The 51,079-nt window shown below is 37.9% G+C and overlaps 2 protein-coding genes across 9 annotated transcripts; one reads left to right on the top strand and one right to left on the bottom strand.

Moving 5' to 3' along the window:
- The first annotated feature begins 6,195 nt into the window (after positions 1-6,195).
- On the top strand, positions 6,196-33,126 carry LOC132155830 (Friend leukemia integration 1 transcription factor-like). 8 transcript variants are annotated; one of them, XM_059564548.1, is made up of 10 exons: positions 6,196-6,348; positions 8,780-8,867; positions 17,284-17,495; positions 17,600-17,751; positions 18,109-18,312; positions 25,783-25,851; positions 30,286-30,345; positions 30,587-30,649; positions 30,805-30,852; positions 31,754-33,126. In XM_059564548.1, exons 2-10 carry the CDS (start codon positions 8,829-8,831, stop codon positions 32,281-32,283), a joined length of 1,377 nt encoding a protein of 458 aa, XP_059420531.1. In that variant the 5' UTR covers positions 6,196-6,348; positions 8,780-8,828; the 3' UTR covers positions 32,284-33,126. The 8 variants fall into 8 exon arrangements, with proteins under 8 accessions (XP_059420531.1, XP_059420530.1, XP_059420529.1 ...); XM_059564547.1 differs by having other exon boundaries at positions 17,597-17,751; XM_059564546.1 differs by having other exon boundaries at positions 8,780-8,894.
- Positions 33,127-34,971: 1,845 nt separating this feature from the next.
- Positions 34,972-37,988, bottom strand: LOC132155534 (ATP-sensitive inward rectifier potassium channel 1-like). Its single transcript, XM_059564318.1, has 2 exons — positions 37,881-37,988; positions 34,972-36,505 (listed from the first exon to the last, which is right to left on the bottom strand). Exon 2 carries the CDS (start codon positions 36,490-36,492, stop codon positions 35,374-35,376), a length of 1,119 nt encoding a protein of 372 aa, XP_059420301.1. The 5' UTR covers positions 36,493-36,505; positions 37,881-37,988; the 3' UTR covers positions 34,972-35,373.
- Between the last annotated feature and the right edge of the window lie 13,091 nt (positions 37,989-51,079).

Genomic DNA, 51,079 nt, shown 5'->3' with positions numbered 1-51,079 from the left:
TTTTTAATGGATGATACAACAAATTGTAGAATTAGAATATTTTTTAAAATATTTTTTTTTTTATTTAAAATGTACATATTTCTCTTTATAAAATTAAAAATAAATTAGTAATTATTTTTTGTCAGTGTTACTGCAATTTCAATTTACAATGGATAATACGCAACATCTCACTTCTGTTTTAGAAAAAGAACATCTTTGACTACTATATGAAATACATTAAATGCATTTATTAGTGGTTACACTTTACAATAAGCATTACTTAAAGCATCAACTAACAAAGAACAATAATTTCAAAGCATTTATTGACCTTTTATTAGTGTTAGTTAATAAAAATTATCATGTTCACACACAGTGTATTAATTAATGTTAACAGATACAACTTTTTAAAATGTATTAATAAATGTTGAGATACGCATTAAGATTAATAAATGCTGTAGAAGTTGTATTCATTGTTCAAAACTAATCCAGTTGCCTAATGTTAACAAATGAAACCTTATTATACAATGTTACATTTATTGCTTTAAACTCGAGTTGTTATATTTAGTTTTCTTCTAAATTAGTTAATGTACTTTGAAAGACACTTATGCCTCTTCCATAGCTCAACTCTGCCCTCTATCAGTCAGTGGAAATTATTACATTACTCAAAGTCTTCTGAAGACTCTTAACTTTCAGACAAAGAAAGGCCAGCGTTCAATACTGAACAATAATCCAAACCCAGCGGTTGAACCAGTAAGGGTTAACCATATCTTCATATGTTTCACAGACAGGCAGCACCATACATGTTGAAATGTTAATCTAGTGTGTGTGTGTGTGTGTGTGTGTGTGTGTGTGTTTTGGCACATAACCAACAGAACATGTTCTGTGTCTTTAAGGATGAGGAAGAATGCTGTGGTTTTTGCCAGGGCGTTTAGAGCAGTGCCCCTGCAGTCAGTCACACATGCACAGTTTTAGGTCAGCTCCCTGTCTCTCCTTTTGAAGCTGGCTTTCCGACTTCATCGTTTCAGACAGACGTCCCATGTCACATGTGCATCAGATCATTTATTTTTTAGGTATTCCTCTCATTATATAATCAGCGAACCCCCTAACTCAAAAGGCAAATGGAGCATTTGCATGTGGCTAGGTCTGGTTCCCGTTTCATACGTTTGTTTGCTGCCCCAGGGAGCAGGAGAGAGGGAGGGGTACACTTTGTGCCTCCCAAGAAGGCCTGGTGCACACAAACATATTAGACTTATATTGTGCCTTGCAAAATAATAGTAGTTGATAGAAGAAAATCTGAAAGTCTTGCGCAACTAATAAGATATGGACACTTGTCAGCAGTTCCAGCGTCCAGCTGTGCATTACCTTGCATTGTTGATAAAGCATTTTCTGAGATGCTTATTTGCTTATACATAACATAACATATACATAAACAACCCCCCCCCCACCCAAACACACATGTCGAAAAACAAACAACTTAACATTAATGTCACAAATGTACTAATTGTTTTTGTTGTTTTCTTTGTTTTCATTTTTCTTAATCTTATCACATGGATGATGTTTGAGATGCAATCAGAAGTTGGTGGATGCCAGAACATGACGACATTTGCATCCATCTCACACAAAATGTAGATTGCTGCACAATTAGGTCTTTTCATTCTCATTTTCTTGTCCTAATCTTGGCTCAACGATCCCCCTAGTGGTGAAGAACCACCGTAGCAAGTTTCAGTGAGACAAGGGATCAATAGTGTCCTGCTTTATTGGATCCAGATTTGACAGTCAGAGCCACAGATGAATGAGTTTTGTAGTCCGGTGAGCGGCTCATGTTGAGTTCGGACTGTCAGACACGTCTGGTGGGGGTTTAGGGGAACGGAGGGGGGCCCTCAAAGCACATGCCTGAGAAAAAGAGCATGGCACGGTAAACCTGAGTGTCCTGTCCCGCTTCCCCGGGAACAACACGCTCTCTCACAGGACCTGGCTGTGGACAGAAATGAGAGGTGACAGCGTATTCATTTCAGTTGCTGCTTTTCTTTAAGAGCCCTCCGAAAGCCTGTTGAATGATGAGTGGTCAGAGGATTTATTTAGGGAAGATGATTTTAAAATTTATTAGATGAGGTGTGTAGTCATATGCCTTGACTTGCTGCTTTCCCCCAAGTATTTTATTTTATTCTTATTTTTTTTCATTCACTTGGCTCTATTTCACCTGGCTAGTTTTAAATGCAACGATTAATGACCTGGAGTTTCACTGAGGCTTGGTGAATGGTGCTAAGTCTGGGTAAAATGTTTGATTTTAGATTAGTGCAGTCTTTATATGTATGATCCCTACACAAAGTAGAATGACAAAAAAGTATAGCCCCTGAAAAATGAATGAAATGCGAATCTGTGAAAATAATTTTTTAATCGATGATAACTTCTGGAGAGAAACAATGCAGACACTGAACAAGGATGAAGCTTTGTAGTATGCATGTGTCAAGCGTGTGTTCATGCATGTTATCAAATGGAGTAGCCTATACTTTGAAAGGCTGTGTATTCGGTTGTACGTACTGTACACACTAGCATTCGTGTCAAGATTGATGTATATTTTGGGCTTAATTCACCCCAGTTGCATAGTGTGGGCTCTATTTTAAATTAATATTTTTGTAATGTACTAAGTTAGATTACCTGTATCAGTGTTTTGTCTACCGGCTCTACCTTACACCACGCTGAAATAAATAATAATTTATGTTGTTTTACAGTAATTATGGGAGAAACTAATTTTTTCAAAACTTTGAATCAATTGCTTCGAAAAATGCTTCACTTTTTCAAAGTTCATGAAACGCCACCTTCTGGTCAGAACAGCGCAAATGCAACAACAAATCAGCTCAAACATGCATAAAAACACCTTTTACAAACCAATTTCAAACATAATTATTATTATTTAAATGTAATTTAAATATGAAGTATATGCATAATATGTGTGATTTTATTAAATTGTAGGGCTTGTTTTCTTTCCTTTATGAAGCCAATATGAGACTAATAACTACAACTCTTCCTTTATGTGATACAAATAAGTCATTTAAATATCTACAAATTTATAAAATCATACCAAAAAAGGCAAAAACCACACTGGCACAGAGAATGTCGCTTTCGAATAACTGCTCCATATCACTGGTTCGAAAACTAATGATTTGCAAAGGTTTCAAAGCTTCACGAAGCAGGGTTTCAAAAGAACCTATCACAAGTTTTCATTCTCGTCAGTGAATTTACACGACCAGTAGAAGCAGATTTCCAAAAAGAATGACTCTTAATATGAGCTGGTTCTTTGAATGAGTAGTTCAGAAGGTGCATTACCGGTTTGAATTGGTCTGAAAAAAACCATACCGTATAATTTACAGCCTTAAAGAGAGAATAATAATTTTATAATATAAAATTATAAAAGATTTATAATAATTTATAATAATTTTCCGAGCATAATGGACATTATTCAGTAACTAAAGTCCCTTGATGGCATGTAAGGATGTGATCTACTATGCAATTTAGATGTCACTTTATAGTTTGCAATTATTTTTTCGCACTCTGTATGTCTAACTTATATATTTCTGTCTGAAAGTCTGATAAAAACAGATGTGTGACATTACTGAGAGGTCATCTATTGCTTCGTTTGGATGGAGCGAATAGCCGTGATGATTGGTGTCTTATTAGAAGTTCAGCGCTTTCACTGGTAAGGTTTTACCTTTATAAATGCTCTCTAATAAACCGACCACAGCGGTTAAATTTCCCTTTGCAAATTCGAATGACATGCCTGAGTGGTCTGCTGTTTGCATAAAGACACATTTCCAGATCTGGTTTCATTTGTCTGTAAAATTCATATTACCAACCATGAATCTAGAGAGTTCACACTCAGCACACGGAATCCATGTGAGGCTTCGTGAACGCGGACAGCCTTCTCCAGGTGTTCATAGCCATCCTCTGTGTGGCTTTATGAGGGCTGAGGGAGTAGAATATGAGATTATGCAGACTGTCTTCCACTCTCCTGTGCTGAAATTACTAATGTTTAAGTACGAATGAGTCTGATTGTGCTTCAGTTTAGTAAAGCCCTTGGGTTTATCCAGTTGCATTTGGGCCTTGACAGGGTTAGCGTGAAAAGAGTTGCCCTGACTTCACTGGTGCCGACATCTCATTTACACGTCCCCCCTGAGAACATAGAGAGATGTAGAAAAATGGGCTATCTTCATCTCTGCTGCTCTCTTGCTCCTCCAGTTAAATAAATAAGGCATTACACTGGAGGATCCAGGCCTTCATTACTACATACTCGATGTAATCAGACGCGTCTGTATGTTTCTGCATATTCCTAAATAGATATTAGAGAGGTCCCAGGAGGTGGAGCTGGACCTTTGAGATAAGTCTCTAACGCTAACACCAGCCACAGGGGCTGATCACAGATGAGATGCAGGAATTTGGCTCGTGAGATGCCAGATCCCATGAGAGACAGTTACATTTTTAAACATTTTATAGAGACTGATATGGTTCAGATCTTCCCTTTCCTTGAGTGCTGACCCCTTTAACCTTTGATTGCTAAAACATCATTCAGTCCTGAAAAATTCAAATTATATAAAGAAGCTTTTGTCCAATGGAAAAGATCCCAAGGATGCTAAAGGTTCTTCACGTAAGAACTTTTTATTAACTTTCAAGAGTCTAGACCACTGCAACTGAGAACAGTTTTTATGAATCATGCTTGAATATCTTTTTTTTTTCATTATTTCTTTCACATTCGTTTGTCTAGAATTCTTAGTTCAATTATTACTGAACTTGATATGATTGCAGTAACAACTTTTTAAATCAACAACACAAAGGAGAGAGAGAGAGAGAGAGAGAGAGAGAGAGAGAGAGAGAGAGAGAGAGACAGTTTCTGAGATCTAACACTAGCACTGTTTATTGTTTCTCACTCGGATGGAAGTGCGTCATCCAGCCATTAATGGGATTTTAGTCCCGACATCTGTCAAATTCCAGGAGTTACTCAGGCAAGATACATTGAGGAATAAAATAAAAACATAATTATATATAATGGTATAGAGAAATGTCAGTTTTATGTCGGTTAATGAATGTAAGAATTTAGCATTGTACATGTTGTAATTGTTATTCAGGCATTGCAAGTAGTGACGGTTGCCTGTAGAGATGTTTCCGGTCTTGGTAAGGTGGCAATTTCCTGCTATTGTTCAAAAGAATCTGTGAGATCTTACGGGAAAGTGGCGTGCTATTCCAAATACTGTTTGTGCCAGAGTTTACTCAGGTTTACCAAAATCAGTCAGATGACTTTAGACTTAAGGGAAAATATTTGTACCACTTTGTGTGTTTGTGTGTGTGTGTGTGTGTGTGTGTGTTTGTGTGTGTGTGTGTGTGTGTGTGTGTGGTTATCAATCTAGTTTAGGGACCATGAGCTCAAACTAAATTGTTAGATACAAATCCATTAGCAAAGACACATATAATTATATATTTACATAACACTTTTTATTGCTGCATCCATGTTGCACATTTTCCATTGTGTAATAATTGATCGCAATAGCATGGTTAATTAAGTGTAACACAGTGTAAAGTGTTATCTAGCTTTCAAATCAACAGCTTAAAAAAAAACAGTCAGATCAAATTGGAAAGCCGCCTTCAGTTCAGATCGATGAGGAGTCTTTGTCACGTGTTCGGCTGCTCGCCGATGTGCAGACGTCACGCGTCAGCGGCTCTCGCGACTGTAAACCTGCGCTGGCTCTGTGAAGGAGTCCTCGGCTGGAGGAAATGGAGTTAGTGAAGTGAACAGGGTCAATCTAACAGGAAAGAGACGGTCACGGGTGACACGTGGAAGTGACAGGAGTCCAATGAGCTCGAGAGGACGATTCTGGGAGCCTTCGATAAAATAAAATATCATTTTAAATGCATATTCCCAAGCAATAACTACCACGAAGAAAATATTTAATTTATTTATTTTTGCATTTTGTGCTTTGTAAATGCCCAGAGTTTTCGAAATGGCATGGATGAAGTGAATGAATGAATGGATGTAACTGTCGGACTTTTCGATCTGAATCTTGATGTATGTCTGCAGAAGATTCGGATGTCTTCAGTACTCTCCAGGCTTTCTCCCCTCCTCTCTCTCTCTTTTATGGTGCTGTGCTCATTTGAGTCCGATCTCTCTTATTTCACGGTTCAGTGGATGTTCAGGGTGAGCTCGTGCTCTCTCATTGGCTCTCCATCTCTCTTTCCCCATTCATACATCCCTCCTCTCCTCCTCCCACGCCTCCTCCACATAACTCACACTTATCCATGACAATCACTTTCTCATAGACGGGACTAATTATTTAAGACTGGAAAAGAGTTCAGAAATACCCAGTGACAGAAACGAGACAGGTGAGTATTGTGTGTTTGAGCTCACGCGTTCTTTCTGATCTCAGTTTGATTAGAAAGTTTTGTCGCTATACAAGCATCATTTTCTCGGGATATAAACACATGCACGTGGTGCTATTTTTCATTAGCGAATGATTTGATTTCCTTGTCCACTTTGGTATGTCGCTTCTTTGCTGGTTTCCAATGCGCTGACAGTCGAGAAAGACGCTAGACAAGACGCTTCGAGTGAAACACTAGACGCTCTTGGTCCTCTTCGGAGGAGATGCAATGCAGTTACTTAAAAGTCCTGTTGAGCCTCCAGTCACTTAATTGGCCACAGATGCGGAATTCTATGCTCTTTTACCGTTTAGAAATTGGATGCATTCGGGAATGTTTATGAGGCGAGCCCAGCTCTCGCCCGCAGGAGCCCGAGGTCTGACCCTGCGAATATAAATCGAGCGAATTATAAGACTCCTGATTTATTCATCACGGTCAGTATGTTCAGGTATCTCTTTCCTTACCGACAACTGACGAATGCATTTTAATTTCCACCGTTACAGAGTTGCACTGATCCATCATTCTACGTTTTCCGTTTACTGAAACGTTATTCAATTTAATTTAAAGTGTGTAAACAAGCAATCACATGTGCCATCTGGTCGTGAATTCACGCACAAATTAAAATAAATATTTCAGAAGTTAAGTAAAAAATAGAATTGGCTGCGATTGTAAGTAAAAAAAAAACCAAAGTGGCAACCTGCAGTCATAAATGTGCTACACCTGTTAATTTGTGTTTAATAAAGTTGTATTGACACAAAAAACTTGAACAATAATAACAGGAATTACAGTAATAATGGGTTGAAACAAATGCAGATATAACGATGCATGAATGTTATGAATATTTTTGCAGTTGTTCAGAAAAATTAATTGGTTGAGAAAAGCCTTTTTCTTTTTTTTTTGAGTTCACAACTGAAACAAACAAACGAAAGGTTTTATTTATTTATTTATTTATCTATTTTAGACTAGATCAGGATGCAATAGTTCATTCTTGTCACACCGCTGTTCATGATAAATCCTCATTTAATGATTACAGCCTCTAAAAGAAGAAGAAATCTTTAAAACAGACAATTGTCAATGGAACAATCTGAACGATTTGCGAGAAATAAAGTTCTGGTAGGCTATGTTTCTTTATTTCTCTTGCTGTGTTTTGATTGGCCATCAGTTATTTTCATAGTGCTGCTGAACGGCTGTGGAATGTTAAATAATGCTAATGCCAGTCTGCTCTGTGATTGCACACCGAAGCAAAGGCCAAAGACACCGTCCCCGAGCTGCCCTTTCACCCCAGACTCTGTAAGCTACACTTATTAAAACGAAAAGTGTTTCAATATGTGGCTGCTCTGAACGTGAAAGGAGCTGGGTCTATAGAATTCACAAATTGACTTATCTTGTACAGCCTTGTCTCATAAGCACATTCAAAAACGAAAGATAAAGAAATGGAACGAGAAAAGCAAAAATCGATATCTGATGTTTTGATTGTTCTAGTATAAAATATCAAAATGATTATTATTAATTATATTAATTCTGCATGTGCTGCCACCTGTAGCCGAAATATGCTACCTGAAATAGAGGTCTGTGCAATCAATGAATTAAATAAATAAATAAATAAATAAAAATCCTTCGGATGGATTAAAGGTATAGGCTACAATTCTTGAGGAATGAATGCAGCTCTGTTTAACGGTGATGTACGCTCGTGCCCCTCATACAAGCTCATGAACCAGATCTGACCTCTCTGTTTAGATTATACTAGATGTGGTTTAACTGGAAACCAACGTGCTCATACTGTTCACAAGAACTGCTGCGCTGCGAATGATCTTACAATTATACACGATACAGATAAACACAGAGAATGCAGAAAAACGAGCTTCTCTCTGTCGAAATGAAAATATCTCTGCAGGGCATGAGGAAATGCATTCCACAGAAACTGAGACGGAAATCAATTTTGAGAAGAACTGGCATGGCGAAGGGAAATATGCTCACGGAGGAGAATCCGTGTCATTCAGATAAATAATAATAATACAAATAAATAAAAAGTTTTTTTTCTTCTTTTTTTGTGCAGATTTGTGAGAGACGGAAATCAAGGAATTGCTCAAAAATAATTAATGCAATCGTTTGCTTTCGGAAATGTTCGGAATTTAGCAGATGGAATTAAGTTACATTTCCGAGCTTAATGTGGGACAGTTGTCTTAAGGCCTGCAGTCGGAATTAAATCAGAATTAAGAAATAGGCCTAATTTGGTTAAATTTGCTCTTTTTCTAAAAAAAAATAATGATAATAATAGGCTACTAATAATAATTAGCATTATTGTTATAGACGTTTAACTCTGGTATATTTATTTGTTAGTTTTGACTAATTAAACTAGTTTCCTCTAAGGTGACCCGTGGATTTGTGTTTTTTAAAGGGGCCGTGAAGTGAACATCCCACATTTCCGGGCTCTCTGTCCAGTGAAAATGTTTCAGACCGTCCCCGACACGTCGTCTTACGTCAAGGTAAGACAACATCATCACTACGAGCAGGTAATGTCGGAGGAAACAGAGTGGAACTTCTAAATTGCCTTTTTCCTCTTTCCAGTTTCATAGATGACTGATGTAAACAGCTTGAAAAAAAAATCACCTCTCGTCATATTTGACTTAAAATGAATGATGCATGAAGGACGTTTAGTTTGACGAATTGGTTAATTGGTTTGCAAAACATCTGGTAGAGTTTACTACACTGTCTGTATAGCTTAGTCTTACATTTCATCCGGCCATTGAACGAATGGACAGGCCATCTCTGACCTTCACAAATATTACTTATTGCATATTATTTTATTTGACTGGTGCTTTCTTTCTTTCTCTATCTCTCTCTCGACATGGTCTTTAAGAATGTAAACATTGCAAATGGCAGACATCTGTTTTTGCAAGAACTAAGTTCGACCATCCATGCATAGGGAAGTTTCCAGAGCTCGAACTGTTTCAGGAATATCTCCAACAGATGGGTCCTGGGTCTACATTGATTATGTCACCTAGACTGAAAAGCTCACTTTCTGAAACTAACATGAAGAAATATAGGCTACTAGTTTATGAACGGTATGTTGTTTTTATCACTGTTCATTCTTTCAGAGGCTGAAATGTACATTGGCATATCTGGATGGTTATCTATGGCAAAGTGCCACGGCAATAACTTTATTATATCAAAAGGCTTAGTGCAGAGCGCACAGACAGAGTTATGAAAATGAAGTATTGTGCCTGCTAAAGTCATTCATTATATCTTTACAATCAGCATACTTTCCAGAGCCGAGTTGTTATGTTATGGAGACTTATTGCCCCCTGCATAAGGGAGCTTTTCATGCAGACGCTATAGTTTGTGTTCCTCCACAGAGGGGCTGCGTTTCACAGTCCCACGAACAGTCCTCGATTTGTTTCGAGACATTAGCAGCGAAGGAATGTAGAGGGAAAACCTTCTCTTTGAAATCCAGCTTTTTTTTCTCTCCACAGACTGAATAATAAATAGTGCGCTGCGTGGCAGTGGAGCTGGGCCACGTATAAACAACACTAAAATGGAGCAATAGAAGTCTCTGGGAATATTTTGTTTTTTATTGTTATTATGTTTTATGATTTCTATCTATTCTTATTTATAAACACTCTCGTGGTGTGTCTGCATTAGACAATTCTTCTAATACATCCAAAATCAAGCTGTTGTATTTGGCGTGCTTTTTATACGCAGGAATTGACTTTGGCGTGCATATGATACGTAGTTACGCCTGTATAAGACGCACCTACCCCACACCCCACCCCCAATCCTAACCATTGCGCTTCATATGCAGGCCAATCAGTTCGGCGAGTAAATAGCACGCCAAATAGAAATAGAAAGTCGTGGCATTGATAGGCACTTTCATGAGACTGGGTTTAAACGATCATATCTGGGTGTTGTTGCTGGCAGGCAGAATTTGAGCGGGAAAGGGGATTTACCTCAGCACGCCTCAAGAAAGGCCAGTTTGAGAGAAATATTCAGCTTCATTCAGGCGAAGCCACAGGTTAAGGTTTTTGTTTGGTTAAGGCCGGTTGAGACTGGAGCTTTCCAATAAAAATAAATCTCAAATTAATTATGGCCCGGAGCAGGAGGCCAGACAGTTTGCTGTTGTGTGCTGCAGTATTTCTCTCTCTCTCATTTTTTTTTTTTTTTACTTGTTCGTGTGATTCGTGAGGACAGCGGTTCGTGACTGTCAGGACAAGATGAGAAGAGTATTTCTCGTAGAACCATACAATAGATGGATGGATGGATGGAGAGTCCAGTAGCCCGTTATGTAATTGTATGGTCGAAAGTCCATTTACCATGTTGTTCCCACACCATTTTTCTTCTTTCTTCCTTTTGAAGATGAGGAAGCCTCTGGTCTCTGTCTGGGTTAGTCTTACTCCAGCACTTCAGGGTTTTTCCAGTAGCGTCGGCCACTGCTTCCCACAGGTCGTGGTTGGGAGAAATGCCTGGCTGTCAAGCTCCAGCGTCGAGCCAGATGTTCCGCGGCTCACTACATAAACCAACATGCATCTGTTTATTGGCCTTCCAAAATGTTTGTTACCGCTGGACTCGTAATGACCTGGGCTAGTTCCACGCGGGAAAAGAGGCTGATTTTCCTAGGTTTAATGATGCACTTCACGAAGATGTTTGCGCCATAAATAAAACTACATTTCAAGTTATCATTACATTTTGAGAGTTGAATAGGCTACACACTGTTTCTGGAAAAAGCCTTGGTTTAGATAAGCAGATGATGTCTAAACAGAGCAAGACAAGATTGTTGTCATCACGAATACTGATCTACGATATCAATATGGGCTACTTTGCTTTAACTCGCAGTTCATGACTTTGAATTAAATGCTTGTGTTCACTATTTATCTGATATATAGTTTAGTCTCAAGTTAAGGGACGTCTCATTTATAGTAATTGATATAGAGACCATAAAACATAATTATACTGTCATTAGTGACCCTCTCCGGCAGATCTCCGTCTCGTCATGCGCTCAGAGAGAATGGTGTTTTAATTAAAAGAATGGTAGAGTCTAAGCGGCCCCTCTAGAGAAACATATGTTTCAGCTATTAAGTCCCACGTTCTCTGAAAATGATGTCCACCCTTGCACTGCAGCTCGCATACACGTCCCAAACCTGATTTGATGATCCAAATCTGTATTACTTAGCCATAAATAAGTTTAAATATGGGTAAACGGATAATTCGAACTAAAACACAAATACCATCTTTCCGCTTTGTCAGCTACAGTAGCTTCCTCCACCTTCCACAAGAATGCAGAACGCAGGAATTGATTAATATATTGTATTTGAGTGAAATAAAAGCCAGTGTTGTTCTGTGCACGAGAGAGGGGCCGTGACTCGAAATGGTTAAACAAGGTGTCTCCGTTAATTACTGTGCAGGCCTCAGGCAGGAGAAGCCTTGACCCCTAGCAGGATCCAGATGTGGCGCTCTCGAGGGGACCTCTCCCCCTCTAGACCCCCTTGTCGCGATCCGTGCAAGCCAGCCGGCGCAGACTCAGTCTCGCTCCCCTAGGCGTGGTCCTCTCGGTCAGGGGGTCTCGGGATCCGGGTGTCTGGTCACGGTTTGGGATGGGTGCGCGTCTAGAGTGCGCTCGGTAATAGAGAGGAGGGCAGTAGGGGTGGAGACTCTGCATTTGGTAAAGGGAATCACAAGCAGTGTATTTAAAGACATATAATGGTATTATTGGAATATTATACTGATGCAAAATTTTGACACTGCAAAATCCGTGTTTTATATAATGTTTTATAGAGTTTGAGTACTTTTTCGGGACGATGGTAAATATTTAATGTACAGTAAATGTAGTCTAGAATAGAGACGATTCCCATCATTTCCCATGAAGACATGAAAAAATGTGAGGCCATATGTTATTGATTTTGCGAAATGCCGAACAGCAAGCACACGAGAGGTATCAGCCTCTATATGATCCATATCCAGCCGGAGATTTATGCTGGAGATATTCTGTTCATGTGCATTCAGAGGCGCGCACACGTGTGGAGCAGACCGACTCCGCGCGCTTCGGTTTTATTCACGAAAAACGTTATTGAAGCGAAAGAAGTTCGGACAGACTCGTCACATCCTTCACTTCACCATAGGTAGATCCAGTTCGCGCTTCCCGTTGTCGCAGAACACGGCTCCTAATATGATGACATTTATTTTATAGTTTAGACGCTTATTCGATCTTGTAAGCTATAAACCCGCGTTAATGTAAAAAGTCGATAAGATGTATCTTTTTTTTTTATCAGCTTCATGTACATTTTTATTTGAAATGCATTATTTATTATTATTAACAGAGATTCTACCAATTTCTACCGAACCGCGTACCTTAATGTCGGAAAAAGCGCAACAAATGTAAAGAGCTGGCAGGCGTTCTGTAAATATTCCCAGGCAAAAACATGTGCAAAGGAAAGAAACACTATTGTTTTGGTGTCTTATCTTCTCGGGACAAATATCCTGCTTTGGCTGCCGTAATGAAGGCAGGGCCAGTGACACACACACACACACGCACACACACACACGGCTTCCTTCTCAAGCGCAGTGACTTCACTTCCCAAATTTAGAAGAAAAAACCATCCGGCGAAACGGTCTCTGTCTCTCCGCCACATCGAGAGCTGGAATTAATTCAGACGCGTGTCATGTTTGGAATATTGTCGGGCTCCACTGAAAATTGCGCAAAATGGACGGAACTATTAAGGTAAGAGATGAGGAGAGGGATCTTTCTATTCTTTTTTCTTAGACGCCTGTATTTCTGCCTGTCTGGGACTTTTCAGGCGCTCCGAGCTGCGCTTTTCCTCCTCTCTCTCTCTCTCTCTCTCTCTCTCTCTCTCTCTCTCCAAATTTCCTTTTCCTTTTCGTCGAAACTTTTGTTGAAAGTTGAAAACTATCGCGGAGGATACGAGCGTTCAGAGCGCTCGTGAGGACGCACGGCTAGATCCGCTGTTTGTGATGGAGTTAAGCTGCTTCGCCAAGAAAAAAAAAAAGGGGGTTAGAACCGCGAAAGTCCGGCGCTCGACGATGCTCTCCAGTGTACCGTGACGCGCGCGTGTGAATGCAGTGCAGTGGTGTGTGTAAATCATACAGCTTTAGGCTGGAGATGTGACTGCGCAATTGGAGTGGCACCGTGCCGAGGTTTTCCAAACATTCATATAGTTTAAACGCCGAGCCCACCCACAATAAAATGTTACTCCACAACTTCCTTCTTCTGATAACTAATAATAATTGCTATACAGTATACTGAATGGGTTGTTAACACTTAAGGAAACGCGCTCTACTTAGAATAATTAGTTGTGTGTGTGGTCCACACCGTTACTCTGCGTTTTCGATAGTTTTATATTTAAAATCACAATAATAATAATAATAATAATCCGCATCTTTGATTAAAAACAGTAGGCTAGGCTATTTGAAATAAATATTTCTGAGCATCAAATAAGGTGAAGATCTCTGACTGATTGTTGACTCTTGTGTGGAGGGGAGGGCTGCAGATTCAAACCCTCCTCATTTTGCGGTCATATAAGTGGTTTTGGGTGTGGTATATGTTTGGGGTCGTAGACACCATGCTTGTGTTAGATGTTATCATGTTAAATAGACTGTTTAGATTCCACTGGGATGACTGGGGACAGAAGAAGAATGATTTTAATGCAGCAGCATCATATGCAAATCCTTGTAGAATTGATGGTCTGAAAAATGCAAATCTAGTGTTTGTTATTATTATATGATCAGTACTGTTGTGATTGGCTGTTAAATATAAACAAACCATATTCGTATTACTGTTACAAACTATTAGTAGTAGTAGTAATATAATTATACATAATTGCATGCATAATTAAATCGATAATTAATTCATAAATAATTTCTAAGTTACACACACACACACACACACACAAAACCCTAGCTAACCCTTGTTCTGTGAACCCTATCTTCTGTTTTCTGTTTCATTTATGATCTTTATTGTTTATTTATTATTTTGTATGACCATAACCATAACCTGACATGCTTTAAAGTTTAATGTAAGAACATAGTGTATAAAATACTCCTAATATGAAAGTGCAACCCACTTGAAAAGTCATCATATATTAGTTTTTATAAGTGTACTGTATCTACTGTAGCATTAATGTAATCTAGAGGAATCTGTGTGTTATTTCGCTGGAATTTGACACGTATAGCTTTCTTGATGTAGGTGTAACTGTACACTTTAGTCGCCGACGACGAGGGCGTCTCAGTCCATGGGTATTTCCTGTTCCACACAGTCTGGTTTCCTGTCAGGTTTCCTTTTCCTCCTGAAACAAAAGACAGGAATGCACTCTGTATAAAATAGCACTGTGCTCTTAAGTCCTGAAGGCATATCCTGAATGAATGACGCATCCTCTCGGGGACGAGCAGTGATGATGACATTTTATGAATATGAAATTTCCCGAAATTTCCTTTCCAGTGAGAATCATAACATACGGTTGCATAATGTATTATTTATGCAGTGTGTTCAGTTGTTGGCGTACCTCACCATAAGTCTACAGCCTGTGGTTCTGGACGGTTTAAGCCAGCCATGAAGCCACGGCCAATTTATAGCCTAAGGAAAATAGCACCTTTGTGAGTATTTTAGCCTCATTGTAACGAGAAGCTCACACTTGTACTCTGACCATCGCCTAGCTCTCTGTTTCATAGAGATTATGAATTTCGCCTTTTGACAGGCCTGTCTGTACGTATGTATGAGCATGAGTGTGGAATTAGATTTTTTCTATTTTTATAACCCTCTGTAATCTTGGGAACGACTGACTGCCAATCATGAATTATATGGTGGAGGCTGATATGTCTGCGTGTAAGTAACGTGTAACAGTCATAATAGCAGCTCTGGTCTTATCTGGCACCATGAAGGCATTCCTTAGCTCTGCAATACTTATCATGACACAGGCTGCTGCTGTGGGTCGCCCCGATACTGTCCGCGGGACGCTGGTCAAATTGATGACGACTGTCACCAAAGTTCAAAACCCAAAGATCGAAAAAGAATAGCTAAGAGAGTGTCCCATGATCCCCTTAATCTGTAAAAAACTGCAATATGAATTGTCAAATGCTCTCAGATTGATATTTGGATGCTGTATGCTTCATGAAAAGTATTTCTATAAAAGATGCAAAGAAGAAATCGTTCCTTTGGTATCAAACCGTATCAAAGTTCTAAACTCACTCAACAATTAACATCTTTCAATGGCTTGTGATTGTTCATCTTCAGTATTTTGTGTGTGTGTGTGTGTGTGATGAATCTATGCATTGGTGACTGCATGTTAAGGGTTTCACAGATGTTTGTAACTGAAATAACAGCTGGAAATCTAGGCGATTGGTTCAAGTTTTTAGAAAGCGAAAGAAAGGTTTGACTGAGACACATGTAGATGCTGCTATCTCCAGAGGGGCCAGTCTGCCGCGTTTGTTTTCTTTAATAAAACGACATCACCCCAGCTGAGCGCCTGCAATGAGAGCAAATGTAGAAGTGACCCTGGACAGATCTGTCTGCCTCTGTTCTGTCTCATATATGAGTCATGAGCAAGACTAAGAGATCTTGTACTAATTGAGAGTCACATCTTGAAATGCTTCTCCAAAACAAAAGGTTTTGTGGTCAATGTGACGTTAACGGTTGTTATACGTTAACTATTAGTATTATTATTTTCTCAATAACAACAGCTGGGGAGGGGCGGGATTAAAGCCTATATTTGACCAAAACACAACAACTTCACCTCCTACATGACTTTCCTTTCTACTTTCTTCAAGTCCTCCCCCTTCAACCTCTTGACTTCATTCTGCTTTGTGATTCCCACTGGATTAAACCAAGACGTACTCTACATGTTTGTTTTCTTATTGAATATCACATGGAAATATGAAATTAAATGAACTGAAATGAAGTAGAAAAAAAATGTTTACTTACTGAAAACCAGGTTCTGAAATGCTTTTTAAGGTTTAACAGTCAGAATTGAGCTTAATGACTATTTTTCCCTCAAAATGTTCACTAAAACTGTTCATATTTAATTTAATTTGTTACTTGCAGTTTCTTTGTAACTGTGAAATTTTCTAGCAATTTCTGAATAAAAAGTGTTTCAGTGTACACTGTAAAAAAATAGTTGTCAAAGTTGTGAATAAACATAAAGATTATCGGAGTATGTTTTACAAGAAAATACTATTTCAGTCTTTTTAATGAAACAAAAAAAAAATATGAAATTTGCTATTTATATATTTATTTATTTTAAATTTACTGGCATTTTCTCAATGAGCTCTTTTCTACACCATTATTATTATTATTTTTGAGTGTAGACAGTCATAACACTAAAGCATGTGACTAAATTATTTTTATTAGCAGTAGTAGCAGTACTTTCTAAAAACCACCTGATACATTAAGGTCCACATGAAATCGATATGTACTACCCTATTCACTTTCATAATGCTCTTTTCAGGTGCACATTATTCCAAGAAAAATAATCGATTCATAATCTTTTATCAAAACACAATAACTTCCTTCAGCTCTGAAACAAATTTCCTTTCTGCTGACATCACAAATCCCTGTTTTTAGCTCCTCCCCTTCAACCAACTGACCTCATTCTGCTTTGTAATTCAATGGAAAAATCCTTCTCTACTTTTTTTTTCTAAAAACGTAAAACGTGTTGCATTTCATGTTGACTTCAAGCCGTTCCTCCCGTATCCGTCGCAGTGGTGTAGCGATGTGTTAGCAATCAATTGCACTGCTTCATTTGAACCCAGCATCTGCGATTCTGCCCTTCAGCTAAAACAATTTACAATTTGTTCAGCTTAATTCTGGTTTCACATGATCAACTGAAAGTCATTTTTATCATTTGCTCTGTTCTTTAATGAGAAACAGTGATACAGTGTTGGGCCCGTTGTCTCCTCCAGGAGGCGCTATCAGTGGTGAGTGAAGACCAGTCTCTGTTTGAGCCTCCGTACGCTGCTGCTGCTCCCTTACCCAAGACAGACATGACTGCGTCCGGCGCACAGGACTACGGTCAGCCTCACAAGATCAACCCTATCGCCCCTCAGCAGGAGTGGATCAGCCAGCCCGGCCGGGTTCACGTCAAACGAGAGTATGACCACATTAATGGATCCAGGTAGGGCTTAAAAGTCTCATTTGAAACCATTATTCTGTATTGGTGATTTGTTTCGTCTGAAATAAGCATTATTAAGCAATTTTTGTATTTTCTCTTTCTAGCAGAGAGTCCCCGGTGGACTGTAGTGTGGGTAAATGCAATAAAATGGTGGGTGGGACCGACGCATCTCAGATGAACTATACTGGCTACATGGATGAGAAGTGTGCTCCGCCCCCAAACATGACAACCAATGAGAGGAGAGTTATCGTCCCAGCAGGTATTCACATGACTGTGTACTGAATGCTGCATTTATACGGCACACAGCTTTAATAAATACAGGCATGAATCCTCTCAGAAATTGCTATTCAATTTCACAATTAATTGCAAAGAAAGAGCAAGTAACACATTATATTAAAAGAGAAACGTTAAAGTGGAAAGACCAAAATAATATTTGATTTTAAAATAATAAATAATAATATTTGACAAAAAAAAAAGTCATAATTTAGTCAACCTCAAATTGTCCCAAATCGTAATGGTGATATTAGAGTAAATTTTCACACCTAAACCAATGAAAGCTGCTTGTTAGCGATCTAATCCCTGATTCTACCCTACGTTGTCTTTACTTCCTTCTCAGACCCTTCTCTCTGGTCTCCAGACCATGTGCGGCAATGGTTAGACTGGGCCATTAAAGAGTATGGTCTTCAGGAGATGGACACAGCCATGTTCCACAACACAGATGGAAAAGAACTGTGCAAGATGAGCAAAGAGGACTTCCTGAGACTAACCAGCGGCTATAACACGGAGGTCCTGCTCTCACATCTCAATTACCTCAGGGAAAGTAAGTCCACCACCTCTTTGTGTTCCTGTGAGACTAGCACACTGTTTTTCTATGTGACACTTTATGATGTCAGAATTTATTGAAACCCTAACATTTTACTATTTGTGTTACACTCTCAGAAAATAATTGGTGGAATAACTATCACTGGGGTGATACACTTTAAGAAAAAACTAAATATATAAAAGCAGTCACTGGAACGGTAGCCACTAATATGCACCATTTATTTACTAATATGTACCTTTTAGGCACAAAAAAATGCTAATTATGGGGATAAATAAGGTACACAAGTGTACATTTTGAAAGTGTACCATTACATTTACAGCTTTTGTACCCTTTTTTCTGAGAGTGTACCCTTTCAAAAGATAAAAATATGTACCTTTAAGGTACTAATTTGCACCATTTAGAGGTAAATAAGATACACAAGTGTACTTTTGAAAGGAGACTGCACTAGTGACAGCTTTTGTATCTTTTTTTCTTTTTTTCTGATAGTGTATAAGACATAGAAAATAATAAAATAACTAATCTCACACTCCGAAGACATTCTAGAGCATTGTTTATATTTTCTTTATGACCAGTGTTCGAATTGAGGGGGGGCTGGGGGGGTCCGGGACCCCCCATAAGCATCAAGGGACACCCCATAAGGCCCAAAAAAATGACCTTGGAGGGTTCCCTGGTTTTTCATTAAAACTAAAATAGAAACAATATTTGACATAGCCTTATCTATATTTTTTATCAAAGTATTGTGCTGCCGCTCCCATAAAAAGCTACTTCAAATTAGTTGTGCGTCTGAAAATACGCTCAAGTGCGGCACACGCTGTTTTCTGAAGGAATTTACAGACTGTCGGCGCGACATCGCTGTGTGATTGGCTGACAGAGTGATCCTTCTCATTATTTTACCTCACGATGAGGGTAAGATAATATTTCTTTGTTTTATGATTGTTTGGTACACCTAATTTACTGATACTGAATAAGAATTTATCTTAGAATTGGACATTCACTTTTATTATAATCTTGGTCTGTCAATAGTTTTTTTTTTTTAATCTTATGACGCTAGCTCACTATTGGATAAAGCTAGCAATGCACCCATTCTGAATTAAACAAATAATTTTAAATCTAGTAACCTTAAGGCCGCGTGTCCACCAAAGCGTTTTCCCCGCAGATAGCGTATTTTTTCAGATGCAGCGTTTTTTTAAACGCCAGGAGCGTGCTGAGCATTCGGGCGTTTTTTCTCACGCCGAGAGATGAAGAATGTTCAACTTTGGATAAAACGCTACGCGCATCACTGTCACTTTCTAGTCAGCTGACCAATCAGAGCGCAGGAGGGGCGGGCCAAATTCCACACCAATCAACTGTCACAACTGTTATTTTGTTACAATGACGTGTCAAACAAGCGCAACAAGAAAAATGAAATAGGAATTAATATTGCTGGTTCCTGAGCATCCAGAGCATTTAAGTAAGAAAAAAATTATCTACCAAATCAGATACAAGTAACAGTTTAGCGGTTATTCCGTATCGTAGCAACCAAAGCTCTAAACTGGAAAAAAAAAAACGCAGCCCACAAAAAGCGCCCTCAAGCGCTCACGGCTGGGTGTTTTCAGCAGAGAAAATATTTTTATTTTCAGAAAATAATAATTTCCATTTGCAATTCCATTTTTTACCCACTCTAATAAATATTCATGTATCTAGTCTAGTTGCTCAAAAGAGTATTGCAGGTCCTAACTGCTTATTTTTTTTATTTTAGTTTTGCATTCGAATAAATATTTAGACATGATCAAACACTACATTTTCAAGTGATACATTTTGAAAAGATACTCGTATAAGCACACACAAGTGAATATTAATTCATGCAAGAAAATACGGAATTTAACCCAAGAAAAGTAAGTACAGTAGGCCTATTCATGTGAATTGATAGTGAATCAAGAGATCGAAATTGATTAATGGTCATCAGCATCGTAATCATATTAAATTCTTTCTATTTTTTCCCTCTTAGAAACACTATTGTGACAAAATATATTTAATGTAGTCTCTCATTCACTCCTATAGAAGTTTACCCAACTATGTCAACTTCCGCTTGAAAATATGAAAGGGTTATATAACTAGATTCAAGATAAATTAGTTTTTTTAATGAAATAAAATGCCTACATGTGCACTGTTCAAAGTATATAGATTTTTATTTAATTTTACATATAGTAAATGCTCCGCTGTAAAAAAAAATCATGTTCTGAAACACAAAGTAAATGAAATTCACAAGTAAATGAAATTATATTATTATATGAAATAAATAAATACAAATATATTATTCGTTTTTTTTTATTGTTGTTGTTGTTGTTGTTTTTTTGGGTGGGGTGGGGGGGGGGACCCCCCAAGAGCTTTGACAAAATTCGAACACTGTTTATGACTATTTATGAGGTGCCAAGCAACTGACCGATAAATAGTTCCCAAACTTTTTAGAAAAGCTTGTAATAATTGTACCACAACAGTGAAACGTTTGGAAGTAATTGTAACTGTTTAATGCATGACTATCCATGCAAGAAATGGAGCCTAGTTTATTCCACATGGCTGCTGTCATTGTTTTTAGCCACGCCGTGGCACAGTCACTCAAACCACACTGAGATCAAGTTTACAGCTATTTTTTATAAAATACTTTTTTAATAGTTTGAACAGTATGCTCCCTTATTTCACTTGAATGCTTTAGTAGGGAGGGCTCCTATCTCGCACCACCTGCTTGACTTTTACCGGACGCATTTGGTTTGGCAGAGTCACAATGATTCGGAATTTCAGCAACTATCCCATCCAGAGCATCTCCCCCTGAGCGCTCTCGGCCCCAGACTCAGAGAGATGAAGCCCAGGTGCATGGCCTCAGGAGACGGCCAGCGAGGCCCCTGCCTACACACTGCACGGGAAAGTTTATCCCTAATTTACAACAGAGCCATCTTGGCCCATTTCTCTTCCAGAGCATTTCTTATGTTATTTCCCCGCATGTTTTGGCAAGAATCCCACAGCTTCAAGTCCACTCATCCACTTTAAAACATCAGTGCCATCTGTAAGTGAAATGTCGGGAGGACATGCTGTGTGCGAATTGTTTGCACGAGAATTGCATCGATAAACAAAGCTACGTTTTCTCCGAAGGGTCGCATTTAGATGCAATTTGCTGGGATGTCGAGTTCAGCTGGGCCATCTAAACATTATGACAACAGCCCGCTACTGAGGTGGGTGGAGTCCCAACAGCGGTTAAAACGGTCCTCCTTAAAAAATAGTGATGGATTCTGCTGTGAGGTAATGGGAACTTTATTCCGTGGGTGTCAACGGTTTTGTGCTGGTGGCCAGACTGTGGGCCTGCATACAGACTCGGGGTATAACAGAGAGCCTTTGTGCGTCGCAGGGCAGAGCCCAGCCTTTCTGCGAGCTGTCAGGTGTTGTTTTTTTGAAGAGAACTTGGTTTTGGAGTTTTCATTAGGGAGGATTGCCCCGGGACTGAGCCGGAGCTTACGCGCCAAGGCATTGTGGATCTGCCTTCCGCTCTTTCTTTGATTTAGCCTGTGTGTTTTGGAAACAGAAGAAATGGTTCCTAATCCTTCACTCCACCATTTGTATTGCCTTGGAACATGTCCCGAGTCAAAATCAAATAATAATAAAAGAGATGGTCCCATCTACCAGAGGCTACTTACTCTCAGCCAAAAAAAAGAAAAAAAGAAAACTGTTTTTGACTTTAAATGAATAGACCTAGTTCTCCCCACCATAAATCATTTACTCACCCTCATATCATGTAACTACTTTTTATTCTTCTCTGAAACACAAAAGGAGATATTTTCAAAAATGTCTCAATGATTTTTTTTTTTTCGTAAAATTAAAGTCAATGTTCCAAAACACAGGTCCAAAGCAACAGATTGGACCCCGTTGAATTAAATTATGCACTTTTTATAAAAAAAAAATACAAAAAATTACTAAATGTGAATTTGTAGTGAAAAAAATAAATAAATAAAATATGAAAGTGACAATTCCATGCTTCACACTCTTCTAAATAAAAGTTCTTTATTGTCATTGTTGGTTGTATTTAACCTCCACAGAATCTTTCATTCCACTAAAGGTTCTTTAAAGTGGAATTTTTAAATGTTCTTCACACACAAAATTGTTTTTTTCCAAGAACTGATCACTGAAATGAAACTTTCTGAATCTTTATGAGTGTACAGATGAGTGGGAGAAAAAAAAAGTATACATGACTGAATATTTAACTTAAATATGGTAATATACCAAATTACAAAAATATAGTTTTTAATTTTATTACATACTGTCAATGACCTTAAAAAGACAGGTACTAAAGAACAAAAGTTTAGCTTTTCTACAAGCTGAGGTAAATACTAATATATAGATGTGCACATAGTGTCATACACACAAATATAAAACACTGTTATGAAAACAAACATGACTTTTAAATTTAAAGACCACAAAAACAAAACCCTAACTTAAAAAATAAAAAAGTACTGTAATTTTAATAAAACAAACAAACAAACAAATGTGTACATTTACATTAAGAAGTACATTTAAAAGTATTTTACTGTAAAACAAAATTAAATATTTTAGCTATATTATATATATATATATATATATATATATATATATATATATATATATATATATGTGTGTGTGTGTGTACATGTATGTACAGTCGTGGCCAAAAGTTTTGAGAATTACATAAATATTAGTTTTCAAAAAGTTTGCTGCTAAACTGCTTTTAGATCTTTGTTTCAGTTGTTTCTGTGATGTACTGAAATATAATTACAAGCACTTCATACGTTTCAAAGGCTTTTATCAACAATTAAATGACATTTATGCAAAGAGTCAGTATTTGCAGTGTCGGCCCTTCTTTTTCAGGACGTCTGCAATTCGACTGGGCATGCTCTCAATCAACTTCTGGGCCAAATCCTGACTGATAGCAACCCATTCTTTCATAATCACTTCTTGGAGTTTGTCAGAATTAGTGGGTTTTTGTTTGTCCACCCGCCTCTTGAGGATTGACCACAAGCTCTCAATGGGATTAAGATCTGGGGAGTTTCCAGGCCATGGACCCAAAATTTCAACATTCTGGTCCCCGAGCCACTTAGTTATCACTTTTGCCTTATGACACGGTGCTTCATCGTGCTGGAAAATGCATTGTTCTTCACCAAACTGTTGTTGGATTGCTGGAAGAAGTTGCTGTTGGAGGGTGTTTTGGTACCATTCTTTATTCATGGCTGTGTTTTTGGCAGAATTGTGAGTGAGCCCACTCCCTTGGATGAGAAGCAACCCCACACATGAATGGTGTCAGGATGCTTTACTGTTGGCATGACACAGGACTGATCGTAGTGCTCACCTTTTCTTCTCCGGACAAGCCTTTTTCCAGATGCCCCAAACAATCGGAAAGGGGCTTCATCGGAGAATATGACTTTGCCCCAGTCCTCAGCAGTCCATTCACTATACTTTCTGCAGAAGATCAATCTGTCCCTGATGGTTTTTTTGGAGAGAAGTGGCTTCTTTGCTGCCCTTCTTGACACCAGGCCATCTTCCAAAAGTCTTCGCCTCGCTGTGCGTGCAGATGCGCTCACACCTGCCTGCTGCCATTCCTGAGCAAGCTCTGCACTGGTGGCACTCCGATCCCGCAGCTGAATCCTCTTTAGGAGACCATCCTGGCGCTTGCTGGACTTTCTTGGACGCCCTGAAGCCTTCTTTACAAGAATTGATCCTCTTTCCTTGAAGTTCTTGATGATCCTATAAATTGTTGATTTAGGTGCAATCTTAGTAGCCACAATATCCTTGCCTGTGAAGCCACATGCCTCCATCATCCCGCAGACTGTTTCCGGTGTGACAGTCCGCAGTGTAATCATTTCATACACATTCATACAGCACATAGATGCAGAGCTGGTGAATGTGAACGGCGGGTGCAGTGTCCGGTGATGCAGGAGCTCAGTGGTACTGGAGGAGGTCTTGTTTTGACTTTGCTGTTGGTCAGTTATTCAGATTTTATTAGTGATTGCCGCCCACTCACCAATCTGCTTTCAATTTGGCTGCAGTTTGAGAATTTGTTGGAATTTCATTGCAGGAGTGGAGCAGAGCTCTGTGTGTGTGTGTGTGCAAGAACGTTTCTAGGAGTGAGTTTGGATATGCACAGAAAATAAGTGCTTACTCTTCTGTGATGAACTGTTTCCAGTTTCTGAATTCTATTAAATGTATTTTATTTTTAGTGCTTCAAGTAAAAAAAAAAAAAAAACTGTCTGGTGGTTGTAATAAAAACTAAAGTTTCATGACCTCATTATAAGGCTAAAATTCTTGGAAAAAATAGCTTTTTTTAAACTATTGTGTTTTTAATGGCATGCAGTCCTCATGATATTCATGGAAGGCTTCTGCACCATTTAGATCTGAATTAAGAATAATGGTTAAAGTCTAATTCAACTTTCAAATTCAAAATTTGGTCTGAAGCAATCCAAAAGTATGAGCTAAAATCCAAAGAAATGTATTCAACATTTTTTTAACTAGAAAAGCAAAGTGTGTCATTTTGAAAGTTTTGAAAAATGTTTATGAGAGATTGATATATGAAACAATATACTGTATAAAACGATACATAGACTGTCCACGCTTGTCCATGATTGTTCCGATCTATTTAACTTCATGTAGATTAAAGGAATAAATCGCACACACACTCATACACAAAAATATATATTTGTCTTTAAAAATTCCATACACGAATACTGACACATGTATGATAAAACACTCAAAGATCACAAAAATGCCAAATGTCACCCCTTCCCGTTCCTCGTTCCCTTCTGCATCTGCTGAAATCCCACCATTGTAACCATCAGCCCTCCGTCCACAGTAGGGAGACTAGTGTTTTGCCAGTGCAATTTTCCTTCTGTTTTCCTTTGCGCTGATTTATGAGTTAAAGCAGCTAAAATTAAGAGAGCGCTTCAGGGACGGCTGACTGAAAACACTGTCTGACTGCACATGAATGCCTCTCTCTGTGCAAAGTGTAGATTGTGTTTGGATTGTAATGACAAAACGGAGCAGCTTGTGTGAAGAGAAATGAATGTTGAGAATCAGCCAGAAATGGTTGATGCATGATGAAGTGCCTTGTTATAAAAGATGCTCTCTTTTGTGTGATACAAGCAACACAAAGAAAGTCCAATAGGTACAAATTTCATGGCCAAAATGGCAAATGCTAAAATTGTTGTTTATGCAACAGTATGAAATACACACACTCTAAAAAAAACTGTTCACATGTCCATGGGTCAAACATTGACTAACCCAGCTGTTGGGTTCATTTTTTTAATTACATTTTTAATCCAAAAGTTAGGTTAGTCCATATCTATCTATCTATCTATCTATCTATCTATCTATCTATCTATCTATCGATCTATCGATCTATCTATCTATCTATCTATATTATTCTAACATCTTTATTTATTATTATTATTATTTTATTTTTTTTATGTGTTGCAGGCAGCTCATCCATATCATACAACACAGCATCTCATAACGACCAGTCTCCTCGCTTGGCTGCCAAAGACGGTATGACACACTGATTGTCCTGAAAAAAAAAAATAATAATAATAATAATAAAAACAAAAGGTGCTTTAGGTAAACAGTGCATATGGATAAGACATGAGGAAGTGAGTCTTATCCTTTCATCTGTCCCCTCTTTCCATCTTTTTCTAGTTTGTATCAGAGCAGGGCCCAAGGCCGAGGCGAAGCACCAAGCAGGTGCTGTCTTTGTGTGCCACAAATAAAAAGAGTCAACCATTCAATTTCCACCTGAGCATGGACAGCACAGGCTCTCAGAGCACAGAGACAATTAGTAAGACAAAAGCCACGAGCAGGAAAGAGAGAGACATGAACACACACAGAGAAAGAGTAGAGAGAAATTACACTTCATTTATGTAATTTACTTGTGTACTTTCCAATGAAAACACAAGATACACTTCCAAATGAAATCAGACTCTCAAACTCATCAAGGAAATCAGTTTGCATAAACCATTCAAGTAAACATTTGACAGTGTCTCTGGAGAACGGTCCGCTTTGACTGCAATAACAGAGATAGTCCTGAGAGCACAGCAGAGGACCGGCTGGCCTGATAGAAGCCAGAAGACAGACCACCTGTTCTCTACTCATATTAGGGTCATTAGCACAGTGAGCTTGAAGATAAGATAATGCTGAGACGGTTGGGACCTTCTTCTCACAGCTGTCAATCAAAGTGACTGTGTTTCATGAGAAAACTTCTTGAGCGTCCTTTCTACAATTCTTAAATATCTCTGAATTTGAAATGTAGTGATCCATAAACCTTCCCTTGAGCTGTGCGTTTAATCCAAGGCATAAAAATGATAAACTCCTCAAAAAGTGGCAATTGAACAGGTCTCCATTTATCAGCTGATGATTAAATGTTTGATAGCAAGATTTATGGGCTGGATTTATTTTCACTTAGCCTTTCATCTCAGGCCAGTTTTATCTAAGCCAATTTCTCACGGGTAGTTAAAGATAAATCCTGATTAATAGTCTTAACACTTAGAGCAGTTAATGCCATACTACACTGATCTCAAGTACTGGTCTTCGGTTTTAGTGTCCTAAATGGCCCAGCTTCAATCTAAGTGAGCATTTTAAGGCATCCAAAGCCTGTTCCTAAAGGTAATCATCAAGCATGATTATGATGCCTATGTATGTATGTATTCGATTTTTCATACTATCATTCAGAAATGTAGGTTCAGTGAGATTTTTTTAAAGATTTGAAAGTCTCTTCTGCCCACACAGTTTGCAATTATTTGATCAAAAATACAGAAAACCAAAAAAAAGTAATATTGTGAAATATTATTACAATTTAAAATAGTTATTTTCTACATGAATATCGGTTCAAATGTAATTTATTCCTGTGATCAAAGCCATATTTTCAGTGTCATTACTTCAGTGTCACATGCTCCTTCAGAAATCATTCTAAAATGCTGATTTGCTGCTCAAGAAACATTTCTATTTATCATCAATGTTGAAAACAGTTGTGCTGCTTTATATTTTCGAGGAAATTTATACTTTTTTAAGGATTTTTGGATGAAGAGAAAGTTGAAGTTTTTTATTGTCACTTCTGAAAAATGCAAAGTGTCATTTCTGAATAAATTAACATTTAGCTAAAAACGTCTATATATATACAGACAAAATATTTGAATTACAGTACCGTTTTTCTCATTATTTTTGAGTACTACTATGTGTTTTTATAGTAATTTCAGTATTGCTGAAGTGTAAGTTCAGTAACACACTTTCTGAGGTTTCATTTCATTTGGGAAACTGTCTGTAGGGCATAGACAACAGGGCAGCTCACTAGATTTCTGGAACAGAGCCTGTGAGTTGCACTGCGTTCTCTCTTCTGTTAAGCATGAGTGCAAGAGTGCGTCCTTTATAAACCACTACATGGACAAAAAATAGAATCGCATTATAGATGCTGGTTTGGTTAAAAATGGCCACATACATTGGATTTTTTCAGTGCTGTTTAAAAGCTGAGCTAGTCTAGACGGCTCCCTTGTTTTGACTAGAGAGCAGCAGTCTGGTCTCTTGAGGAGACGCCACACCCAAACACAGCACACCAACAACACTCAACTCTCTTCTCGCTGCCTCATACACCTTCTGCGTTCCCAGAACAGCACACGATGCTAAAGCATTCATTAGTGAAGCAGATCTAAATGTATGGCCCTGAATCAGGAGCGGTCGCCCAGATGCACGTCTGTCTCTTGTTTCACAGTTGAGCTCTGATGTGATTGAATTAGGGACACGGGCCTCGCTGCTCCTCCGGAGTTCAGATCTCGCAGTCGCATCCAGCTGTCTTTCTCTTCGCTCTGTCAGACAGTAGCGATGGCCACCGCCGCTGTTTTCTTTGTGAAGTCCGATGATGTGTATGGTCTGCTCTCCATCTCTCTCTGTTCTCCTCATCGCGGCCTGACCCCTCTTCTTCTCTCCTGGCCGCTGTGTGTTTTTTCATGGTGGAGGGGGATGAAAAAACGAGGGAAAAAAAGGCCAGTAAAACAAAGAGAGGTTGTGTGAGAGACTCGGCAGGCAGGAAACGTAACTCTCTCAGGACTCTCTCTCTCTCTCTTTCTCTCTCGTTTTCTCTTCTCTCCGGCTCTATCTATCTATCTGCATGTCTGTCTATCTATTTATCCATTCATTTATTTTATTGATTCATTTATTTATTTTATTTGCTCGATATGTATTGTGTGGACAAATCTGTATTGTCTTTTCTTCACTATTTGGCGACTCATTCCTTTGGTCTGGATAATGTTGAAAAGCCTCAGAACAGATGGCAGATGAAACTGTTTTACAGTATTTTAAGAGTAATGTCTGTGGTGTAGTACTTCTGTCTTCTCAGTCAGGTTGGGCTGTGGATTCAGTTAGAAACAGGAGCAGGGAAAGTCATGCTCTCTCTCTCTCTCTCTGCTTTTAGAGATTAGCATCTTCCTTTCTCTTGGATTCTGCTTTTGCTGAGAAACGCTGGCTGCAGATCCTGTTTCGATTCTGAAACGTGGGCCATGTAGTTTTATCAGCTATTTCCAAACCAAACATTTTCTTTGTCTTCAGAGGTTAGTGTCTCATAGTTCCACCCAAAGCTTGGAGGAGATCTCCAGTGCAGTGACCAGAAGAGGGCGGTGTTATGTCACCATTGCAAACGCTTTGGCTCTGTTCAGGTGGAGTTGTGTACAGTACTAAAGCTTTAACCCTAAGGACAGTCATTCCATAAAGGTTACTTTCAAAGACATCATTTCAGTTTACTAGCATTGGGCCAACATTTTTTGGCCGTCTCTTGGGTTTTGATCCGATCCGGTCCCTTACGTTCTCATATGGTCATACACAGAGCCCCTGTAAGCCCTAGAGGAAACACTCACTCCGGAGCCAAGGACAAACGTCCATCTACAGCATATAGAGACTTGATTCGTGCCAGTCATTGCTTAATTTCCGTTTGTGAAAGAGGGATCACTGCAGTGCTGCAAGGCATGATGGGAATGTTTTAAGAGTATGTTTGAGAATGAAGAAGACAGTGTTGCCTTTTCAGAGTTAAAAAAAAAAAAACTTCGAGGAAGCACGCATGCTTTTCATATTGCCATTTTAAAAGACATTTTAATAAATTTGCTCAAGAGGATATTCATTCATACATTCTGCATTGTAACAAATCAACTACATCTGACAGAAAAAATAATGACTATTAGTAACTTAAATATGAAAAGTTATTATTTTAAAAAATAGAGTAAAAATTTACATTTAATTTCAATAATAATAATAATAATAATAATAATATTAATGAAACTTGATAATAAAATAGAATAAAAAGAAACTCTCAGTGCCAGTGTTATATAATTATCATTGATATACTAGTATAGTTTTTGGTAATATTGTGAATAATATTTGTTTAATATATATATATATATATATATTATGGTTTTAGTTTTAACGATAAAAGACCTGCTCTATACCACAACAGCGTTGCATTGAATGAAACACAGATTGCAAGCAGATATTTAAGCAAATATATAAACAGATTGCAAACTATATATATATATATATAGTTTAGTCTGTTATATACCTTAGTGTTCAAAATGTGCTTGCAATCTGTGTTTCTGTGAGATCTCTAAAAACAGAGACAGTCTTACGATCATATAGTTCTTACATCCAAACAGATTCTCCTGCAAGTTTCTCAGTGTCTCTGTGTGCTTGCACGAGTATGTTGCACGAGTCAGTCAGGTCAAACCCAGCAGATGGAGCACATCTTCATGTTTTCATACACACACAGACAGCTTGAGAGAGTTCCTTAAAAAAAAAAAAAGTGAATATGAGCGAGGACTTTGAGTGGGATATAATAAACCACTATAATCAGTACAAATAAAATGTCTCAGGAACATTAATACATTTTCCAAAGCTTTAGGAAAACAATAGCAGGTTATGAAAGTCCCTTATATTCTTTTCTCTTCTCTCCAGATGCGTCTTATGATGCTGTACGGAGGGCAGGCTGGTCAAACAACATGCACAGCGGCAAAGGTGAGTGACAGACGTCCATCAGACAGTGTGTTTGATTCTGAGGCTTTCTTCTGGACAGTAATACTGAGCGTCTTTGGTTTAGGGACACTGAAGAGGCCCATTAAGTGCTTAGCATTTGGGCCAGATATTGCCCGTGTTTTCTTTGGATGAAGACTTGTGTGTCTGCTCGCCCAGACGAATGTGCTTAACTTTTTTTCTCTGTTTCTTTCTTGCTGCGGCGCTCTTTCTTTCCATTTCTCAGGCTCTCCTACAGTGGTGTCTCAGAACGTGTCCAAGAACGCTGAACAGACTCGGCCTCAGCCCGGTAAGCAGCAGCGCTCTGCCACCATCATCATATGTGCAGTATGCATTTGGAAAGACCAGTTCAGCTACTGTCTGGAACTCGGGTTCAAGACTTTTAAATTGTGGAATTTGTCCAGTTCAAAGGTCACATCTAGATTAATTTCTCTCTCCTTTCAGATCCTTACCAGATATTAGGACCCACTAGCAGTCGACTTGCCAACCCAGGTAAAAACATGAAATCTTGCTATTTTAAACTACAATCTGGAAACACCTTTTAAATGTAGGGACTTATTGTATTAAAATATTAATATTTCATAAAAACTCTGGCAATGGTTATTTTCATGTTATGGTCAATAATGAGGAATTGGTTGATTCTATACTATTTCTGTTCTATAATATTTGGTCCAAATAAACTAAAAAAAAACTAAACAATTAAATCAATAATTTTAAATGTGAATTTAGGCACTCATCATTTATAAAAATGGATATCCATTGTTATTTTTGCTTAAAATGGCTTTTGTTGATAGTTAAATCACTGCAAATGAAATCCACATCTACACTGAAAAGAAAATGGGTTCGTTAATAAACTAAAATTAAAACCTGAAAAAACAAAGCAAAAAAAAATAATAATAATTAAATAATAAAATAAATGTTAAATTAAAGAAACAATAATAATTTCAGCTGGTTGGTTATTTTAGTTTAACTTACATAAGCAGCACAGAATTACAAAAAACTAAATCATAATTAAAATAAACTAATAAAAAACTATAATAGTATATACACTATAATAAAATAAAACTGCTCAGAAATTATTAGTAAATTAAACACCATTACCATGTCACAATTTGAATTAAATGTAAAATGTTTAAAGTAAAATGTTATTTTTCATTAACCTCTAACTCTAATATCTAACTCTAAGTCTAATATCAGAAGAAAAAATTTTAGTGATATATTATATAATTACATTTTACATTTATGCATTTGGCAGACACTTTATTTAAAGTACGCATTTTACCAGTTTATCACTTTGCCTGGGAATCGAACCCATGACCTTGGTGTTGCCAGCACCATGCTTTGAGGATCTATTGTTAGACTCTAGTAAAACTGTGTCTGTGTGTTTGTCCAGGTTCAGGTCAGATCCAGCTGTGGCAGTTCCTGCTCGAGCTCCTCTCGGACAGCGCCAACGCCGGCTGCATCACCTGGGAAGGGACCAATGGAGAGTTCAAGATGACGGACCCTGACGAAGTAGCACGTCGCTGGGGCGAGCGCAAGAGCAAGCCCAACATGAACTACGACAAACTGAGCCGTGCCCTGCGCTACTACTACGACAAAAACATCATGACCAAAGTGCACGGCAAGCGTTACGCCTACAAGTTTGATTTCCACGGCATCGCTCAAGCCCTGCAGCCCCATCCCACCGAGGCCACCATGTACAAATACCCAACCGACCTGCCCTATGTGCAAAGCTACCACGCTCACCAGCAGAAGGTCAACTTTGTTTCACCCCATCCTCCCTCCATGCCTGTTACATCCTCCAGTTTCTTTGGGCACACCAACCCATACTGGAGCTCTCCGACAGGAGGGATTTATCCCAATCCCAGCATGCCGCGTCACACCAATTCACATGTGCCTCCCCACCTAGGCAGTTACTACTAAAACCTTCACCTTTCACCCCGCTGTCCGTATGCCAAAACTTGAACTGTACTCAAAGCAAAGACATAAACAGGAAGCTGGAATTGGAGGGATTTTGGCCGAAAAGTTGGAAAAGAAAGAGAAAGTAGACCAAAATGGACCAAATAATGGCTGATCCTCTTTCAAATGGAGTACTACTTATTGGAGGATGTTGGGTTGCTGTGTGTTTTGGCGAGCGTGTGCATGTTTCTTGTGCCTTTCTACATCCGAAAGCTGCACCGATGGGCTAGAGTCCCTTCTAGCCAATAAAGACCACCTCGATTTTGTAGAAGTCGGTGAACGACCGAAAAAAGAATCACTGTAAACTCACCCTGTGTTTTTAATGCAATTGTGATCCCAGTGTTTATATTTTTGGACCTAGTTCCTGCTTCCCTTTGGATTTTATCTAAACCCACCTTGGTTAGACGAGTTTATCTTCTCTTCTTAAGTCATGACTGAAACTCTCTTTTCTAAAGCAAATCTGGCAACTGGAAAAAATGTTGGCATTCAAGCGCCGTTTCTCCTCCTCGCTGGAGGACGTGGCGTCTGATTGTTTATTAGGAGCTTCTCAGGCTAGCTGGCTCAAGCTAAACTCTCTAACTCTTCTTTAGCACTCCTCTATGCTGATGGCGTTGATGTGAAAGGATTGAAACCTGCTTTATATTTCTGATGCATGGTGTCCCGATTCATTGGCCTGTGAAAATCAACTCGATTTCATCTCAAAACAGCCAAAGTGTTGATTTCACATGAGATTTTTGTCTTAAAAAAACTGAATGTGGGCACCATGAAGTACCTCTTCGAAAGAAAAGAAAACATAATAACAGTTAAACCAGAGATTCGCGAACGCTGTGCGTTTGTCAGACCTATTTGCTAGTACTTTATTATTATTTTTTTTGAACAAAGGTCTACTAGGCATTAAAAGCATCTTACTGTATAAATTATGCAGAGCTATTTTCATATGTGACAGTGTTAAGAATCATACGTAAATACGAGTTGACCTCGGTCAAAATGCAAACTTTTTTATCAGTTACTGAAGGTAGTTTGTACTACGTAGGTGTTTTGTATCTGTACATATGGGCAATAAGTTTATGAATGTGTTCTTGTATTTTTCAGAAAATGCTTTTCTAAAGTTCTTGGTGCATTGTCATGACCATAAGAAAGTTATTTTGATAAGTAGTTGATATTGCAAATGCCTTACCAAACATGCCTAGAGACAATCTGTTCTACGTAAGCAATGGTTCCCAAAGTGCCATAAGAATTCCTTAAAGCCAAATTGTGTTACTGTGCCTAAAAAAAGTGTTTGGACAGTGTTATACAAGCTTTTCCCCTTGTGTATTTTTGTAGCATTAAGAAAAAAGATATGATTGAAAATTGCCAGCTTTTCATCTCTTTAAGGGATCACTCTCAGATATGAAGGAACTGTGCTATTTTATATATGCAAGTGTTTTGGATATTAAATTTATTACTATATAAATATATAAGAAATATTGCAATTAATCTTTTTGTTAATTTTGCTGTTTCTGCAGTTTATTACTACCTTTTGTAAAAGGGTCTGTTGTATAGGTAAAATGTGACAAAATAAATGTTTTTACATTAAAAAAATCTCTCCATATAACCTTTACTGTGTGTCATTTGGGCAACGTGTAATTTGAAATGATATTTTGATTGAATTTGTTAAAAGGGTGGTGTACTAAACCGCTAAACTAATCATGTATTGGCTTACATTCATATGATCACATAAAAATAATGTCATCTTTTTCTCAGCTGTAGTCAGTCAATTATTGAATCACTCTTATAAACAGACCGATAGGAAAATCTGTGTCTGGCATCAATCTAACTGCTGTTAGTGTTTATGAATCAATCTTATGGTCTAGACTGTGTGATGTTTCATCTAATCCATTGATCAAAGACAACCGTAAGCAAATCCGAGGATCGTGATGACACATTCAATCTGGTGAGTATTCATTTATTTGGATTTTGATCCACTGTTTTTATAAATAAATAAATAAATAAACACTGGAAATTCTGAGATGACTAACATGAAATAATAAAAAAGAAATAATTCACTGATGTAATGTCAGTGCTAAAGGATTGTAAACACATGATGTCTATGGGTCGATGTATTAATTCTAAGCGTTTGGCAGTGAAAGCTCTTAAGGGTATTATCTTCATTCCATGTCTGATATATTTTAAAGCCTCTTTATTATTTGATGTGTCATGTAGTGAGTCAGCGGGCCACAGCCTCAGACAGCAGGACTCGATCACACACCACCCTGCCTTATGCACAAAGTCATTTAGTTTTGTTTGTTTTTTTAATCCGGTAATTGATTATATCATAAATTATCAAAATGCACATGAACACACACCAAAAGGTTGTCAAGCTGACAATTTGTCTATCTATTGCTTTGTCTTGTATGCCCTCATCTGGTCATGTTTTTACTGTAGATGCTGGGAATTGCAGGTTGATTTTTAGAATGCCATTTCCAATGAACTAACCCTCCATTTCCAATTATTTTCTTTTATTTAATTTTCTGATTTTATTTTATATATATATATATATATATATATATAAAAAAAATTGGTATTTACAAAATAAAAATGACATTTACAGTACACATTCAATAATACATTATTAACAAAATCTACTAACTTACAAAAAAAAAACACCGTCACAGAGTGATTCGGGACATAAAAGCATCAGCTTGTTCGCAGGTATTTGAAATGCTTGACAATACTAAAAGTCAGTCTCGTATTGATGAACTTTCAGTTAATAATCTCTCTCCTAATTAACATGTAACAGAAGACAGTTCTACTGTTACTTCAAAGACAGTTCGCACTCTCATATTTCCAATCTTGTCAGAGAGTTTTGAATGCTAGCTGCTCTTTATAATAATAAATACTTTTCATGGAAATGGATTCCTGCAGTCTTACCACTGCACTTCATTTTTCAGTGGGAAGATGGGGGAATTTCAAAAGATAAAACACTCGTCTTGGCTCTTGTGCTCACTATGAGAGACCAAACGCATTTATGTCCAGTGTTTCTAGTATAGTGCAAGACATGTCAGGCAAAAAGCTTTACATTTTGGTGATGTTGGGCGTCTGGATGTCGATCACCACAAAACCCTGGTTATCAATGCCATTGATGGAGTGGTGATGGTGTCCCGCCTCGTTGTGGTAGCAGTAGGCACAATGAGCGGTCGGTACAGGCACCGCCTTGGCGAAGTTGGAGAAGTCCACGCGGTATTTTCCCTCTTTGCTGCGGGAGATGATCGGGAGGAAGTCGTAGCCCCACATGATCTCCTGAGGGATGTAGGAGGTCCTGACCTGGCAGGAGGAGCTGGTGGATTCGGCCGTGCCGTCCAGAAACACCACGAGCTCAAACTCCTGCTGATGCAGAGTGTCCACCGCCATTTCAAAGAACGGGCTGGTTTTGTCGATGATGTGGTATAGTGTCATTGGACACACGAAAAACAGGTTGTCCTTGCCGGCGTCCACCATGAACTCAATGCTGACCTGGTCCAAGATGATGGTCTCACCTTCGGGGGTGATTGTGGTCCTCAGGAGCTTGCCGTAAATCTGACTACCAATCATCAAGGTCTTGCGCAGGTTAGCCACACGGATTTGAAGGCAAAGGGTGCCCTTTTTGGGGCAGATAACTGCAGAGTCGCTGAAGGTTATGGTCTTGGCTCTCTTCTTGGGAAGAGCGATTTTTGCCATAACCACGCCGCACCAGAAGCAGTTGATTATGGTGCCCATAAGACTCTGAATTATAAGCAGAGCCACGGCTCCCGGACAGACGTCGGTGATGTACACATCTCCATAACCAATGGTGGACTGGGTCTCCAGCGAGAAGAGGAAGGCATAAGTCAGGGTGTTGACACTATTGACGCAAGCCGTGCGATTACTGGGGGGATTCTGCCACTTCAAGTCACCGTGGTCTCTGGCGATCCAGTACCAGAGGAGGCCGAAGATGAACCAGCTGAGGGTGAAGGACGCCACAAAATGCAAGATGACAAACCGCCATCGGGTCTCGACGAAGGTGGTCCATATGTCCAGGACGTAGGCGAAGCGGTTTCGGTGCATCACGTTGCCGAACTCAATGTTGCAGCGTCCATCTCTGGTCACCAGGCGATATTTGCGAACTCGCCGCTCTGTTATGTACTCCTTCACCAGCTCTCTCAAGGAACGAGTCATTTTGAAGGCTTGCCTGGAAAGATAATGCAGTGATATCTGTTAGAACCAAACCAAGACCCAATGAATAACAAAATAGCAAACCGTTGACGCTGAAACTCTCGGCTACAGCGTTTCAAACAGGGACAGAGAACATGTTGTCCAACAGACTGGAGTATTTAGGGATAAACACTGGCTATTGTTATGCATGAGATAAGATACAAAGCACACACTGTACGTGCATGACCACCTGACGTGATTTCACATTTTGAAAACAGTAAACAATTCTTTTGAAACTGGGCCATTTCAGATAACATACCCAATATATTTGGGAAACACGTTACAGCTGCAATGTTATTAGTTGCTGATGATATTTGTTGTTACATCACAGATATCAGATAAAGACAGAAAAAAGTGCATTTTTTTTTCTCTGGGATTTTATGAGAGCTCATTTGAAACTAGTTATAGCTGTGCTTAGTGCAAGAAGCAATGCATGAGTGAGCGTGTTATTGTTCATTAGCCATTAACCAACCTCTTATTTCTAATGGCATCAATATTTCAGATTTATTATAAAGTGTGTTGAGTTCATAGTTTTGTGCAAGGAACTGCTTTAATGAATCATAAGCTGGTGCTGTTACCAAACACCTTTATTACTTTTCATACAAATTATGATGTTTTACTGCATCTAGTATTTATTAAATTAGGAAATTGCAGTGCAATGTATGTAGAAGTATTTTTTTTTAATGAGATTGGTTTAAATATTTAGTTTAAAAGTCAAATGAAAAAACATTTCACATTTAATTTGGTGTACAAACTTGAAATATGACTATCAAAAAAAAAAAAAAAAAAAGATTCAGTTTTTTTTTAGCTATGCATAGAAGTGCAAAATGCTTTAATCAATAATCCTTAAGCTGCACCTGAATGTTCGTCAGGCCTATGGTTTCTCTGCAGGCTTTGATTCACGATCATTTTACTCCACTTGACACATTCTGAATGTGTCTTTGTACTTAATTACAACAATAAATAAAAGCGTTTAAAAATGCAGGTGTCAGGGCAGTTAGCTGCGGGTGATCTCTGCTTATCTGTGGCTCAGTGCTGCTCGGTTCGCTCCAGATCCATTTGTTCCATCTCTGGAGTGTGCTTAATGTTTAATGCAGAGTCTATTAGAATACACATCAAATCTGTTCTGAAGCTCAATTACAGCACAGAATAGCGACTGTTCAGCCCAGCCAGAGGAACCCGCAGTTCCCATCCACCACCAATCATCTGCTGTGCAGATTTATGATTTTAATGTTCCCAAAATACCATGAGGGATATCGGGGCTGATGAGTGACCAGACTGCACATCAGATGAGCAGAGATTTACACTGCAGATGTAAGAAAGCATCACAGATGTAGAGATGTTCAGCTTACCTGTTACAGAAGTCGAGGTGCGAAAACGTCACTCGCTCTCCGGTTCACTTGCTTGTGTCTTTTCGTCCGCTCTTTCCCGTCTTTTAAATGAGAGCTAAAGCAGGAAATGTTACTCATTAATAAGTTGTGTCCCTCCTTAAGTCTTTCACACTTCGCTGTTCTCTCTTTCTCTCTCTTTCTAGCCAGTTGTCTCTGACAACTCATGCCAGACTCTTCCCTTTTGTAGGCTTCCCTCCTACTCAACACAGTCATCCCGTGTTTATCCCTTGTTTATGTATACACAGAAATGTTTTACACAAGGGGACCGTGCAGGGTGCATTTAATCTTGCAAACTCAAGACGGAAGTACTTATCAACACACGAACACATCCCGCACGCCATGCTGATACCACTGAACTGTTAAAGGCACCCCCACAGAATCACTTAGCACTTACTGCTTTGCCATAAATACTCGTCAGCAGTGATGTTCATGTTGTATTAAGCGATGCATGCACCTTCTGTGAAAGTTTCGGGTCACCAGTAGGCTGCAATCCACAAAGTCACAAACTCGAGTGGTTTTGATATGTGGGATCTATAGAGGAATATCTTCTGTGTGTGTTTGCATTTCTGTATGTTTTGACAGACATCATTTTTTTTTCAATATAATAAAGTTCGGTCACACTTTATTTTAAGGTCCAGTTCTCACTAACTGTTAACTATGACTTTTGTCTCAATTTATTAGTACAAAAGTTGTTAAGTTTAGGTAGGATTAGGGGATTTAAAATAAAGTCAAGTACAATAAGGCATTCATATAGGCTTTATAGCCAATATGCTAGTAATATGCATGCTAGTTAATAGTGCAAATTGGTTGTTGAAATATAATGTTACTCAAAGTTTAATATTCAGACACAATCCCATAGCAAGACCTTCATTTGATAGTAAATGATGAGGAATGTTCACTTCAGTGTCTATCTGAAAATGCATTAATGTAAGTGTACTAGACTTTACTTATGAATTCTGCAAGCATTAATGAGATCACATTAGTATTGTACATGATCTAGTTCAAAGTCTAGAGCAAAAAGAAATCATTGCGTTTATGATTAATCAGATACTGTATATCAGCCTGTTTCTTCTAGATGTTAGTCGTCAGTGATGTGATACAGAAGATGACGAGTTCCGGGACGAGGAATCGCTCATCTTTCTTTCTCTGATCTTTTATTCTTTGGACAGAGAGTGAAAATGACAGGGATTTCAACCTGAGAGCTCAAAGCCGTTCTCTTTCCACGGAGACTGATTCTCCGAGTCTGCTGACACTGATAACGTCCTTTGTCATTGTAATCAGGGACGGGTGTAATCAGGGCTGTCGAAATCGCTGAAATCGCTTTCTGGAAATCATCATTTGATACAATTTTCTGTTACATGTTATTTACACAAAAGTTAGTTCTGCTCCTGTACTGCATCATTTGGAGCTTAATAACCTGCCATATTGTGTCGAAAATGCATGTTTCTAAGAAATAATATTTTGAAAAAAATAAAAATGTTTTAATAAAGTTTTATATTTGAGCAATATCACACTCACAATTGTGCTGTTAGTCGGAGTATCAACATTATTTTAATAAACTGCGATATAATGATACTGAAAATAATACATTCCCCAGAAATCTAAATTCTGTCATCACGCACTCACTCTCATGTCGCATCACACCTGTATGACTTTCTTTTCTTAAGTGCAACACAAAAGAAGATTTGAAGAATGTTAGTAGTAGTTTTACTGCATGGACATGTCTTGAAGTATCTTATTTTGTTTTCCACAGAAGTAGAAATTAAGTCATACAAGGTGAGAAAATATAACAGATTTATTTATTTATTTAATTATTTATTTTGAGTAATCTTCCACTTCAATCATAAAACTAGCCAAGAAACACTTTAGACATTCAAAGCAATGCTAAATGCTTTGATTATCATGCAATGCGAGTTTCCATTTGTCATCACAGTGCAGTTTTCTTTCGTGATGGCCTTGTGTTTATTGGTTAACTGAATCAATTTAAAGTGATGGTGTTTGAGAATTCAAAGAGCCTTGAGCTAAACCAGAGAAATGTTGCTGAAGTACCAAAGCTTGCATCCGAATTACTTTGGGAAGAACTGAGAGAATTTTCACTTCCTTTAGTGACCAAATTACAAAGTGTTAGAGTCTGAACTGGATGCTCACACTATCCAGCTGTTGTTTAAATCACTATTCTGACGAGTAAGAACCTAACCTTTACCTTTCAGGTGCGCAGCATGAAGTCACTGCATATATATGGTACCCTGGTTCTCCTGTCAGTCATTCAGCTATAATCTTCATTCAGTCCAATACCTTCGTGCACTTTGACATGCTGAAGTCCATTTAACTCAGTCAAGCTTTCAATGGAAAATCCATAATTAGCTTTTCAATAATACCAAACCACGAAATGTTGCCTTAGGCTGCCATTCAAGACCACTGATCCAAAGAAGTTTTTCCACACTGACTTTTCTGCTGTGCTGTGAACTCATTTGTGTATTTGTGCGAACGGCAACAGTTGTAAGTGTCAAATCCAATTTATACAACAAAACGGCTGTCATTCTGTCAAGAAAACACTGAGTCTCCATGACCTGGATGTTTTCTACTTCACAAATGATCCTTTTCGTGCAGTAAACGGCCTTTAGGAGACGATTTTATGAAAAACTCACAGCGTATATAAAATGTTACATATAAATGACATACTCTAAACTGGAAAATGCCTGACTCTTGAACTTTCCCCTCATCCAAACAATTCACAGAAGCGTTGACTTCTCAGTCGAGGTGGCACAGTAAAGTTTCTCTTCACCCTTCTGATCATAATGATGACTGTGCCAGGTGACTGAGGGGTGATTTCACTGTTGAAGTGTAAACGTTAATGACCAACTTAGTTCCACTGAACGACTCCAATGAGTCACACGCTCCAGGCCACACTGACACCCATATTTTATGCTTTTGTTGCCTGCTTTTTGACTCCCAAATCAAATAGTCGAGCAGTGTTTGGAGCCAAATGTCATGAGCATTATTTTCTAAGCTAGAATCTATTTAAAAGCTTTTTCATTAAAATAAATTTAATAACACGGTTCATGTATCATTTACTTCAAGTCCTGGAAGTCATTATCATTCATGGGCAGTATATCAATCAGAATTGACTGCATAAACCAACCTTGACATGACACCAGGGGATCTGAGGAAACTCCATTTTGGTGTTTTACTCAGTTTGCCTTGCTTATATAGTATCTCAAACAAATGACTTTGTTTAAAATGCAGATTAAAGCTCATTGTTCTGCATAGAGTTGTGTATGTGCTACAGTATTGTCTTGCAATGCAATGAAGATCATGTAGCTGTGGGGTGTAAGGTGTAAGAGGCTTTAAGCAAAATGAGTCAAAACCCATCAAATTTTCTGAATCCGCAGACCTCATTTGTTCCTGAACAGACCCGCATCCAGATTTAGGACACTGAGGCTGAAGCTAGCTGTTGACATGGGCCCGATAATCTATATACTGTTAAACTACAAAACATGAAACATTTGGCAGAGACAATTATCTAAAGCAAGTTACAGTGCACTAAAGGTGCAGATTTCATCTGTTAGTGCATTTCCTGGGAACAGAACAGAATTTGCCGATACATCAAACTTCCTTTTGAGCTACTTCAGATCCAGTGAATTCAACATCGAATGTGCATCAATATTTTTGTGTTGTTTTGTTTTTACAGAAAACCTTATGTATCTTTATAGATTTATTTATTTATTTACGGAATGCAATAATCAAACATAACATCAACGCACTACAACACAGAAACGTTTTTCCTTTGTCATCTGTACACAAAACTTTTAGAAAAAGCTTTCAAAAAATGCAATGTTGTCACACTGGCACCATGCATGCCAGGCCCCTAAAACGCCAATGTTGTGTTGTTTTGAATAGAAAAAAGACTTTCTGAATGGTTTTCAGTTTTGGTGTCATGTGTAAAAACTTCTCCTAAAATGTCAAAGTCTTCTTTACAACTGAACTGATTAAAAAATTATTCACAGATTGATTTGAATCATAACTCATTAGTTGCTTAATTATAAATGTGTATTTTGTTTTGATGATAATTGTTTTTGCCTCATAAATACTTTTTTTTTAAAGATAGTGAAGATATATTCGTCTGAATAACCAGGCAGTTAGATTATTTTTTGTTAGTTTACCTTGAGTGTAGCTGAACTACTTTAAATGATGTTTGTAGCTTCCTTTTCTCTGATTTACAGATCTAACAAATCTGATATCTCAGCTGTGGAGAAAAAAAAAATTAGAGGTAAAAACTGCACCTCACCTTCCTTTAGTCTTGAAAACAAACCTCGATCAGCTGCTCAATACAGTGCCTTTTGGCATTTCCTTCTTCATCTAGAATGAGCTGATTCTGCATTTCAAGCCTCATTTTATTCACTGACTTTCTGGGAGTTCATAAAATCTATACATGGTACTTAATAATGTGTCAGATCCTCTCTAGATTCTCGTTTGACTTGATAAACCACGCCGGTCAGAGCTGGTGTCTAGCCAGCAGAAAGACAAGGCCAAGGACTGCTGGCACACAGCGCTGTATGTTAGCCAACAGCTCCTTGTTTAGTGCAGGAAGGAAAGCGTCTGAAAGAAAAAAAAAAAGAATATATATGGGACCTGCAAGTGGGACCATTGCAGTTCCACTGCTTTCTGAAAGGTGTCGCTGCTGAGCAAGAACACAAACACATTGTAGCCATGAATAATCAACTTCATCAAGACTTCAGAGATGCAAATGAAACCTGTGTTATCAGAGCTGAAATGAGCTGTAAAGTCTGGAGAACTGATCCACATGACGAGCGCTGAGGTTAAACTCTCGTATGTGGGCTGAACACCACTCCAAGCTAAAATGAGACCGTCCAGTGTGATTTATTATGAAACTCAGCTCAGCAGGTCAGTAAAGCACACTGAACTATTGAACAGAGCATATATAGCCTGACTATTCACCTTATTTTCAATGGCAACAACAGTGCCGCCATTGCGCTCGTTTTGTCATCTTACTTCCGGCTGAGGGACCAGACGTAACGTACCTAAGCTAGTCACAAATACTAGCTTAACTTATATTAAATAATCCATGTTCTAAAAAACAAATCACAGTCTGTCTCTTGTTTAACACAACTGATTTAAAACAACTTATTTCATATAGTTAGTCTTCACCCACATCCTCTACATCCCATCCCAATTACCTAATATCCTATCCTTAACCTAATTATTCTCATTCCTGCTTACTTACAAAGCTGCAAGTATCTTGTGGAAAGCAGCAGGTCGCCTGCCTGAAACTCATCTGACACGAGGAAGAATACACTTAAAATAAAAGGTTTGTAGTCTAGCTACAGTCTTGGCACAGGATTGCTCATTGTGTGGCACATGTAGTACGTAATTGATAAACGTTCACTTACCTTACTCCACTGTACAATTAATTTATTAGACAAAATACTTGTCTGATGATGGTCATCAAACACGTTAATATACTTTTAAACATTTATAACTTTGTGTATGTTAACATCACACACACACACACACACACACACACACACACACACACACACACACACATTTTATTTCAGATATAATTGGCACAACATCTTATTAAAACAACAACAACAATAACAGCAACTACAAATTAAATCAATGAAAACTGAAAAAAAAAAATATAGACAATATAATAATAATAATAATAATATAATAAACTATTATAATAATTTATTTATTTTAATAATATTAACCAACTGCATGGTTCCTGGCATGGTTCACAAATGACATTCAGTGTCATTATTTATTTTATTTTTATTAAATCACAAATAATTGTATCTCGACAAAACAAAATATTTTTATTTTATTTACTTTCTGTTACTGTACGATAAAACATTTCTGTGTTTAGTGAAAGACACTCATGTCAACAGCAATACCCTAATGTATATTTATATACTCAAGTATCAAATTATTCCTGAAGTTCTCAGTTGTAATTATGATTTGAAGGGCTGTTCAAAGTTTGCAACTGATAATTATGGTAATTGGACATGGAACATGCAAGGCAGTATTATCCACCTCAGTACTCGAGCAACTCACTGAAACCACCAATGATGCACTCGAGATAACACTGGGCTCTGCTCTGCATTTTTTTTTTTTTTTTTTTACAAAATAATAAACCTTACAGAATTGAAATGGTAACGAAACTGTGATTACAATAAACCTTGCAAATTGGTTCAACACTGCAAACAATCACTGCAGTGAACACAAAACTCAATTTCAAAGGCATGTTATAACATCAAATATGATGCAGCTTTTCCTACGGACACAGACAAAAAAGGGACAGAAATTACCCAGCCTACAAGCTTTTGTTGTCACATCAACTATGACGCACATTTCCCGTTAAAGAGGATAAAAGAGAAAATCACACGTCAGTCCATGTCAGGCCATGTATATTAGCTGTAACACAGAAGATAATTAAACAAAACACAGCAATCAATCCCACCTCAGGCTGCCATTTCAGCTGCATTATTACTAATTTTTTTATTTATATATATCCAAAATAACTCTAAATTTGGAGCCATGACTTCAGTATCTCTAGCATAACACTGTTTTAGCTACAGGAACAGCCAGATTTAATAATGTGGTCTTTTAAACAATGTTGCAATCATTTATTGCAAGATTTAACATCCACTGGTGATGTCAAGATTTATGTCATGTTGAACTTCATCGAATCTGTTCTCTTTGTTTTCATGTATTGTTAAAAGGCATTGTAAAAACAAGTCTTTATTAATGTTACAATTAACAAATTAGTAGATCTATATAAATGTAATTTACTCCTGCGATTAAAAGCTGTATTTTCAGCGTCATTACTCCAGTCTTCAGTGTTGCATTATCCTTTAGAAATCATTCTAATATTTAATAATAAATAATATACTCAAGAATGAATAAGTTAATGAATAATTAAAGTTATTCATTTATTTATTAAATTATTTATTTATTTGAAATTAATACTTTTATTCAATGATTTTACACTCCAAGTTAAATAAACGGAAAGGTACATATTTGTACCAATTTTATCCTAAATGTTACATATTATAGTTCCTTAAAGCTACATATTAGGACTTTGAAAGGACACTGGCTAGTGACAACTTTTTGTGAGAGTTTATGGTCTGCTGGGTTGGGATCTGATAAACCCATCTAAATTGATTTCTTAGTAGTACATCTTTATCTTCTAGGTGTCATATCTATACTTTAACCTGGAAAACAACTCACAAAGTTAGAGAGCGATAGATTTAATAACCGTCATAGCATCCTGTCTACAAATGAAAAACTGTACCCTCAAGACTGCAACCAGACGTCACTAATGGAGTTAAACCTGGGAATGGTTTGGGGATTTTAGGGGGCCGAAGCTCCAGGTCACCTACAACATTTCCAGTTAGATAGATTTAGGATCCAATCGAATTAATTTAATGTATATATCTTTGCTCTCCTCCACCTGCTCCATGATATCTGCTAGTACTGAGGTGTTGTACAGAGGACCTTACGAAGGACCTTTAGAAATGTCCCTGAACTGGAGTTCAAACTGTGCTTTATGTTTTGACTTCACAGCAAACAGGCAGAAAGGTACAGAAATAAAAGTGCAAGTGCAATAAACATGCAAACTTGACAAAAACTCATTATTTATAGTTATAGTTATTACAAGATCTAACATTAAATATGATGCATTTTCCTTTTGAGGAGAAAAAAAAAGAGAAAATACACAGCATGACCTAAAAGAGGTTATAACATTATATATTGTCATATATATATATATCATTTCATATCATATCTTTTTTTTTATTTTAAAATCAAAACTAAAGTTGAAATATAATATTTGTATTAAAAAAAATAAAATAATAAAAAATAGTATTTATATTATCTCATTGATACTAAAACATCACTGATCTAGTCATGTGGAGTTTGCAATGTCTGTAAATATTACTGATAGGTACGCATACAATCATAAATTCCACAATGTAATGACATTTGCATTAATTATCCCATGAAAAATAAAAAATAAAATAAAAAATAATAAAATAAAAAAATTACAATTTCCACCCTTCACTCCACTGTAATATCAAAATAAGGTGCTTGTGTATTTCTCTCAAATGTGTGAATAAATTTGCAAATTGTAATTATTTTCATAAAGGTTTTTTAAAGGCTTTTCCTAGTTCAACAAGTCTTGTAAAACTGTATTAGGTCCAGGGTTGAAGACCATACATCATCTTTTCAGAAAAGTGCTCTGAGCAACCGCAGAAAAATGCTTGAGAAAAATATTCTCATCAACCAATGTCTGCTTGAGACACTTTGAGAAACGACCTACAGGATGAACTTGAGCCCTGGAAGACAAATTCACTGGATTTTGACCCGCCAGTATCACCACATTGTAATATTCCACATGTTTCTTCAAATAGATAAACCATACGATTCATTTTTAACAAATTATTAATGTAATTTATACTTATTTGATGTATTTGCCCAATTAATGTGCTTTGATTTAGTATATCTGATCATGTGATTTTTACTTATTTTTTCATTTTTTAGCCTGGAGCCTCCATCTGATCTAGTTACACAAAATTACCAATCAGATGCATATGTGCATATGTCCCTGTAGTGCTTTTCTCATTGACAAATCCACGAAATTCCCGACTATGCCTTTGATAATTTGAATGAATTATTTGAATTTATTTTGCCATCTCGTATGTATAGTTTATATTTATCAACCCTGATTTCCAAACTTGTGTAAAATTGTATTTATTTATCGTTTGTCTGTCTATCTGATATCTGTATATGCATGTATAATGACTGTATAATTCGCCTAAACTGTACACCTCAAATGAAATATTTTGAATAATAATAATAAGAAGAAGAATTTAGTAAGAATTTAATTTTTTAATTTAATGCTTTGTCTTTATTATCTTATTATCTATTCTGTAGTTTTGTCAGGTCACAATATTCCAGTTCAAACTGATCAAATCTGCACTGACAGGGTCAATTCATGCTAATTTATACCTGACAGCCAAAGCAGAGAGAAAGAAAGAAATGGATCAGAATATACATTTAAACCAAATGCTGGCTTAGTCATAAAAAAAAGAGATTTACTAAACCCTTTTACACTGATAGAGACTGCATTGATTAAAACTGGCCTGACCTAACCTGATGAAATGATGTATGGCATACTGGCTTTGCTTCGACTGTTCTCACATGTCTGTTACTCTCAAATCTCTAGTGATTCAGTGAAGAAAAGTAAATAAATAAATAACACGCATGGAATAAAGAAGCACCATGCTCTTGATTACACTGAGAGGATTGATAACCCGTTGAAAATGTTTATTGATTTTACAATTACAGGTTCAGCTGATTGATGCGGCATTCAAGTAATGTTTTATCACAAATTAAAAAGAGACAAGTAAATGAAGCACTCTGATGTGTCTTCATCCACTGTTTGTCCTCAAAGCATAGCTTCTGATTGAAACCAAACTATTTTGAGTTTACAAGTCTCTTAAATGCAATGCACACACAACATACTGTAAGTGTTCTTGCTAAGTGTATCACTATATATGCACTATAACATTGCTCTGTTCATTTGAGCATCCCAACCAGTACTAGGAGGGCTATAATTGTCTGCTAGCATTTTTGTTCACTTCAAAGCTCCTCAACTGACACAGAATCCTCAAAAGTAAGCATCCTACATTTTACCATTCTTGCTCATAGGCACAGACATTACATTATTATATAAATGTTATATTTGTATATACTGTACTGTTTCTTAAAGCATACAATAGACAATTTAACAAACAAGTGAGTGAAAAGTCAAGGTTCAAGGTTCAAGTTTATTGTAAGCCCAAGGGGCAATTTTTAATCCAGCATAAAATCTGTAAACATCACACAACCATCATACTAAAAACAGTCCATAAACAATACAAACAACACTCTCACAGGTTTAAGAGTCTAACAGCAGTAGGAATAAAAGAAAATCCATACCGAATACTCTTAAGTTTAGGCATACTAACGTAACCCAGAAGGAAGCATTTTAAACTCATGGAACAGCGGATGAGTATGATCTCCAAGAATAGTTTTAGCTTTCTGTAAGACGAACCGCTCGAAACTATCTGAAACTACCCAGTCTGCTTAAAACCAATAATCTTACTTCCTTGGTTAACAACAGCATTCAATGAGTTCCGATGCTTCACATTTAGATTACCATACCAACAACACATAGAGAAACAAAGTACAGATTCAATATAAGATCTGTAATACATGCTCATAAGAGTCCTGCTAATATTAAAAGTAGAAAGCCTCCGAAGACTAGGCTTTTTTGCAGAGTGCATCGGCATGAGAATCATAATGCAGTTTGTTGTCAATAATAAGCTAAAGATACTTATAAGTGCTAGCCCATTCCACCGTTACACCTTTAACTATAGTCGGTTGAGCTGATAATGAATGACTAGATCTAAAGACAATAGCCATATATCTGGTCTTCTTTATATTCAATCGCAAAGAGGCACTATCACACCATATATTAAAATTGTTCACTACTGGACCATGACAGTTCTCATCCTTTCACAGGAAACTGACAATAACAGTGTCATCCGCAAATTTTAAAATGGACCTGTCTGTGTGTACAGTCATTAGTGTACAAAATGTAAAGCAAGGGTGAGAGAACACATCCCTGCGGATAACCTGTAGACGTTATAAGGGCATCTGAAAATGTGCTATTTACTCTCACCCTCTGCCTTCTGTGACTTAGAAAATCGAATAAGCACCCCACTATCTTATAATCTAATTTAAACTCTGAAATTACTTCTTTATTAAAACGTGGGGCTGAATAGTATTAAAAGCTGATGAAATATCTACAAAAAGAAGTCTAACATGGGTTTTTGGTCCCTCCAGATGTTTGATAATCATATTTTACAGGGTGGATGAATCATCCTCAACTCTTCTTCTGGCCTGATAAGCAAACTGCCATGGATCTAAAAGACTTTGAGTTTTCAATACAAGTTCATCCCTGACCAATTTCTCAAAGCATTTCATCACCAATGATGTCAAGGCGACAGTTCTAAAATCATTTAGACTCTTAGGATAACTTGTCTTCCCTACAGGCACGCACAGTTATAGCTTTTCTCCTAAGCTTAGGTATTTTTTGAAGATGAATTGACATTTGGAATGTGTTGTAAAATACAGGGCCCAACTGATCTGCACAAGTCTTTAGTAAACGTCCCCCTATCTTATCTGGTACAGAGGCTTTTCCCACCTTGCTCTTTTTAAAACCTTGTATAACATCATCCTGATAAAAAAAATGTAGACTCCATATTACACGTTGTCTCATTCCTAAGAACATTCTTTTCACTACTAAAAAGATGTGGTATATTGTTTTCTGCAGTTGGATTCCTGTGTAAATGAATTTATGCAACAGTGTGCAACATTAAAAGGTGTGTAAAAAGTGAATATTTGCTGCTTCTATGAAGAGTAAAACAGCACAAATTAAGTCAGGATATTCAGGACCGGGCCCACAAATAAACTTTGGGGGCCCCAGCGCTAGAGAGACACTCTTTACGCCATTGTGATATTTTACTAAACTCAGTGGTTTTACATTGTGGGGCCAATATGGGCATGATAAATTATTGGGGTTTGGACCCAAAACGGGCTTGTCCATGGGATCCATGTCGATACTTTTTGAATTAGCCCAAATTAATCTGACTAGGGCTAATTCACTGATACCAATCCTGTCTACTTATTTTGGGCCCAGACCTCAAGCCCATATCTTGTCTACACTGAAATGTGGGCTGGGAGTCAATAGATCCAATAGAAGCTACAGAATCTACTGCCGTTGGGCAGATGATGTGTATTACAACAAAGGTGACTGCGTGCGTTTGTGTGTGGGGAGACTGCAGAGTCATAAATCAGAGTTTATTCTCAAGCTGGAAGCCATTTTAGATTCATGGCAATATAAGCAGCAGACACATGCTGGTACAGGTGTAAACCCACTCTCCATCCTTCTCAGCATGCTCCTGCTCAAAGGGGATGGATGGTAAGTCAGGGGGGCATAGGTTTTCAGGGCCCCCTGCACCATTGGGATGCCCTTTATGGCCATCGTAATCCAATATTGGACTCATTGGTTTGACATTCTCAGCCAACATTTCATGGTGGGTTCAATGTAGGCACAATATGGGCTTAAGGTTTGGGCCTCAAATGGGTTTGTCCATCTGAATTGAACCATGTATCTCTTATAGAATCTGACAGAGGACAATTAACTGATACAGATCCTATTTGGGGCCCGAAACTCAATCCAAAATCATGCCAACACTGAAATGTGGGCTGGGAGTCAACAGATAGAACCCGCAGAATCTCCTGAGGATGGGCAGATTATGCATTTTACAACAAATTGTAAGTGACTATGTGCGGGGAGACTGCAAATCCGAGTTTATTCACATATTTTAGATCCATGGCATCATGGAAAAGGAGCAGATGCTTGTCATCTCATTTGGACAGAGGACACTGATGGGGTAATCCTGCGATCCCCGCCAGCTCTCTGTCCCTCTCAGCATGCTTCTTTTCAAGGGGGATGGATTATATCTCAAGAAGGGGCCCATGCATAAGTCTCAGGGCCCCCTGCACCATTATGATGACTTTTACACCAATGGCAACTATAATCAATTACTGCATCTGTAGGTTTGACATTCCCAGCTAACATTTCATGGTAGGTCCAATCAAGGTCAGGAAATGGCCTTAAAGTTTGGACCCCAAACTGACATGTCTATTTGAATCGGTCCATGTGAATATCTTATATGCATCTGACAGGGGAAGATTAACTGATATGGATCCCATTTGGGACCCAAACCTCAAGTCCATATCATGCCTACACTGAAATGTAGGCTGGTAGTCAGGAGATACAACAGAAGCTGCAGAATCTTCTGCAGTTGGGCAGATAATGTGTATTAACATCATGTGCGACTACATATGCTCATGTGTGGGGAGACTGCAGAGTCATGAATCAGTGTTTATTCGCATGTTGGAAGTGTGTGGGTAGACGGACACATGTTTAACCTTGATGCAATGCTCCCGAAACATCTGCTCACTGTTTTGATGACCTTGCAGAGGGGCAACAAGCAAATGTCCAACTTTATCTCACTCAG

Source organism: Carassius carassius, chromosome 13 (assembly GCF_963082965.1).
Source record: "Carassius carassius chromosome 13, fCarCar2.1, whole genome shotgun sequence".
Taxonomy (NCBI): Eukaryota; Metazoa; Chordata; class Actinopteri; order Cypriniformes; family Cyprinidae; genus Carassius; species Carassius carassius.
This window is presented reverse-complemented; position numbering and strand designations above follow the sequence as displayed.

Excerpts from the sequence above, each read along its gene's own strand:
- LOC132155830 (XM_059564545.1), top strand. The coding sequence starts at position 8,829 with ATGTTTCAGACCGTCCCCGACACGTCGTCTTACGTCAAGGTAAGACAA. Across the intron at positions 30,346-30,586 it reads CAACATGCACAGCGGCAAAG|GCTCTCCTACAGTGGTGTCT; the intron begins GTGAGTGACAGA and ends TCCATTTCTCAG. Across the intron at positions 30,650-30,804 it reads ACAGACTCGGCCTCAGCCCG|ATCCTTACCAGATATTAGGA; the intron begins GTAAGCAGCAGC and ends CTCTCCTTTCAG.
- LOC132155534 (XM_059564318.1), bottom strand. The coding sequence starts at position 36,492 with ATGACTCGTTCCTTGAGAGAGCTGGTGAAGGAGTACATAACAGAGCGG.